Below are 71,366 nucleotides of genomic sequence, written 5' to 3'. Positions count from 1 at the left end.
TCTCTGGGGCCTTGGGGCAACTGGCCTTTATGGTGACCCAACCTGGACATCTGGACAGCCAAGGGAGTGGGGTGAAAGTGGGCATGGGGGCTCCTGCAGCCCTAGAAGGGATTCTGCACTGAAATCTCAGCTTGGATTTAGATTTTTGTTTTATTTCATGTGAATCTGAAACTCCTCTCTGCTCTGGAGTAAATGCTGCTGGCCTCAGTTCCGCCTTCCTAGAGCCCCATGAGAACCCAGGGTACGCAGCACAGCCACCCTCCTCTGGATTTCAGCTCTGAGGAGTGCCCTTTCTCTGGGCTGATGACCTGTGTATGTGGCAGGCCTCACTGCCACTGCTGTGCTGGTGGGAAACAGGGGTCTGTAGCATCAGGGTGACATAGCGCTCTGAAGTCCCGTGCCATCCTGGTGCACTATTCTGGGGCCTTGCTTTACAGACACAAGATGCCAGGCATGATGGCTCATACCTGTAATGCCAGAGACTTGGGAGGCTGAGACAGGAGGATTGCTTGAGGCCAGGAGTTCAAGACTAGCCTGGGCAGCATAGCAAGACTGGGTCTCTCCTTTCTTCTTAAAAAAAAATAAAAGAATTAGCTGCGTGTGGTGGCCTGTGCCTGTAGTCCTGGCTACTTGGGAAGCTGAGGCAGGAGGATCCTTTGAGCCCAGGAGTTGGAGGCTGCAGTGAGCTACGATTGCGCCACTGCACTCCAGTCTGAGTGACAGAGTGAGACTCTGTCCCTTTAAAAAATAATAAAAAAAGACACTGCGTGGTTATGAAAGCAGTTATCTTATTCCTTCCAAACTTGTTGGGATGTGAGGTTTCTTCAGAGGAAAATCTGACTTTTGTAATTGGAGAGTCCCCAACCTTGAGTGGCCTCAGTGTGGTGGAGGCCCCAGTGGAGAAGGCCCCGTGACGGTGTGACTTCATGCGGGATTCCAGCTTAGCAAAACCCCATAAGGGGCTTCAGAGCACAGCCTCTCGATGCAAATCCATCTGAGGGGCTCTTCCATCCCCCGAGAGGAGCTGGGCCGGCTTGAGTGGGTGTAGTTGCCAGGGAGCTGGATGTTTCCAAGGAGACTGATTATTGGGTCTCAACTAGGGAGGGATGGCTTTGTCCTCAAAGGCATTCAAGGTTGGTCTGGCCCCAAGAACTGTACAGCAGCAGCAGTTCAGCTGGCAGAGGTGTGCTTTTGAACCACTCTTCACATGTCCCTATTATCTTCTGGATATTCTCCTGAGCTCAGAGGCACCAGGGGTCCAGCGAAGTCACCTCCCCATTCTCTCTCTTCTTTCTCGTGGCCCCAGGTGCATGTTGCTGAGCTGGGAGTGAAAAGCACATTTTCTCTTCATGACACATGGTGTACCTGCGCATGGGAAGGTGACAGGTGGTGACTGTGGGGGTGGGGACTCTACCATGGGACCTATTGAGCTGGGGTCTTCATCTGTTCCAGCTCCTGGGCCAGAAGGAGCCTCAGCATGGCTTCATGATGGCCTCACCATGGAACCCAAGAACAAGTCTGCCACAGGACTGTTCCTACCCTCCCAAGAGCCACTCTCAAACAGCTGCCAAATGGCAGCCAGCAACCTGGGGTGAAGAGGAGGGCAGTAAATGGATGTGGGGCTAGTGAAGTCTTCTAACAAGATTTCTGACAGTCTTACTCTGTCACCCAGGCTGCAGTGCAGTGGCACAATCTCGGCTCATTGCAACCTCTGCCTCCCAGGTTCAAGCGATTCTCATGCCTCAGCCTCCCGAGAAGCTGGGATTACAGGCATGTGTCACCACGCCCAGCTAATGTTTTGTATTGTTAGTAGAGACAGGGTTTCATCATGTTGGCCAGGCTGGTCTCAATCTCCTGACTTCAAGTGATCTGCCTGCCTTGGCCTCCCAAAGTGCTGAGATTACAGATGTGAGCCACCACGTCTGGCCTGCAAGACTCTTTTTTTTTTTTTGTATCTTTCAGTGCTGTGTACTGAAATAAGAAGGATCTCCATTAATGCTGGTGGTACTAGGAGGTAACATGCAATGCCACCTACCCTTCTATTGACTCTTCAGTACTATCAAGGAAGAAAAGGAAAATAACGAGTAGCCTGGAAGAAGCTTGAAGCTCAAGTTAGATAAAGTGTGCTGTCTGGATTTTCCCCAGACCTTCTCTGTCCATGATAAACAGAGGGAGAGCTGGGATAGGTTTTTGAACAATTGCATTGCAGCCATGTTGATGTGGGTGGTGTAATGAAAGTTGGAAAAATCAGAGTGATTTGAAGAGTATGTTTGTACTTTATTTAGTTTTCTGCTTGGAGCTAGCAAACATTCTCTGCCTAATAGTACTGGTTAGTTTTGTCAAAGACCAAGAGCAGGGAAATATGTCACTGCAGTCTATGAATTATCCATGCAACTGGGAAGTGTGTTTCTTTACTTAACTTTCTCTATTCAAAGCAAACTTATTTTTTCCTCTTGTAATTCTAGGGAAAAAAAATACCCTAACCCCTCAGACAGTGACATTACTGTCACCTGCTTAAAATAGTATGACATTCTTCCAGTCTTAGAATACTCTCTAGGGCTCTCTGTTTTCCATGAAAGCATTTATTTCAGTCAAAATACTTCATGCTTTTTCTCCACTCCGACACTTCACCAAAAAGGAGCTGTAAGAAAATATAGCAACTCAAAACCGCCATGTCATTTTTAAAGGAGCTATTTTCTTTTTTGACTAATCAACCTTCATCGTCTCCTTGGGTACTGAAGGAGCCACAGGACTGGATGGCGACTGTGTCCCCGAGGAAGAGCCGATCTCTCAGCTGCCTGTGTGACTACACATGTCTAGGGGTCTGGAGCCTGCCTGGGAGGGGTCCCTGGAGAGGGTAGGGGCTGACACTCCCCTGCACCCTCACCCCGGAGTTGACATCGCTGGTGTGTTACACCCGCATTCTTCTCTTCTGATTGGGCCGGGACCAGGTGTGGGCCTCCCTCCTCCTCCCGTCATCCCTCCTGACTTCTGCAGGCCTCATCCTGGAAAGCCGGGAGGGCCACCCCCATCTCCCGCATGATAAACCTTTTGAATATTCGGACCTGGGCTCCTGGTTGGAGATGTCATGTCTTTCCTTCCGTTGTTAGTCCGGAGACAACACGGACCCCCCTGGTTTACCTGTGTAGTCCCAGGGCGTCTCAGGTGCCAGGAGCCGCTGCCACAAGTGCCTCGTCTCCTGTCAGATGTGGTTGGCGAGAGACGAGGACAGCATGACCACTGGGCACCACACAGTACAGAGGTCAGCGTGCAAGGACAGCGGGACGGCAGTGATGTGGCCGTGACTACTTGTCAAGTGAGTGGAGAAAAAGATCAGGGAGGGCGGGGGGAGACAGTGGTAGGCAGGGCAGTGGAAAAGCGGGGAAGACTACAAAGAGAAAAGTCCTGTCATCCCTGATGAAATATTCAGTGTTGTCGGTGATGTTTCATAGGCTGTTTCCCTCCAGGGGGTGGATTTCTAGATCATTCTTCAGGCCCCTCGGAGGCGATGAGAGCACTTTGTTTAATAGATTGGCGGTGCTCATCAGAGACATCTGTAATGCATTGCCAGTGGTTTAACGTTGGGGGACCCTGGAAAGTCCAAGCTGACTCTATTGTGTGCCAGCATCACACACGTGCCTGCGTGGGTGCAAGCCCTCACATTTGGGACGTACGTCATCCCTGCCAAAAATGACTTTTGCCTCCAGCACGCCACCTTTTTAAGCCTATAGAACTCCGAAACTGCTGTATAGTAACAAGTTTGTGAGATTTTGGAAAGGAAACCACAGTAATGATGCCAGTTCTTATGATCATAAATAATCATAATTAACAGGACTGCTGTATATTTATGTTGGTTTGTTTTCAGACACTTTTCATTTTATTTTGAATTTTTTCATATTGTGTTGACTTGAAACACTTCTGTCTATAGCGTGGCGTGCTTCTACAGAACACTGGAGAGCAGCATACTTTATTTGTCCTCGGAAACAGACCACAATAATGTGGGAACTTCTATCTGCTGGAAGGTTCACAGAATGGTGATATTAGTCTCATTGAAATTGCTGTATATTAGACAGAGAATCAAAAGCCAAATGTTTAGAGTTTGTTCTTGGACCAGCAACATTTTTCTGACTTTCCTCATGTATGTAGAATACTGCCTCAGGATGGCACGTGCACATATTCTCCAGTTTAAATTCCTGACAAGCTTGGGTAGGATAACATGACAATAAATAATTGCTCTATGTCTGAAAATGTATGATGACTCATGGTTAAATGCCTGGGAAGGAGAACAATATCTCTCATTCTGACACTGAAAGAGAGGCTGGGGCCTGGGTCCTCAGTGATCAATAATCTATAACCCATACATTAATTCTGGGTGGAATGTGGGGTGAAAAGCTCAGAAAATCCAACGTCCCAGGAAAGTGATGATGAGCACCCGGGGTGAGAAATTAGACCTCATTTACATGAATCTCATGTCAATAAGCCTTTGGTTGCTTTTCTAGAGCAGAGACATATCCTCTGTAAATTTCCAGTTGTGAATTTATAGCCAGGTATCTCTCCCTCTAAATTTCCCCCCTGCCCCTACAAGGAGGGACTCCCATCTCTATGTTTCATCTGTGTGCAGGCCCCTCCTCCCAGCTCCTTCTCTTGGAGGGAAAAGAGGCTCTGCCAGGGAGACCACGACAGCTTCAGAATGGAACGATCTTTCCAACTAGCAGAAATTGAAACAAAAAAGTTTGTTTTTCCTTCTTTCTCTCTCTGGCTTTCCCTGGGTTGTGATTTTAAACTTCTAATATGTGCATACTGGTGAAGCATTGTCCCTACTTAAATTATTTGTCTCCCTGTATGGCAGTTTTGCTGGGAAATGAACTATTCATGTAGCTTTTAGAATCACCATGGGTTTACATTAAAGCCTTAGGCCAGGTCTACACAGGCAAAGAGCAAAGATGATCATGATTATGATTTCAAGCTCTCCTTTCCTGTGACTATCAGGATATTTCATCCAGAAGCAATAGCAATTTTATTATTTTTCTTCATTTTTTTTTTATTCCTAGTCCTCCAGCTCATGGGGGCTCCCTCGCTCTGGCCTCAGTGGATGTCGGGGTGCCTGACTCCATAAAGACTCGTCGATTCCAGGCAGCTGGGCCCTGTTTGATTGCCCTGTGCAGGAATGGACCCAAAAGTGCAGCTGGATAACAGAGAACTTGAAGGGGGCCACTGGGGGTGTGGGGAAGGAGGGGTGGGGATGAGAGCTGTTGAAGGGTAAGGAGAAGCAAGAAGGGTCTCGTGACAGAGAGCTGCCAGACCTGGTCTCCCGTCCTATAGCGCAATCAGAGGTCCTGTTCGGGGTGCCCCCTGGAGGCTTGGAGACAGTTCCTTGGTCCAGGGCTTTGCTAGGTGGTTTCCATGGAAACAGACAAGGGCCAAGGGAGCCAGAAGACAGGGGAAGAACATGGTGGCTGCTGAGTGGGTGCTTTGCAGAGGGCAGGAGACGAGGAGAGAGCTGAGTTCCAGAATCAAGATGGTGGGGCTTGAGTCATTATAGTTTGGTATTTAAAGTGAGCATGACCCCATTTCTGCCCCCCTGGGAGGCTGGTAGCATGTGAACATACCAGATTCCCAGCTTTGTCAAAGTCCAGGCAAAGTAACTGGGGCAGCCCATTCTTGCTTCATGCTTCTCTCTCTGCCCTGCCTTTGCAGGTGGGCATGGGTCTCCTCATCCCGTGTAGATGGGTAGTGCCCTGTGCTTTGATTCCTCATGAAATGATGGAAGGAGCTTTGCTCTTAGCTGACTCAAAGTTCTCTAGTCCAGTAGGATCCCAAGTTCCAGCAAGGAACGGGTGCTAGGTCTGGCTGACAAAATGCAGAACATAGAGGTATTATCGTTGATAGTGATCTTCTGGTGAACTGGCAACAGCAGACATTTTTTTATTGCTTACTCTGTACCTAGCACTTTACATGCTCTGTCTCATTCTTTTGTTCTGTTTTGTTTTTTGAGATGGAGTCTCACTCTGTTACCCAGGCTGGAGTGCAGTGGCTTGATCTGGGCTCACTGCAACCTCCTGCTCCCAGGCTTAAATGATTCTCCTGCCTCAGCCTCCCCAGTAGCTGGAATACAAGCGTGTGCTACCATGCCCGGCTAATTTTTGTATTTTTAGTAGAGACGGGGTTTCATCATGTTGGCCAGGCTAGTCTTGAACTCCTGACCTCAGGTGATCCACCTGCCTCAGCCTCCCAAAGTGCTGAAAATACGGGCATGAGCCACCGCACCTGGCCTATCTCATTCTTTTAATGACTCCCTGAGATAAGATAAGATTCTTTTTTTTTGCATCCATTTTACAGATGCAGAGACTGAAGCTTAAAAAGATTACATATTTTGTCCAAACTCATAGAGCTAGTGGAGCAGGAGTTTGAACCCAGGCAGTCTAATTTTAGAGCTTGCATTCCCTGCTTCCCTAAATCATCCCCATACATTTTCTCATGGAAGTTGCTCAGCTGGGGAGTTGGGGGGTAAGTAAGGAGCCCTGGCCTAGGAGTTGGGAAGCCCGAGCTCTTCCATTTGCTTGCTGTGTGGTCTTAAGCAAGCCACATCCTTTCTTTAGGTCTCAGTTTATTTATCTATCAAACAGAGGCTCGGACTGGATTAACCATTGAGGTCCACTGAGGCACCAGAACAGGATGTTCTCCTAAAATGAAACTTCAGGACATGACTGGGGCATCTCCTGAGGACATGCAGGGTGAAATGAGCATTTGGGGATGCCTTGATTGCCTGTGGTGTTGCAAAACCACATCAGTGTCATTGTTCTTCATTGACACTGGACTGCCAGAGACTAAACCAACAGGTATGTGCTGAGAATCAGGATGGTTGTGGTGGCAGGTGACTGACCTCCTGTGGGCATGCACACTCTCTTACCTGGCCCACCTGCTTGCTGGTCATTTTCTCCTCCAGCCCACGCCAGCCTCTGACCTCAGGGTGCAGGGGATGAGGTGGGGGTATGGGGGGTGCTTCCCTGGGAAAGATCCCGGGGCAGAATACTTAGAGAACCTTTAAGGGAAAGCAATATTTTCTAATCTAATGTGAAAAACTTTGCTTTCTTGGGTACTGAACTTTTTCAAGATGGGGTTAATTCATCAACACTCTTGATGAAAACTGCGCTTCCCTTCTCACTCAGCATCGGGGGCTTCCTTGGCTGAAGGGAGCTGAATTTTAAGGCACCTTGAAAACTCCTTGAAGGGAAGGGGCACGTTTTTCATTCCTGAGGTGGGATGGAGATTTTTACTCTGGACAGGCCTCTATTCCCCACCCCCCCATCACCCATTTACCAGCCTTCCCTGCCACTCCCGCCCCACCCCAGGAGGCTGGCCCTGCAGGCTGCCCATGCTGGCCAGTGCCAATTAGATTTGCCCACTGGGAGGCTGCAAAAGGGAATCAGAGAACAAGGCGAGTGTGCTGTCTCAAGCTCCCTCTGTGCTTTGGGGCCAGGTATCTGGCAGAGCTTCAGCTCCTGTCACAGAGGCCTTCCTCTGAGGTTCCTGGGCCGGCTCATGGGGTTCTGGGAACACTATGTCGTCCCTGGGCCATTTGGGTGCTCTCTGGTCCATCGCTGGCCCCATCCATGATAAATTCTCTTTCCTGCACTTCCTTGCCTCATGTGGTCTCTTTCTAGTTGGGCATCTACTAATACTCCTATTAGTAAGAGACAGGTAAGGTAAATGGCTATTACTAAAAAGTCAAAAAATAACAGGTGCTGGTGAGGCTGTAGAGAAAAGGGAACGCTTATACACTGTTGGTGGGAGTGTAAATTAGTTCAACCATTGTGCAAGACAGCGTGGCAATTCCGCAAAGACCTAAAAACAGAATTACTGTTCGACCCAGCCATCCCATTACTGGATATATAAGCAAAGGAATATAAATTGTTCTACCATAAAGACACATGCATGCATACGTTCATCACAGCACTATTTCCAATAGCAAAGACAAGGAGTCAACCTAAATGCCCATCGATGGTAGACTGGATAAAGAAAATGTGGTCCATATACACCATGGAATACTATGCAGCCATATAAAAGAATGAGATAGTGTCCTTTTCAGGGGCATGGATGGAGCTGGAGGCCATTATCCTTAGCAAACTAACGCACAGAAACCCAAATACCGCATGTTCTCACTTATAAGTGGGAGCTAAATGATGAGAACACATGGACACATAGAGGGGAACAATGCACACTGGGGCCTGTTAGAAGGTGAAGTGTGGGAGGAGGGAGACGATCAGGAAAAATAACTAATGAGTACTAAGCTTAATAAACTAGGTGACAGAATAGTCTGTATAATAAATCTCCATGACACAAATTTACCTTTATAACAAACCTGCACTTGTACCCCTGAACCTAAAATAAGAGTTAAATTTAAAAAGGGAGGTAGGTGAGGTAAGGGTATTCCCAGCTTGGTGAGGAAGCTAAACCCTAGGGAGGTGCTGATGGCCAAAGTCACAGAACAGTTTTATGCATGAGCTGGGACTCCAACCAGAGGCTTCCAATTTCAAATTTGGTATTATTTCCATAGTTCTTCTCGCTGAATGATTGCGCTTACCAAAAACTTTTGGTTGTTCATGACAGGAAGGCTTTCTTAAATATTTAGCTTGGGAATTGCAGGCAAACCAGTCATGTAATTCACAAATTTCCCAATTGTTTCCACGGCCATAGGCAAGAGCGCTCATTCAGCCTTAAATGAGAACCTACACATTTTAAAGAATATTAATGATACTGAGATACATAGGAAGACGGTTATTTATCCTGTTGACCAACATGAAAATATAAAGCAAATGATTAGCAAAAGACAAGCAGAATGTGTATTTACATGTTATGATATATGCAGGGGTAAAATGAGTGGTACAAATGTATTTTTAATTTGAGTGTATTTATTACTTGTGAAAGTGAAGACTAATTATGCTGTCTCCATTATGGCATTATAAGAGAGATTCAAATGCAAGCTCAACCCTCCACCCCTCCACCCCTTACATTGCTTCCAGCATTGCAGACCGCGTCTCTGGCGGGGTAGGTGCTGGAACGGGTTTCTGGAAGGAGACTTGAAGGACAAAAGGGAGGCAGATTTAGCTTCTCTTGTCACCTTCTCCTCAAATTGCCCATCCAGTTCTGTGCATAATTGCGACTTCCTCCTGCAACTTCTCAGTCTTGTATCTAAGGCCGTAATTCAATTCCTTCCCAGTGGACCTCAGAGGGGGCAACCTACCAAGAGATGCACATTAGGTGTGGCGAATCTGTCCACCGTGGTTTTAAATCACCGGGCTACAGCCGATGCCGCCAGAGTCCTGGGCGGTGGATGGGCTGCGTGTTGCTGGAGTTGCAGTGAATTCTAATTATAGGCTCTAACTGGCTTCCGAAGGCAGTTATGAACTTCAGCGAGGGCAAGCAGTTATTCTTGGTGGCTGACACAGAGGCCTGACTTACAGCGAGGTGCCCTCCTGGCAGAACTCAGTGAGGGAGTGATGGAGAAGGATGAGCGGCATTCCCTTGGTGGAAGTCCTTCTCTGTCTCTAGGGGCTTCTGCTCAGCACTCCTGCGGGCTGCTCCTACTCTCTGCCCTCTGGTTTTTTATATTTTATTTTATTTCATTCTTTTTTTTAAAAAAATTTTTTTACTTTAAGTTCTGGGATACATGTGCAGAACGTGCAGTTTGTTACATGGGTATACAAGTGCCATGGTGGTTTGCTGCACCTATCAACTCATTATCTAGGTTTTAAGCAAGTCACGCATTAGGCATCTGTCCTAATGCTCTCCCTTCCCTTGCCCCCCAACCCCTGACAGGCCCCGGTGTGTGGTGTTCCCCTCCCTGTGTCCATGTGTTCTCATTGTTCAGCTCCCACTTATGAGTGAGAACATGCAGTGTCTGGTTTTCTGGTCCTGTGTTAGTTCGCTGAGAATGATGGTTTCCAGCTTCATCCATGTCCCTGCAAAGGACATGACCATGAACTCATTCTTTTTTTTTTTTTTTTTAGATGGAGTCTCGCTCTCTCACCCAGGCTGGAGTGCAGTGGCATGATCTCCGTTCACTGCAAACTTCCCATCTCAGGTTCAAGCAATTCTCTGTCTCAGCCTCCTGAGTAGCTGGGATTACAGGTGCCCACCATCATGCCCAGCTAATTTTAACTCATTCTTTTTTTATGGCTGCATAGTATTTCATGATGTATATGTGCCACATTTTCTTTATTCAGTCTATCATTGTGGAGAAATAGGAATGCTTTCACACTGTTGATAGGAGTGTAAATTAGTTCAACTATTGTGGAAGACAGTGTGGTGATTCCTCAAGGGTCTACAAACAGAAATACCATTTGACCCAGCAATCCCATAACTGGGTATATACTGAAAGGATTATAAATCATTCTACTGTATTTTATTCTTTTAGAGGTGGGGTCTCCCTCTGTCTCCCAGGCTGGAGAGACATGGCACAATCACAGCTCACTGCAATCTTGAACTCTCGGGCTCAAGCGATCCTCGTGCTTGGCCTTCTGACTATCTGGGACTACAGGCACATGCCACCTTGCCTCACTAATTTTTAAATTTTTTGCTGAGATGGGATCTCACTGTGTTGCCCAGGCTGGTCTTGAACTCCTGGGCTCAAGGGATCTCCCGCCTCAGGTTCCCAAGGTGCTGGGATTATAGGTGTGAGCCACCACGCCCAGCCACTCTTGGTCTTTATTCAGACTGGGTGCTTCCAAGCTCTAGTCTGTGGTTCTCAAGCTTGACTGCACAGCAGAGCCATCTGGAGAGCTTCAAAAAACCCCAGTGCCCAAGTGGCACCCCAGACCAGTTAAATAAGAAATTCTGTGGTGAGACTAGATGATTCCACTGTGCAGCCATGGTTGAGAATCATTGTCCTAGGTTGTGGCGCATGTGTACCCTTTCCTGTCTTCTCCTCTCAAGAATGGGACTTACTAGGGATTATTGGTGGGGTTGGCGGGGGTGGTGGCTGCCTCCGCAGGTTGACATTTGTTAGTGGTAAACTTATCACAGCTTGTAGTTTGATTCTCCACCTCACAAATCTAGAAACAAGATTTGATTCTGATTCCGAGAGTGGATCTGTCTCTTAGGTGTGGACTCACATTAGTCAAGATCATGAGACTGATGTATAAACCCAGAAACCCAATGTGTAAGTTAACAGTGAAAAAGAAAATGGTTTGTGTATTAGTCCATTTTCATGCTGCTAATAAAGACATGCCTGGAGTGGTTAATTTATAAAAGGAAGAGGTTTAATTGACTCACAGTTCCGCATGGCTGGAGAGGCCTCAGGAAACTTACAATCATGGCAGAAGAGGAAGCAAACTCGTCCTTCTTCACATGGCAGCAGCAAGGAGAAATGCCGAGCAAAAGGGGGAAAAGCCCCTTATAAAACCATCAGATCTCATGAGAATTCACTATCATGAGAACAGCATGGAGGTAACTGCCCTCATGATTCAACTACCTCTCAGCGGGTCCCTCCGATGACATGTGGGGATTATGGGAACTGCAATTCAAGATGAGATTTAGGTGAGGACACAGCCAAACCATATCAGTATGAAACTGGGCTTCTTGCATCAACTCAAGCTCAGATTAGGCAATTTTCCCACAGCAGCATTTTCTACTCTCTTCTTGGGCAGGTAGTTTTACCAGTAGGTAAAATGGGCCAGCCCGTTACGTTCTTCTCAAATGACTCATTTGAGATTCATCCAGGCGGGGCCTTGCCAAAATGTTGATTTCTTTTTTTGGCTCTGACTTCCTACAAGCCTGGTAAACTGAAATTTGCTCAGGGAAAACTATGCTGGTTTCCTCAGCCTCCTTGGATCCTGGGAGACTTCACACTTCCTGGATACCTCTTTGAACAAGAGGCAGAGAAAGGAAAAGGGGCAGTAAAGCAAAGAGCAGTGTAGTTTCTTTCTTTTTTTTTTTAGAATATTTTCCTAGGCATTGCTTTCTCTCAGCATGGCAATCCACATTTGAATTTGAAGCTAAAAGCAGCAAAGTTGTCACAAGGTGGATGGGCCATAGGAGGTCATGACGTGTGAAGGCAGGAACTTAGGAGGAACAGAAACTAGGAGGCAAAAAAAATGTGGAAACGTTCGGAGTAGGACTGCACAGTGAGGGAGACTTGTAAGGCTGGGGCCGGTGTGCAGAGTGGCAGGCCTGGCACAAGACACACAGGTCCGACTCATTCCCCTGCTCCTCTGCTCCTTTCCTTTGAGCTCCGTGTGCCAATGTGCCAGTGGCACTGCATCTGGGACTTCATTCAACACAATCACACCAGAACATGTGTCTCAGGGATCAGGGGGCTCCTTTGCAGGCTTCCCTGGGGTATAGAGGAACCTAATTCCCCAGAAATCTCCATTCAGTTCTCAGGCATTTTTTTTTTTGGAGACAGGGTTCCCCTCTAGTTGCCCAGAATGGGGTACAATGGCACAATCATGATTCACTGTAGCCTCGACCTCCCTGGCTCAGGTGAGCCTTCTGCCTCAGCCTCCTGGGTAAGCTGGGACTACAGGTGTGCATGTCCAGCTAATGTTTTTGTATTTTTTGTAGAGATGGGGTTTTGTCATGTTGCCCAGGCTGGTCTCAAACTCCTGGGCTCAAGCCATCTGCCTGCCTCGGCCTTCTAAAGTGCTGGGATTACAGGCGTGAGCCACGGTGCTCAGTTTTGGGCATTCTTAATGGGCTGTAAATGGTTCCAATAGTTCCTGCTCTGGACTTGGGCATGTGTTGGGGTACAGGCAGGGCTAAAAGAGGCCAGAGCAGGCCAGGCATGTCCATCTCCATAAAATGCTCACAGCCAGCAGCTGTCCACAGAGGAAGGCTGGTATTGGGGCATACTGGCTGATTTAGAAAATAAATGAGAAAAACGACTTTTTGCATTGTCTACACCGATCGTATTCAATAAGAGGTATTACTAATATTAATAGAATCAATGAAAAATGCATTTCTTTAACACTGTCATCTCTCACGGTGACATGCGTCTTGAGCTGATTTGCAAATGTGGGGTTCTAAGTGGTGCGTGGTCGGAAGCAGTTAGCTCCTAATGTTATGCTGCCTCATGGGCAGCAGCCGAACCTATTAATGAACTAATCCCAGACTCTCCAGTGGATGCCGTCTGGGCTCCTCCGCACTACACTTTGCATTTTAGCTAAAATCAACAACATTAAAGAAAGGAGAATTTAAATGGCTTAGGCTGCTTATCTCCAAAATTAGACAATGCGTTCAGGAACAACGAGAGAGAAAGGAGCAATGGGTATGGAAGATTTCTGAGTGCGGGGAAGTAGATTCAAACTTTGCTCCTCATGCATTGGGCAACCTGCCCCAATCAAACATCGGCCGTGGAGGTCAAGGGCTCTGACTGTGTAGCCAGACTTCCTGGTCCTACCACTCACTAGCTGTGTTATCCCAGTAAATTACTGAGCCTCTCTGTGCCTCAGTTTCTTCATCTGTGAAATGGGTTGGTGATGGAACTTATATCCGAGGGCTTCTCTAAAGTTTACATGAAGGTTCATATTTTCAAAGTGCTTAGAAGTGCGTGGCATATAGAATATGCTATCAAAGGACTTGTCATGCCAATTCATTTATTCTGCAAATATTTATTAAGTATCTGTCACATGCCTGGTAAAATTCTTAGAGCTTGGGATTCAGCTTGAGCAAGACAAAGTTCTTGCTCACGTGGAGTTTGTGTTCTATATGGAACGATAAGAAACAGGTAATTTCAGATTGTAATAAGCAATGTGAAGAAACAATCCACTTTGTTTTTTGTTTGTTTTGAGACGGAGTCTCCCTCTGTCCCCAGGCTGGAGTGCAGTGGTGTGATCTCAGCTCACCGTAACCTCCACTTCCCGGGTTCAAGCAATTCTCATGCCTCAGCCTCCCAAGTAGCTGGGATTACTGGCATGGGCCACCACGCCCAGTTAATTTTTGTATTTTTAGTACCGACAGGGTTTCACCATGTTGCCCAGGATGGTCTTGAACTGACCTCAAATGATCTGCCCTCCTTGGCCTCCTAAAGTGCTGGGATTACAGGCGTGAACCACCTCGCTCGGCTGAAATGATCCACTTTGGACAGAGTGGTCACAGAAAGCCTTCCTGAGCAGGGGACACATGAGCTTTGACACATGTGCCAAAGCCCCATGGGTGGCCCAAGAGTGGCGTGAGCAATGCTGAAGAGACATATGGGGTCTGGGAGGCTGTGGTGGGAGATGCCTGGGGCTGGGCCTGCCTTCCCTGCTTTCCACTTTCACCTTTGAGTAGAAAATCCCCCAGCAAACAGACACTTTTGGAGGGCTAAGTCAGGTTCTGGCACGGGCCAGGGAGCTGCCTCATAGAATCTATGGTGAGGACATTGTCCATTACCTTGGAGGGGACCCACCTGAGAAATTTCTCTCAGGCCTCAGCTGCAGGAAAAGCAGGATTGCTGCCTTTTCAGTTTTGCTGACAAGGTGCTCCTTACTGGGTTTTGTTTTCCTTTTGGCTTTAGCTCCATGGAAGGCTCAGGGCCACGTTTTCAGTGTCCCCGTGGGCACTGCATATCCACGTGATTATGTTTGTACCTTGTTTATGGCTCCAGGGTGGACTTGACTCTCCTTACATTAGCCAGATTCCTCCATCTCTTTACTTCACCCATTTGTGCCATTTTGAGAAGTAGCTGAGGAGGAAGAAAAGGAAGGAAGGAAGGAAGGAAAGATGGAAGGAAAGAAGGAAGGAAGAAGGGAAGGAAGGGAGAGAGGGAAGAAGGAAGGAAGGAGGGAAGGAAGGAAGAGAAGGGAGGAAGGAAGGAAGGACATAAGGAAGGAAGGAGGAAATGAAGGAAGGAAGAGAAGGGTGGAAGGAAGGAAAGAAGGAAGGAAGAGAAGGGCAGAAGAAAGAAAGGAGGGAAGGAAGGAAAAATGGGAGGAAAGAAGGAAAGAGGGGAGGAAGGAAGGAAGGAAAGAGGGAAGGAAGGCAAGGAAGGAAGGAAAGAAAGGGGGAAGGAAGGAAGGAAAGGAAGGAAGGAAGTTGCACCTGAGGATTTATTCATGAGTGAGACACTTCTGCCTTGGAGTTAGATCCCGGCAGAAGTGCTGGTCTTTCACTTCTGGGAAGGTAGCTTAGAGTGGTGTGAAGACCCAGGGGGACCTGTTGCCTGTGCTGGCTCTGTGGCTGGCAGACCTTGGCAATGGATACCAGGGACTGTGGCTGGTGTCTCTTAGAGCTGGAATATCTTGCTGTGTGTAATGGATTGTTACACGTTTAAAGGTACACACTTAAAAAAAAAAAAGGAAACAGCACGTTGCCAAAGGCAGGCCACCCACTTCATCTAGAATCCAATGAAAGAAGGAACGACAGCCAAAGATGGAGGTAAAGTTGACAGCGTCCACTTACCAAGGGGAAGGTATGTTGGTCTCTGATGCTACACTGTCCTAAGGGACTTTCAAGTGTATTTTTCATCTCACATCAATTTCTGGGTGTCTTCTGACTTTGGAAGCTCAGTCATGAAAGTTCTTACTCCACTGCCTGTGTAGACAGGAAGAGGATGGCAGGAAGATGGAAGGGGCAACTGAGCCTGGCACAGTCCCCGGGGCTTTATTTTCCATGGAGAGAGCTTCCCCTAGAGCACCTCTGGGAGGAAAATGGCAAACCCTTGCCAAAGCTGGCTCTGATTCCCACTGGCTTCTCCTGCTGAAGGAGGGGGCCTCAGGCTACCTCTCAACCCAGCTTGGGTCAACAGAGCCTCGAAGTCCACCCAGTGGAAGATGGAGTTGAGGCTGGGGGTGGGGGCTGCAATGGGTGCAGGGTGTCCATCTGGCACAGCTCCAGCTCTCTGAAGACATGTGTTGTGTGCATTTGGGGTCATTCCTATTCTTCTGTTTCGTGTCATTTCAGCAAGCCCCTCGAGACAGCCTTCCTTGGACTCACCTTATGTCTGCGTAGAAGGGCTCATGGTTGTCCACCCACTACTGGAAGCACGTTCTTTCATCTCCAATGAAGGAGAAATCACCCCCTCTCGTCTTGCAGCCAATCTTGGCCGCCAAGGCTTGGGGAACTCAGAAACACCCAGATGAAATTTGAATGTCTGAAGATGGGTCCATCAGCCCTAATTTGCACTGCATCACATTTGCAAGTTGCAAAATGGAATTTGCAATTGCTTTTTGGCAATGTTCAAATTAGCACTTCTTAGCATATTAATGAATTACCTTTTTTTTTTTTCATTATGTGACCAATTTTAATGTAAATAGCAGTCTCAGTGCAAGGATTAGGTCAGTGTTTCATGGGAATAAAGTTCCAAAGCTTCCAGTGGAGGCCAAGAGTCTGGCTTGTGGATGGGCATGGCTTTTGCCCAGCATAACAACTCAGAATGTGTGGATTTATCAGACTCCTTAGTCTCTCAGGCTGTAAGTCCTGGATGAGGTCTGTGGCTCCTGACTCAAGAGATTGCACAAACCATGAGAGAGATTGCAGACTCCGTGCCTGAAAAGGCTGGTGACTGAGCCAGCAGTGCAGGAGAGTGGATGATGCCAAGTATGTTCATCTCCATGCCTACAAGAGAAGTCACAGTGTAGGCCACCTGCAACAGATCAACGCCACACCTAGAAACGGTGCAATTTTCTTCAAAATAGGTCAAAATCAGCTATAATGGCTTCTGCATGAATTTATTTTCCTGAGATGTTTCCTGTATTGCTGCTGCCCTGGTCTACACTTTAGTAGCTGGTCTGGAGTCTTAAGAGTGCATTGTCCATAACCCACCTGAGCATTTTCTGGAGCCATGTCAGGATAAATTGGAAGGATCCCCCACTACAAGGATCTTGTAGCTCCCAGCCATGAGCAGCTCAGTGATGGGACTGAATGCACAGAGGACAAGAGAGGAAATCAACAAACGGGACTTTTAAACCTGTCCTGAGATCAGGGACAGAACTGTGCACCATCTGCCCCTCCACCGAGTCAGCATTTGGAGAAATGACAGACCTCTCTGTGGGCTCTAAAACCACTGGAGCCAGATGAGAAACTGGTGCCTGGGGAGTCTGCCTGGGTGGTCTCCCATCAGCTGCGTCTGACCCACTGGAGACAGTGTCCTGTGTCCTCTGGAAGAGGTGGTGACCGTTCTGCATAAGAATGACACAGACACACCAAGATCCCACAGACAAGCATGGACCCCCAAGTTTTCCAAATGGCAGTGCTTTCTTGGTTCATTATTTGAAATGAACTGATTATCCATCCCCAGCTTGAATTACCAGGTAAATCGTATTTTCCTGCTGAGTGTACATTTGTAATGCTGTCCATTTCATCCTGCATGATAGCAATACATTCCAGGGGCTTCAGCACCTATTCTTTACTATCTATAGATGGGTGCGTGGGTGTGCTGATTGCGTTTTAAAAACAAGAGTTTGTGTATCTGATGGATCTGGAAATAATCAGTAACTAAGGTAGCAGAGGAGAAAAAAAAATCCAGCTCTTGATGAGTAATTTAAAAACTGTGAATACTTCACAGCTTGATGTATTCCTAGGGAAGGAGTCCTTCACTCACAGTGCCGCCCGAAGTGCAACTGGGCCAGTGCATACCTTTTTTTGGAGACCCTGGGAACCTGCTACGCATCATGGTATGGGGAGAGGAGGCTCCTCTGCCTCCCATCAGCCCTGTGATTTCAGAGGAGCCATTATGCTATGGTTTGAATGTGTCTCCTCTAAAATTCAGGTGTTTTGGCCAATGTGATATTACTAACAGGTGGAGCCTTTAAGAGGTGATTAGGCCATGAGGGCAACTCTCTCTCTCTCTTTTGTTTTCAGAAACAGGGTCTTTCTCTGTTGCCCAGGCTGGAGTGCAATGGTGTGATCATAGCTCACTGTAGCCTCAAACTCTTAGGCTCAAGTGATCCTCCTACCCCAGTCTCCGAAGTAGCTGGGACTACAGGTGCCTATCACTATAACAGGCTAATTTTTGAATTTTTTGTAGAGATGGGGTCTCACTATGTTGCTCAGGCTGGTCTCAAACTCCTGGGCTCAAGCGATCCTCCCACCTTGGACTCTGAAAGTGCTGAGATTACAGGCATGAGCCACTGAGCCCGGCTACTCCTTTCTAGTGAGTACGATTAAGGCCCTTACGAAAAAGGCTTTATGCAGTGTTCAACTGGCTCACCCTTCTACCTTCTGCCACATGAGGACATGGTTCCTCCCTCCAGAGGATGCAGCAGCAAGGCACCATCTTGGAGACAGACAGCATCTTCACCAGAAAACTGAACCTGCTGGCGCTTGATCTTGGACTTCCCAACCTCCAGAATGGTGAGAAAAAAAATTTCTGTTTTTCATGAATTACCCAGTCTTGGGTACCATTATAGCAGCACAAATGGACAAAGACACCTTATATGTTTATCAGTCCATCTGTGAACTTATGGTAGATTCCACAAGCCTTGACTAAGATAGACTTACTTATAGAGGCTCCAAAGGTCTCAAGAAAAATAAAAGACCCTATAGGTGAGTTTATCTTAGTCAAGTCTTTTGCAAGAAGCCCACGTCAGATGGGCTTGTCAAACCACAGACGAACTTGGCTCCTGTAACTAAAAATTCCAGGGGGTAGAGCTTCAGGTATAGCTGGATCCAGGGGCAAGAATGCTGTCAGCAGGCTTCAGCTCTGGTGTTCTCTGCCTTAACTCCATTTTCAGGCAGATTGGAGTCTTTCTTTGTGGTGGCAAGATGGCTGTCAGCAGCACCAGACATTCATCTATCTTCTCTGGAACTTCAGTGAAAAGATTCTCTTTTTACACAAAGACCTGTTATTGAGTCAGGCTGTTCCGTATTAGTTCCTATCCTAACCCGTGAGCCAATCATGGTGGCCCGTGGGATATGATGCCCTCATTGTCCTGGTGTGGGTCACTTGCCTGTCCCTGGAGCTGGGGGTGGGTTCAGCTCCACCCAAGACCACATGGATCGAGCATGGGGGAGGAGTGATTCCTCAAGGAAAATCGGGATGCTATTTCCAGTAAAAGGAGAAAAGCGGCTGGGCAGGCAAAAACAACAGATGTCCACCCCAACAGCTTTTCAGCTAACTACTCACAGACGTCCAGGAGCAAGTTATATCCAGAGAACAGAAAAGGAGGCTGATTTTACGGATTTAACTATTTATATTTTCTCAGTGAGAGGCTGGCCATAGGCTTGGGTTTCCCTTTAGACGGAGGCTAGTCACTTTCACCCTTTATTTGCAAGCTCGTAACATCTGCTGGGCTCACCTGAGAGAACTCCCAGCTTCTCTGGCTGGAGACTGATGGGAAAGGAAACCCTCTTTTATCACTGTCTAGGGATCAGGTCTGCTGCCTTCACGGCTCTTTCTGCTCCAGCGTCTGAGTGTCAAATGCCTGCTTATGGAGTCAGAGACCAGGCTCTACAAAGGGTCCTCCCAGAGGGCCATCATGTTTTCTAGTGTTCTTTTTCTGAGCCACAGCTGCATTTGCCTGTGCCCACAACCTGGATGTTGGCTCCTAGGCTGTTTGGAACACATGACTCATGTAGTGGTTATGGAGTCAGTCTCTCCTCCTTTAGCTCTTGCAGATTTAGCCATTTCAGGCCCCGGAAATGCTGGAGAAAGCCACACACAGCATCTCTCTCCATTCAGGGGCTGAGGCAGCTACAGATGGGGGACTTTGTTTTGTCTCCTTCTTCCTTCCTCTCTTCCTTGCTCTTTCTCCCTCCCTCGTTTCCTTCTCTTCTCACTCTTCCCTTCATTCTCTCCTTAACCTCCTCCCTGTGATGGATCCTGGAGGGAATCACTGGTGCCCTCTGGCCTCTAGGTTTCTAAGTTATATCTTTCCATTTTCTCTGGGTGGGAGTGTAGGGTCTGAGGAGGTGGAGACAAGAGAGCTGGGAGAAGCAGGTTGGAGGCTGCCCTCCTGGTATTTGGACTCCACGTCCCCCCACAGCCTCCCTTGGGAAGACCTGGAAGGTCTAAGGGGACAGATTTTGGTTGCACCTTGAAGGACTCCTTGGCTGGTTCAAGCCTGGAAATGCTCCACGTGGGCTCATCCTTCTCTCCAGGTGTTCAGTCTCTCATCCCAACTGCCCAGCTTCTCTCATCTTCCATTTGCCTTCCCCTCAGAGGCTGGGCCAAATCCCATGAGGACAATTCATAGGCAGGGAGCCATAGCCACCTCCTTCCCACTTATTAGGGCAGAATCGCTCTGACGAAGCCGCAACAGCCCAGCTAGTGCCTCATTATTTTGGGCTTCATTGAAATGCACGGCAGAGCCATCCTCAGTACTTTATGTACTAAACTTAACTACAGTAATGTATTCAAATCATTCTGAATTTATCTAGCCTGAGCATCTTTTTTTTTTTTCCTCTTCCTCCTCCTCCTCCTCCACATATATATTTTTTTGAAGACAGCAAATGTGCTTTTTGAAACAACAGCTTAGGGCCACCTATTCTGCATGGAAGGGACAGGTGGCCCCTTTCTGTCTCCATTGTCCCCTTTCTCAGCCAGGGTCATCCAGTGCTTACCTGATGGCTGTGGCATTTTGGCTATAGTCCCCCTTCTGGCTCCCATGTTCCACCTTCATCATTCCTTCCCCAAGTCCCTGCCATTGCTGGGAGGTGAACTCTGGAGTGGGGGTGACCTGTGGGGCCCAGATATCAAATTCCTACCTGGGGAGCCAAAAAGGTGGCAACACCTGGGGTAATCAGAAAGGCATTGATGAGAATGAAGGAGTGCAGAGGGCAGAAGAGCCCAGGAAAAGGATGTTGCCTGGGAGGTAGGAAATGGGTTATCTTTCCAGTTTGGTCATTTTCCTTCTGTGTAGCTTTGGGACACTCTATCCTCTTCTCTGGGGCTCAGTTTCCTTCATATTGAAACTTATGGTGGTGAGGATGGTCGTTTTGAGCCAGGTCAGGGCTCTTAGCTTGGAGTACATGCATGAGTTTTGGGGTGGCCCATGAAATTGACATTGTAAGCAACATTGCGTTATTATCTTCTTGTGGTGAGGAGAAAGTCCATCACTTTCATTGAATTTCCAAAAGGCTCTTGGCCATCAGAGGCTAAGCTCTCATATATTTACAGGAGCCAGGGCCCCATTCACCTTCAGATGCTTTTGTTCAATGTTCTGGTTTTAGAGATGGGGCCACTAAGGCTCAGAGAGGGGACTGGCAAGTTCTGTGTGCCATTCTGATGGCGATCCCTGAAGGCAGATCCAGGCAAGGATTCAGTCCCAGAGAGGTTGGGAAGAACCAGCTGGACTCTGTCTTAGAAACTGACCTTCCAGAGAGGCACTGGGAAACCCAGGGGAGAGGAGAGACTTGGAAATAAGTAAATCAGGAACCACACATACACCAAAGCTTTTGGTGAAAGTAAAAACAACTGCGTGATATTGGTTAGTGACAATTGTTTGATGTGGGTTTCAGCCTGCACCTCTCTCTTCCATCACCAACATGTGGCTCTGGTCCACCAGAGGGAGAGGCTACAGCTGATGACACGTGGCAGCTCCTGGGCTCTCCTCCCTCTTGCTGGAGACTGGACTCACTGTCCAGAAAGCGTCTCATTTCTGTTGCACTGGGCATCTCCCACATGCTCTTCCTCTCTTCAGCGTCTAACTCTTGTGGCTACGGGTCAGAAAGTAGGCTTCCTTGAGCTGATGGAAGAAAAGACCCTCTGCTCTTCTCCTCCCAGGTGGAATTATTTTGTCTTCCCTTACTTTGCTGTGGGATTTGCTCCTGCTCTGTTTAGCTGGAGATAGACCACCATAGGGCCACACTCTGTTCTGGGTGGATCTGTCATCCTGTCTCTTCTCTTGGGGCTAGAGGAATGGGTGCATGCATGAGCTTTGAGGTGGTCCATAAACCTCTTGAAAGTGTAAGCAACATTGCATTATTATTATTATTATTATTTTGTGTGTGCTTTGGGCAGGGGAGAAAGTCTATTGCTTTCATTGATTTTCCAAACTTGGCTATCAGAGGCTAAGATCTCATGTTTACAGGATCCAGGGCCCCATTCAATTTCAGATGCCCCATTCACTTTCAGATGGAAATAACTGAGCCTCCATTCATCTTTCCTGGACTCCCCCAGATTCCAATTTGTAAGTGGCCCTACTGTAAATACCCCATGGGAAGTCTGCAGCTACAGGTCAAATTTGGTCCCAAGCAGAAAATTCTGAACCGCAAATAAGCAGTTCAGCATTCCTGTATGCCTAGAACACATGTTTCTCCATAGTCTTTGCCCACTAGAAAGGCCTTTCCTGGGCACCTGTGCTTAGTATTTTTCCCTAATACTCAGCTAAATCAGTGCTTTCACTCTCCAGTCATGGAGGGAATATTAATCTAGAGTTGTTTTAAAAAATTTAGTTAAAAGATATAATTCCACTGTCTTTCAGAAAGGTAAAGACAAGCTTCCTTTGGTTATGGAAGTGTTACAGGATCCCAACACTTACCCAAAGTTAACCTTTGGGTTGGGGGTTTCCTTACTGTAGTCCCTTCTGCGGTCACCAGAAAGATGTTACAGAAAAGGGGTCCCGATCCAGACTCCAAGAGAGGGTTCTTGGATCTCGCGCAAGAAAGAATTCGGGGCCAGTCCGTCGAGTAAAGTGAAAGCAAGTTTATTAAGAAAGTAAAGGAATAAAAGAATGGCTACTCCATAGACAGAGCATTCCCAAGCACTGCTGGTTGCCCATTTTTATGGTTATTTCTTGATGATATGCTAAACAAGGTGTGGATTATTCATATATTCCCTTTTTAGACCATAGAGGATAACTTCCTGACATTACCATGGCATTTGTAAACTGTCATGGTGCTGGTGGGAGAGTAGTAGTGAGGACGACCAGAGGTTACTGTCGTGGCCATCTTGGTTTTGGTGGGTTTTAGCAGGCTTCTTTACTGCAATCTGTTTTTATCAGCAAGGTCTTTATGACCCGTGTCTTGTGTCGACCTCCTATCTCATCCTGTGACTTAGAATGCCTTAACAGTCTGGGAATGCAGCCCAGTGGGTCTCAGCCTCATTTTACCCAGCCCCCATTCAAGATGGAGTTGCTCTGGTTCACACGCCTCTGACAGAAGTGTCATCCCATGCAATTGAGGAAGAGGTTCTATGTGCTCACCATTAAATACAATTTCATAATGAAAATTTTGTCTTATGAAGGTGAAACTTTGAGAACATATTAGAATTCTCATTTTTCTATGCATGGCAATCAAATGACCTTCCTATACTGCCACATAAAGTATAGATTTAAAGTTAAATGATCCAGTCAGTCATTTAACATTTTCTTAAAGAGTAATTTCTTCTGTAACTATAGATGTTTACATATGGTTTTCTTTTTGGTATTTACATTTTAAGAATTGAAGAAAAACTGACGTTCCTTTTTGGAACTGTTTTTTAATAGCCTTTGTTTATTTTTAATATGTGGCGTTCCAGGCCCTTGCTCTAATGATTTTTTTCACACTGCATTGATAATTAAATTCATTCATTTTCCCAGCTGCACAATTCCTTTAAATAAAAAGTTATGGGTAATAACACCTCTTATGTTCAAAGTACAGAGGAGAAAAGGGCAAATCAGGATCTTTCTGTTGAGGGGAGTTACATAGTTGAGCAGGTCATGGGTTAGGGCAAAAATCTGTGTACATGTTCTCAGGTATTCAGGTCTTCTTAATTCATAGATTAGAACCTGTGGGTTTTGATTTTCTGATACTGAAAAATATGCATTTTTCCCCCTTTATGTTCTAAAGATGTAATTTATCTCCTTATACCCTGCTCAGTTTTTTAGTTCATAATTTGTAGTAATAAGTGTCATTAAAAGCACTGAAAGTGTTGGTTTCTCTTAAATGATTGGAGACTGTTTGCATGCTGTTACCAACTCGCATATCTATAAGGAGGGCAGTAAAAGTGAGCTGAGATATTTAGTGACATAAAAAGAACCATGTAGATTTGTGAAAATGTAAAACTGTGATCATGGAAGAGGTTCATGAAGTAATGAGAGAAATGCTTCGTCCCTGGGCTAGTGATTCACTTGTAGCTTCTGTAATTTCATGGATGCTATAAGGATTTGGTTTTTACACATTTTAATTTAGTCCAGAGATGTTCCTATTTTAATTATCCATACACAAGGGCACAGTATCTTTCTACGGTTATTGCTATACGTTACATTTATATATAGCAATAGCAATTTGAAAAAAAAAACCCAACAAAATGCTTTCACCTAGATGACCAAAGGGTTATACTCATTTGTTTTAATGACACTGTATGGACCTCTGCATTCTTAAACAGGATTTTCGAATACACGAGATGCAAGCACTCACAGTTGTGCACGCAAACAGATACCTACCAGAGAATAAAAAAAGAATGTGTCAATGTCTCCCCTTTCATGAAGGATTTGCGGGTGCTTTGGTGGCAGCCCCTGAATGGGGTGCCTGGAGCCTCTTGCTTTTCTGTTGAAATCAGAAGGCATTGAATCGGGGAATTTGAGAGCAAAGGGATTCCCACTGAGCCTCAGTGATCACATTTCAATATCTGGAAATCCATTTGGAGGAATGTGACATTTTAACTATCATATTGGACTCAGTCTATATGCATTAGCAAGGAACTATGAGATAAAAAAATATAAAAATAAATGCACATACCTAAATATATCTATATCTATGTCTATTTAGTATCTATTTATAAATATATAACATGTATGAAATATATAAAAAGAACAATCTGATGAAAGCCCATGTTGACAAAAACTAAAATTTAAATCACCCAGGTCACACACACTCTGCTGCTGTGAAAGGGTGATTCCCTAATGACCAGGGGGTAATTCTTCCACCTTCCACAGAGAACCAGCGAGCGGAAATCAGCCACGTTTAAGCGAATCTCCCGCAAGCCCTTCTGCCCTGGGAGGCTGTGGAACATCCCACTGGCTGTGTCAGAGCTGGTTCAGCTTCTCGGGCAGTGCAGCACGGATGCTTGGGGGATTTGCCCAGAGGCAGGGCCCTTGATGTCACAAGCTGAGAGGGTCACTTCTACTAGGAAAGCCTTTGCTCTCTGGCCAGATGACCTGGTCCCGCAGCCCAAGGGAAAACATCATGCAAAAGGTCCCCTAGCCCACCCTGCTCGGGACACTGTGACCTTGGCCTGAGCTTGCTAGTCCTATCTGTTGAATGGTGTGATGCTTGGCTTGGGAGGAAGGAGAGGAATTAAATGGTTTGTGTGAGAGTCCAGGGTCCTTGGAGGGAGGGCTTTTACTAGGGTCACGCAAAGATTATCTAGGATCCCAATCTACCCACAGATGTATTTTTCTTGGTTCACAGATTATTTGAAAGAAATATGAATTTGTTGCCAATATTTAGTAATTGGAGATTTCACATAATTATCTGGAATTCTGGCTTCATTCAAGTGTTTGGAAGTGCTGGGAACACTGGGTCCTTACCACTGTGCAGAACAATTGATTTCTTTGGATGGTGCAGACCCTCCCGAGGCCTCTGCAGACCCCTACTCCTTGTTATCTGCCTGGCCCTGGTGGACATCTGACTTGCCACGGCAGGTGTTTCTGCAACATTGGTGTCACCGGGGGACTGTGATCCTTGTTTTCTGGAATAGTTCAGCCACTGCCTTATGCAGCCTTGCCTCCCCTCACTGTGTGACCCACTGAGGTTTGTTACAAGTGACAACCGGGCTGCAGAGTGTCAGCTATGTCGCTCGAAGGTGGAATCTTGCACGTGACCCGCTGGGGCAGTGTTCTTCAGCATAGATGCTGAAGGACCCTCTCCTGAGAACATGATCCTCCTAGACATCTAGAAGGACCACCAGGTGCAGAAAAACCGGTCCTCAGAGGTTGATGTGTAAGGGGTTTACTGCGCAGCTTCCTCGCGCTCTGCGACAGCTGGGGTTGAGCATTGAATCCACACACCTGCCTCAGCTAGGAGTGCATTCCTGTGGCATTTAAAGATGCTGTCGCCTCTGAAATTGGGACTTGCTGAGGTCTGGGCTCTCACCCTGCTGCGGTTCCCAGTGATTTATTTTTTCTTTTCTTTCTCCCCTAGTAGTGGTAAGATACGTGTAGCTATTGGTGTGTGTCTGTGTGTTGTGTTCTTGCTAGGCACAGCAGGATGGAGCCCCAGACCAAGAAAGCTAAGGTGGGGGTCTCCTTTCACTCTCTTCTTGTCTGGCACGAGGAAAGTTGCTGCAGGAGTGAGGGTGGTTCTGTGCAAGCCCGTCCCCACTGCTGGGACACAGCTCAATGGCCCTGTTTACTGACACTCTCCCCCTTCCCCTGTTGGACTAGGAGTTTCTTGAGGACAGGGCCTGTGTTATTTTCATGTTTGTGTCTAAATGCCTGGATGGATAGATTCATGGTGAATTGGTTCCATCTTCTCTATGCATCTGGGATTGGAAGTTGCTAAATTAGCATGGTTGCTGCAATACAGCAGGTATGGGAAGTAGTTTTAGAAGCCTGGGCTGGAGGAGGTGAACCAAGAGGGCCCATGGGCCTGCATCATAACTTTGACTCTGCCACTTCTCAGCCATTTTCTTATCTAAATGAAGGAGGGGCTGGGTGAGTTTTTTAAGGATACTCTGCCTGTTGAACCTCTTTCTTTCCTTCTCTTTTTTTTTTCTTTTCGTTTCATCTCTCTCTCTCTCTCTTTGAGACAGAGCCTCGCTCTGTCGCCAGTCTGGAGTGCAGTGGCGTGATCGCGGCTCACTGTAACCTCCACCTCCTGGGTTCAAACGAGTCTCCTGCAGCCTCAACCTCCTGGGCTCAAGCGATTCAATCTCCCAAGTAGCTGGGACTACAGGCACGCACCACCATGCCCAGCTAATTTTTTGTATTTTTAGTAGAGATGGGGGTTTCACCATGTTGGCTAGGATGGTCTTCATCTCTTGTCCTCGTGATCTGCCTGCCTCGGCCTCCAAAAGTGCTGGGATTACAGGCGTGAGCCACCGTGCCCTCCGTCCCTCCCCACCTTCATTCCTTCCTTCCTTCCCTCCCTCTATCCCTTCCCTTCCTTCCTCCATCCCTCCCTCCCTCCTTCCTTCTTTTCTTCCTTCCTTCTTTCCTCTCTTTCTCTTTCTCTCTTTCTCTTCTTCTTTCTTCTTTCTCCCTTCCCTTCTCTTCCTTTCCTTTCCTTTTCTTTCCTCCCCCTCTCTCTCTTTTTCTCCTCTCTCCCTCTCCCTTTCCTTTTTTCTTTCTGTCTACATGGTCTCCCTCTGTCATCCAGGTTGGAGCACAGTGGCACACGATCAAATCTCCCTGCAGCCTCAACCTCCTGGGCTCAAGCAATCCTCCCGCCTCAGCCTCCCAAGTAACTGGGACTACAGGCGTGCATCACCACGCTGTGCTGTTTTCATTTTTTGGAGAGACAGGTTCTCACTATATTGCCCAGGCTGGTCTCAAACTCTTGGCCTCAAGCCATCCTCCCACCTTGGCCTCCCAAAGCACTGGGATTACAGGCATGAGGCACCATACCTGGCCTGAACCTCTTCCTTTCTTTCCTCTCTCCTCTACCTGTGTTGTCTGTCCAACACAACAGCCACATCTGACCCTGGAACACAGTGTTAATTACTGATTGTTTGATTGGAACACCACTTTTTGTTTTTTGAGTTGGAGTCTAACTCTGTCACCCAGGCTGGAGTACAGTGGCATGATCTTGGCTCACTGCAACCTCCATCTCCTGGGTTCAAGTGATTCTCCCGCCTCAGCCACCTGAGTAGCTGGGACTACAGGCGCCCGCCACCATGCCCAGCTAATTTTTGTATTTTTAGTAGAGACGGGGTTTTGCCATGTCGGCCAGGCTGGTCTCGAACTCCTGACCTCAAGTAATCTGCCCGCTCAGCCTCCCAAAGTGCTGGGATTACAGGCATGAGCCACCATGCCTGTCCTGGAACACCATTTTCTTAAGGGTCTCTGAGACCTAACCCTGACCTGAGCTGGAGGTACTGTCACGTACCTGTCAGTGAGCAGCAGTACCTGTCAGAAGGCCACAATGCCTTCGTTATCAATAAGAGTTGCCACCCTGAGACAGTGTGCACACCCCTCTTTACCTGCCTTCTCCATGAAGCAGCCATACTTGGGCTCCACTGCAGGTGCTGTTGGTGCTAGGACCTTGCTCCTCTGAGAAGGGGGCTGAAGTTCCCGGAAGCTGAACTTCCGGTCGACAGCTGGAAAGGTGCATCTGACCCAGGCTGGGTTTGGTTTTACTGGAAATCTGTATTCAAAAGCTCTGGTTTCTGTTCATTGTGTCTAAAGAGAAATAAAAATTAATTTAGCATTTGAGACCCCATTGAGGACAGAGCCTGTCTCATAACAAGCTCAAAAGGATCCCCATTCTGACCACACAAGAAGAAGATTTTGAGTGAGTTTTGAGGGGATACACTGGATAAGGGAACAAAAAGCCCCTCTGGCCTAGGAGGTTAGGGTGGGAGAAGGGTAGATTCTTTAAATATGCCTACAATGCAGCGTTTCTTAGAACAAGGAACTGGAAAAAGGAAATTACCAGAATGCCTAGGATGAATGAAATGATTCTTAGCTGGAGCTCTTGGAGGAAGGGCATTTTATTTTTTTTCTCATTGTTGAGACTAAAGGCTTGTTCCTATAAAGGTGTCAGAATAGAGGGTGACAAGTGTATCTCCAAGGGCTACAAACTCAGGTGACTGCCCAGGCCAGGCAGGACATATGCGTGGGTGAGCACAGCAAGGCTGGGTGCTCCTTTGCCCACTCTTGTCTGTGCCTGGCTGAACCCTACCAGAAGAGCAGGAAGGGTAGTAACCAAGGGAGGAAGAACCAGGCGCAGTTAGTGCATCCTTGGAGGCTCACATATATACACATCTCTGCCCTACACATTCTCTGCTACCTCCTCCCCCAAAGCTTTTGCTACTTAACTATGCCCAAGTCCCCCCATTCTGTAAGAGCTAAGAATTAACCTTGAGTTGATGTCCCTCTGGGCATCTGTGTTTTCTTGCTGTGTGTTGCCAGAAATTGATGTATATTTGACATCCCGCGTGTCCTACCCCCGTATACATTGACCAGATTGTAACATCTTTGACGGGGAGGCTGTTTCCCTGCTCCTCCCTGCCATTGTAGCCAGGACTGGGCAATACAGGGAGTATCCACGTATCTTTCTTTGTGGGTGGGCTGGTGAGGTCAATGAATCTCAGAGGTCTTGCAGGCCTAGGGTTCTCATTGCAAAGGCCATCCAAGACAAACAGGTAACTTGTTTTAAGCGTATTGCCCAGAATTCAAAGCAAACGCTGGGTCCAAATAGTCTAAAAGGTGGCTGGAGCTTCAGGCTCTCCAAACCCATCTGTAGAGTTATATGATTTACTGAAATACAAGAATATTCTGCTTTTACTGCTCAGAGCTCCCAATACCCAGTTATTTGTTTTACACATTTTCCCCATTAGAAATTGAAACATAGCAATTAGAAGCCAACCCAGATTGTTCCGCATTTAGGAGGTTTCACATGTCTACTTGATAATTTTGTATCCGTAGCAGCTTGGGCATAGCAGCCTTAAAGAGCCTTGTTTGGATTGTTGGAATAATGTTTTCCAGTTCAAAGTAACTGCTAGAATGGTAAAAAAAAAATAATAAATGTGTGGCAAAACTCAAGTCTATTAGCCTTGCCGTTCACACCTGCAGTTTCTCTCCATCCAGGTGTGGGGTTAACGCAAGCACCTCGGGTGTATTTGCAGGGATTCTTTAGGAAAAAAGAAAAAAAAAAGAGAGAAAAACCCAAGATGCCTAATCAGAAATTACCTTACTCGTAGTAAAACCCAAATTCATGAGAATGTATAAAAATAGATTTCTTTTAAATGCCAGGGAAGAGATTTGGAAGCGTTTTGGCAGATTGGGATGCATGGACTGACCTGCGCCAGGTTCTTCTTACGTTAATAAATATTCATTTTGTTTTTTTGGGGGGGAGTCCAAGCACTAAGCCAGAGGGTCCTTGTTGTAGAAGTGAGATCTAGTTCTACAGTGAGAAATTAGAATTCTTAAATACCAGGTATTCTTTTCTAAAACTGTAACTCTTTCCTCGCAATTCAAACGGTGCAGGGGGACAGCTGCTCCTGGAGATGGATTCAGCCACGGCCTTTTCTTCTCTCGTGCAGCTGAGCCAAGCCAGGTATGAAAACGGTGCTCCCTTCCCCTTCTCAGACATCTTATTTTTCTTTCTTGGACACACAGAGAAAGCTTCATTCAATATTGATAGTGTTTTGATACATTAAAATCGAGAGCAAGTCAGAAATCTTATATACAATGTACGCAGATGTCATTTTTTTCTGGTTTCGCCATTTTTGACCAAAAGCGTCAGTATTTTACAGGGATTTCTTTTCCCTTCAAAGCCTGCAAGAAGTCCAGTTCTCACAGAAGGCATGTCCAGTTGGTACTGAAACGGTTCCCCCCAACATGTCTGTGGAGATCGCGTTATTAATATTATTTGAAAAATCTACTTACCACTTGTGTTCAATTTAGCAAATTTGGAGCTTGAAAAAAACCCTCAAAATAATTTTCCTTCATCTGGCAGAGAGTAACATTGTTCATAATAAGTAAAAATAAATGTTTTCCATTCTAAAAATAATTTAAATAAACTAGAAGATATATTTCAAGCAATATAGATCATTTAAATTTATTTGAAAGACAAAAAAGGTAAAGAGAGACAGAGAAAGAGAGAGGGAGAGTTGAAGAGACCTCAGTTGCAGCTGTTCCAAAGAGTTCGGGTACAAATGTTCTTTCATTCCTTTGCATGATTTTGATAAAATTAGGTCAAAGAAATGTTCATTTGAAAACAGTGCTTTGTCATATTATCTACAACACATGTCTAGCAAATTTATGAATCCAGCATTCATCTGCGTGAAGTTTCAAATCCTAATGAATGGTTTAGACAGCATTGTCATCAATTTTCCGCAGGTGCAGCTGAGGCAATCAGTCAATTCAATCAAAAGCCTCCGTCAACTTGCGTGGCGCTGTCATTTTTTACATTCGGATTGCTGAAATTAACAAAAACGATCCCTCCCTGAATGCCGTTACACTCCTCCCGCCTTTGGGTGGCGCTTTTGAGCAACGCTTTGCCGCTCGCCGTGCTGCAGGATCTCGCAGCATTTTTTTTTTAACTTTATACTAACATAATATTTCTTTTGTGATATTATGGAGATAAAATTGCACTGTGTGTTTTAACACACATTACAACAACCTCTTAAGGCAAAAAAGTAAATTCATGCAAATGAGTTATAGAAAGCGAAAAAGATTTCTTGTTCGGTGCGGTGCGCGGTGGGACCCTGGCGCTGGGAAACACTCCAATTGCCAGGTTCTGAACTTCCTCGTTCCTTCTCCTGTCAGGCTGTGCAATAGATTGCAATGCGGGCTCTCAACTTTGGAACTGTTGCTTTAAGATTTAAGAACCAGGCCACCTGGTTGCCTTTATCTTGTGTTTCCTCTGGGTTTACCTTCCACTGCCTTCCAACAGTCTCTGGAAATCTCCGGAGTGGGCTTTACTGGTATCGGGAGAGGCACGTTTTATTGCAACCTGGGTGATGAGAATTCTCTTCCTATCATTGCAAGCTGTTGAGCTCCTTCTCCTCAAACGGTTAACAGCAGCTTCAAACCCTGCCACTTACCTTAAAAGAGTTAAAGGTCCTCAGAAAGAAAAGCTTTGGCTTTTTAACTCATTGAAAAATAACCTTGTTTCCAAAACTCTATAGTCTAAGAAGGATTTCAGCAGTGCCAGTGAGGTAAAGAGAAAACTGCAAGAGACACTCTGCATATGGCAAAGATGAACACTCTGTCTTCTGTCTCCCAAGAACACTACCAGGTTCCTTCTAAATCTTTAAAATATATGGACAGACAGAAAGCACTTAGTATCAGTTTCTCCATGATGAATAGAGTTAACCTTTGTAGTTCGCCAAAAGTCAGTAAGTTTTTCTTTCCCATTTGTTTCAGTCCAACGACGAATAGAAATGCAGGTAGGACCAGATAAACTCACATTGTCTTGGCCTTTTTGCTTAATGACAGCAGCCGACTGCTTACGGCAGCTGGCAAAAGAGATGTGATAATATTAACTTATTTAAATAATCGGGTTACGTGTGGTGACAGACGCACTCAAATTTATTAAAGTGGCTTGAAAAATATTTAGATGCCTTTCCTTTGCAGACATCATGAATGGACAATTGCCCCAACATTTCTGAGGCCGTGTTAAAAAATACACTTGGTTTCTAGAAGAATGCAAATTCCAAGGAATATAATAAAAATGTTCTTTTAAATAACTAGTTATGTCACTTTGCAAATAGCTTTGATGTAGCATTCCTGCCTGCATAAAGTTGAAGCTACATCTGTGTCAGCCATACCTGCGTTTATGATACCTTCCCTGAGAGAGCAATTAGGGGCTGGTGAGGGCTGGAGTTCTAGCTAATATTTGAAACTACATGTGCGTCTGCAAGCTAAAGGGGAAAAAAGGGCTGTGATCATCTGTGAATAGAGAAAAGAATTCTAACAGCTCCTACCTTTTAGACACTTGATAAAAAATGTGGTTGGGGGTGCCTGGAAAGTCTCAAGGGAGTGGCTTTTCCGCTGAGAAATGAAGACTGCCACATAGCCGCCAGCCGGGCTTGCTGTAGGAAGCTTACAATTCGGCTCTCTTCGGTGGAGTTTGAAGTTAAATGGTCCTGTCTGCTTCTTCTCTTGTTTGTGTCACTTGTTAAAGATCCCTTGAAATGCACCATTACAGTTTCTTTTTAGTTGATTACAACAGAACTAAACTAGTCATCTTGCATTTCAGCTATCCCTAATTTCTTATAAGGGCCCACGGAATAGATCTTTTCTTTTTTTTAATTGCCCAAATATAAAAACATTTGACTTGCTATTACTCTTAAAGTAACTGTAGATCTTGTAATAAAAGGTGAAGTGAAATTGAGTGTCCATAAATCAAGCAAATGAATGCACAGAAAAGAACTAACGATACATATAGTCAAAAATACGTGTAGCCTTAAAGGAGATGCTTGGCATTGTGTGTGTGTTTTAATATTATGCTTTTCATTAGGCTGGACTCTGTTTTACAGGGAAGACAAACATTTCCATATTTGAATTTTTCTTTCTCTCTTCCAATCCAAAAGAGAATTTCTTTTGTTGTTGTTGTTGTCAGTTTCTTTCTAAAAGGGAAAGAAATTAACATTGCTTCCCCCCCCATGAATATATGTGGTGAAAAGCTTGCAGGGTGTTTTGATGAAGCATGCAAAATGTTTTATGAATCAGAGTAATAGGGCAGAAATGAAGGCAGTACGTCTTTAAAAGTGCCTGGGTGTCCAGGTACGCGGGGAGATCCGTAAAACCGTTGACCAAGCACAATGTACGTAGACAAATGTCTTCTCATTGTGTGATGCCTGAAGGCCGTGATAGATGGCTTCTAACAACAAAGCGTGGCCACAGAGACAAAATTAGTGTTGTTTTAATTACCAGTGTCTGTAATGTTATCTATCCATAACTGCCTGAAATAGACCGTCACAGAGGGTCAGAAGGCGACCCGAGCTCATACTTCCACACATAGCTTCCTTATCGGTTCCGGAGTCGTAACAGCAGTGTGCTTTAAAAAAAAAAAAAAAAAAAGAAAAGAAAAAGAAGAAAAGAAAAAGTTTAATGCTTCACTTGTAACATTTATTTATAACCAAAAAAATTGTTTCTTGTTTAAGGGAAGTGCCTTTATCTTTTTCTTTCAAAGCAGATCTTATTAAATGCTATTTGGAGGTCAGAGTAATGGGCAGAAAATGGGACTGGCCTTGACATTCTTCAACGAAAGTTTACACTCTCGGAGCGGTGTTTTTTGTCAGTCACAAATAGCATTATGACACTAATAGGAAAGAAGGTTCTTTATTTTTGAAACCTCCTTGAGCTGAGATGGGCTGCTCTTCAGACATTAGTAAGTGTGTATATCGTGAAGATGAAGTATCCCTTACTTTCTGAGCTTGCGGGAGATGAAAGATAGGCCAGTTTTTGAAAATGGCCTGCGTGGCACATGCTATAAATGAGCAGGGAAAGCAATCGAGCTAATAGATTACAGTAATTATCCAATCTTTGGCTAGTTTGTATTGGCAAACTATAAATACAGTACACATTAGAACAAGGTGCTTACAGAATGTACATGAAAGGTCATTGTAATTTGCAAGTCGCTAGTCATTAGAATATGCTAAAAACCATTGCTTCAGGGCTCAGATTTTAATGATGAATACATTGATTATTAAGTAGCAGAGGAAAAATGTACAAGAGCGGCTGTGGTGTAATGATAGGTCGCTTTATTTTGGGAAGGAAATCAACTCAGCTTCAGAATGCAGGCATTGAGGAATATAATTGCAGTGAGGAAAATTCCTCAGAGGAGCTTGGCACATATTAAAAGCAAAAACTTGAGACATGTTTGTGATAAGATTACTAATAAATCTCTGGTAAGTCTTAGACTCCTGACAATAATACAGCAACAGAGTACTTCATCTTCTCCAAGCTTTAGAATTTAAGATCAGTCACAAACAATCTAAATTACGACTGATACTAGGCAGATGCAGTACTGGACGATGTTGCTTGTCATAAATCTCTTGTTCCTTATATGCAAATTAAACTCCATTTTAAAAGATAATTTTTCACATGGTGATCGCCTTTATTTGCGAAACGCTGGTGATTTTTAATGGGGAGAGAGAAAAAGCCAGGCTCTACATCCAGGAATGATTTTGTCCAAGAGGGGAGGCAGGAGCCTGTCATCTGGATGCTTCGGGTGGGGCAACTTGACTGGCTTTGGAGAGAAGTTAGGGACCAAGTTGGGCTTAAATACAGCCACACAGTGCCTAGAAGCTGCCTTGGCTGCTGGCTGCAAGGGGGAAGTCCCTGGGTTGCATCTACGTTGCAAGGCTTTCTGACTTTTATATTGCAGAGTGGTGCGCCTGTTTCTGCTTGTTCTGGGATGGAAGCATTTTGTCTGACAGCCACGCGCCTCTTGCCCTCCTCCTGCCCTGTTCTGTCTCCGCTGGGGAGTTCACCCTCTGCCCCTTGAACCTCAGTTCTCCTAGCTGGCTACGGGGCCGAAACCCGGAGTAACTCCTCACATGGCTGTCCTGCGTATCTTTTCCAAAAAGAAGTCAACATGGAAATGGCCTGTAGTCCTGAGTCCTGCGCCAACTGGTATCACTTTTTTTTTTTTTTTTGCGTTTTAAGAGCAAAGCAGCAGCTTACCTCTGGATCCTGATAGAGAGGGAATGGCTTGCTTTTCCTCATCACAGTCTGTACTCATGAAATGTTTGTCTCTGAAGCCCTGAATTTTTACTGCAGGGCTGTTGATGGGAAACTTGGAAAGAATAAAAAAAAAATTTAAAGAGTGGGAAGCACCTGCCTTTTCTGAAATCCATCATTCTGCTACGTCATCCATGGACCTCAAGGTTTATAGGAGATGCTCGGCCTCTTTGTTGAAGCCACAGGGCAGTGAGGCCAGGTGTGTTGAAGGCCTCTCCAGGGCCCCAGAGACAGGGATGCTGGCTGGCATTTATCTGGCAAAAGAGTAAAGCAAAGGGGTTTTCACACCGTACTGGGTTCACCAGGGTAGTTTGGGGGCAGGGTGCTTGGGATAGTCTTATTCTATATACACCTCCAAAGAAATATCAGGACCAAGGGGCCACGTGGCCAAGTGTTTTCTAATGAGTAGCAGCACCACCCTGGAAATCTGGGTCCAATCAGAGGTTGGGCAAATTCTTCTTTTCGCCTGGTGCTATCAGGATGGAACTCCTACTATTTTTCCATTGTTTTCTTGGAAATACATTGGTAGGTCCCAGAGAAGTGTTGGGAAGTCTGTATTTGTGCTTCTCTTTGTCTTTCTGTCGTTCTACCCCCACACCCTGAACATACACACTCTCTCTCTCTCTCTCTCTCCCCCTCGCTCCCTGTCTCTCCACGTCGTCTCCAAATTAACGAACTTAAAACAAAAACCAAGTGCTTGTTGATCAGTGCTGACAGAACCTGTTCCAGGAAGAAGGGACTAGTGGCTCCTCGGGGGCAGATGCGGCGGGAACCAGGTGGAGTGGCACATCCCTCTGGGTCCTGTGTAGCTAGTCATTTTATCAGCCTGTGCATTAAGGGGCAACACCACACAAGGGTAAGAGTATAAACATGCTTTACAATTCTCAGCTCCCTAGCATAAGAATACTTCCTGCGTGGATGTAAATTTATAACAGGTGCTTATCAAATGTGAAAACGCTTGCAAATCAGAAACAAACTTAAGGGTGAACATATCTCAGTGACGGCTTTTGCAAGGGCTGTGCTTGATGTTGGGCTATAATGTTGTTCCTCTTTAGTTTCTACGTGAAGTATCTTTCCATGGTTTGCCACAGGGAGAATTATGATGGCTGAGCCTCAGACACTGGTGTGAAGATGCAGATTTGTTTAATGAAATCCATATTTACCACTGGGTTACAAACACAGCTAATATGCCCTACATTCAAAGGAGAGATCTTCACTCTCAGAACTAATATTTTCATTAATTGTGTCTTTCTACCAGAAGGCAGACATCATCTAACCATCTTTGCAGCATAACTGCACCTGTGATAGAAACGTTTTTCAACCGTCCCGTTCTCGATGACTAAAATGTGTTGTATTTGTAACATAAGGCAATAGCTTCTTTTCTTGGTTTGCCTGTCCTAAGTGGTGAATTCTCCAGTATAATCAGGCTGTGTGTGTTTTTTCTGAATTGCACTTTTTGTTTTGCAGTTTTAAAATAGTCCCCACCCCTTTGCCCCCCAAATCTTTAAGGTTTGCTTGTAAGATGTACTTGTTGTGCAGGAAGCAATTAGCCTGTTACAGAGATATTAATTAACATGTTGAAAATGTTTTCTTTATTAATGAGAAATTCACACATTCTATTTAAATTAATTTGTATAGTTTAAAATTAATTTATCATGGCCTTTGATGACCTCAGATCTACGAAGACAAAACTGGAGTATTGTACTAACTGTTAAACCATTCATTAAACATTTTATGCAAATAGTGTTTGTTTATAAACAAATTAACTGCAAGGATTTTCAAAACAGGTGCTGTGTTGTGAATGCGTACTAAATGATGTGGTACTGAAAGAATTAATTAGACCTTCAAATGTAATTAGTTGCAATAATTTGCGTGATTAGCGGCTTGGTTAAGAAGTAAGACACACACATTGTAATGCATGGGAGAGTCACTGCAGTAGCTTTGTTTTTCATATGGTGAGGATGAGTCTTCTCCATGTTTAGGAAATTTTTCAAAAAATTGCTGACATAGCTGCAGTTAATTGCCAAGTATCCTGTGGGGGGTAATGTTGTTGTTGTCGTCTTTTTTTTTCCTCTTTCTCCCTTGGCTTCTTGCAACGCATAGCCACTGGATGCAATGCTGTTTATTTGCACCTTTATGAATTTTTAAAAGAGAAAGTTGTTAACCCCAGATCTTTTCATCCCCAGAGGATATGACAATGCTTAACACTTTGAGGGTTAAAAGACAGTACACAATTATTATAAGCCAAATGAAACATGTCCTGCATTTCAAGAGCGGCTGTTATCACTCAGGGAATAGCGGCCGTCATTTTTTTCTTGATGTTGCAGTGTCTCTTCTGTTCTTTCAGAAGATGGGCTGCCACTGTGAACAGTTTAGTCTGATGGGCCACGGAAACTGGTGCTTGTCACTGCTGATGGCTGGTTTACATGAGGCTGGTGTTCTAGAGGCAAGGCCATTGAGATCCCTGGGGCCACAGCTTTCAGATGGATTTATTCTCTAGGGCCATGTTGCTGTGAGGTGGCGCTCAACATCTTAGGGACCCTCAGACCTCTAACCTCTATGCTGAGACCTTCCATAGTACAGTCCTGCTTTGAAGGATCCTGGTAAATAATAGACCAGAGTGATTTCATTTCTTCTTTTGTTCAGAAATATTCATTGGGTGCTCACGAGGCACCAACGCCCTGTTTTAGGCTCCAGGGGCATGCGGTAGTGACTCATACAGATGATGTCCTTTTCTCATGCAGCTTCATTGGGTGCAAAGGCAAACAAGCAGATGCCAAATCTCAGACAATTTCAGCCATGAAGAAATAGGAACTTGGCTAATTTCTCCTTATTCAAGTGCACAATTCCTGTTGAAGCATCTCTGAACAACTGTCACTGTTGTGCCCTCACTGGGCAATAGTGACATCCTATACTGGCGGAGACAGGATAGAGGAAGTGGTAGTTGGTTAAGGGGTGAGCCAGGGTTATAAAATAAGCCTGTTGTGTGCCTGTGTGTGTGTGTGTGTGTGTGTGTGTGTGTGTGTGTGTGTGTGATGTATCCTGCTGTTCCTGAAACCTACCAAATGACAGAAAGACTTGAAATACATGGTTTCACATTTTAGGAAGGCTCTTTTACCCAGAGGGAGAGTTGAATTATCTTGTCCCTTCCCTACCACACTGAATGACCTTGGGCAGGGCTGGGGTGAAATCTGATTTCCCTTCCAGCTCTAGACATCAAGGATTCTACTCTCGGCCTTGGAGAGGTTGAGGATCTAGAGACAAAAAAACTTGTGAGTTTCCGTAAGACCACAGCTTTCCCTCCTCTGAATTTCTTGGCAGTGTTTGATTCGGTTCATCCTCATTTTCAGCTGGTGTTTGCAAAGCAGTCTTTAAAATAGGCCCTTTTTGGATGATGTTTGAACTTGAGCAAAATTAACATTTGCGTGTCATCAGTAGCCGCAGTGCATCATTCTGGGCAGTGAAGGATGAAAAGTCAAGAATGTGGGCCGCTTGATTAAAATGAACCATCCAGGAAAGTTCGGAAAGAGGGATACGTAGAGCTGGCCTGCTAATTTATGTGGACTCGATTCCAATTGCAAAGGAACATTTTTTTTCCCTTTGAAACTTTTAAGAAATTAGGTTTTAAAGCTCAACTGGTGCACCACTCAACTTAAAATAGAAGAGAATTTGATTTTATGTGGTGCCTTTCACATTCCTGAACTCTATATAATATCACACATCAGAGCTCCTGGCTGCAGGGTGGCTGGGAGGCAGGGCTAGGTTGAATGATTCCTAAGAAGGGGATGAACAACCATTCCCTTTGCAACACTTGGAAAGAGCTTCCTGTGGGGTTTTAAAGCCTCTCTCTTCGGGGCCTTTGCTCGTTTTCTCCCTCCTTGGACTGTGAACATGGAGCGAATATTTACAGGGGTCTTAGGAGCTCTGCACACAAATTGTCCTCTGTGCGCAAATACCATCCTAAATATTTACTGGGACCTTAGCACCTCTGCCCACAAATTGTCCTCTGCATGCAAATACCATCCCATCCTGGAAGATTCAACTAGAATGTTGTTTCCTACTCCCCAAGGCAACATTAATAGTTCCTTCGTCTGAAGTAACCTCTATGGTAGTATTATCAATTATTGGGCTCTGTTGTGTGTGTCCTTGGGAAAATAACTGCCCTTGACTGAGCCTCACCTGCACATTGGAGCCATTCATAGGATTGCCTGAAGGTAGAGGGAGAAAGCTCAAACTAAATGCCCAGCATGCAGGCTCTTGATAAAAGTCAACATACCATCTTGCTTCTGCTACCCTTGCATGGGGAGGAGTGCTGATGAGCCGACAACAGGCAAATGAAACCCATCTCCCTGCCCACAGGCTAGAAGAGGACTGGAGACAAGTCATGGACGGTCTCATATGTCAGATATTCTTGAGTTCCCAACTGATTGCAATAGTTACTGCCTTTTGAGAACAGACCCATTGTCCACATGGTACCGAGCAAGACCCAAATAGAGACCTAGCTGTTCTCCTTACTGGTGTACGTAAGACTTCTCTTATGAGCCTCAGTTTCCCCAATTGTGGAATGAGCAGTTCTGGTGCATTAGGGCTGCTTTCCACTCTGATACTTTAGGAACCTGTATTTGGTTTTGAAATAATTATAGAATCAGGAGATAAATTAGACCAAGCTATTTCCTCTGCCCTTATGATCTCTTTCGTTTTTTTTCACACATTTATTTTGAGTTATATTCTTTCTCTCTCTCCCTCCAGTGTGATATATGAAAAAACAGACTTTAAAATGGACCTTGTAGAATAATATTTGGATTAGAACGGAATGCTATTCAAATATGCATTCAGTTGATTTCTGCTTAAGCATGTTTTGGATAAAAAAGTTAAAAATGGGGAGATTCCCTTAGACTTAGGGAGCTGGAGCTGGAGCTAAGTTGCAAGGAAGGAGGAAGTGGCTATAAAGAGGAATCTAGGGTATCTCTTAGGGTCTCACTACCCTGGACACAGAAATGGTGGCTCTGTGGTAGAGGGCTCGAGCAATGTTAAAAATGAGGAAATAATCTGAACAACCACAGTGATTAATACAACACTCGTCTTCAAAGAGCCATGAGATCTTTAGTATCTACAAAATATATGAGGCTTCAGTTGAAGTTTTTATCAGAGAGATGCAGCTGGGGTTTTATTTCATCTTCACTCAGCTGAAGGCAACCTTGAGGGTGGATGGAAGGGGGTTGAAGTGGGCAGGGAGAGGTCTGAAGACAGAGAAGCAATATCCCAGCATAGGCACCTCGGGAAGCTTGGCGTTCTGTGTTGGCATACAGAAAAGTACAACAGGGGGCTTGTTAGGTATCAGATACTGCTGGGTTGAATGGTATCAGTCCTGGGTGTCACTCTCTCCTCTACCACTTACTTGACTTGGGTGACCTCTCTTGTCCTCAGTTTCCTCCTTTTTTTTTGAGAGGAAGTCTCCCTCTGTCGCCCAGGCTGGAGTGCAGTGGCGTGATCTCGGCTCACTGCAACCTCAGCCTCCCAGGTTCAAGCTATTCCCCTGCCTCAACTTCCCCAGTAGCTGGGATTACAGGCACGTGCCACCACGCCTGGCTAATTTTTGTATTTTTAGTAGAGACAGGGTTTCACCATGTTGGCCAGGCTGGTCTCAGACTCCTGACCTCAGGTGATCTGCCTGCCTTGGCTTCCCAAAGTGTTGGGATTACAGGTGTGAGCCACCAAACTTGGCCAATTTCCTCCTTTTAATACTGGTAATGTGTAAGCCCTCCTGTGCAGGGTTTTTCTGAGGACTAGAGAGAACCTAGGGCAGGGTCCTACGCATAAGCAGAAGTCACTGAACACATATTTGAACCGCATTCTGTCCTAATAGCATTCTGCCCTAGACAGTGCTTGCAGAGAACAGACACTCAACAAGTGTACGTGAATATGCATAGTAACGTTATTCCCTCGGGTTTTCATGTGCACATTTCAGTTTGGGGCCTGTCCCTTCCCTGTTTTCTCTCTCCACTCTGTTTTGAAGAGCTCGTTGCTTTGCGAGGAGCTGTTGATGGACTGTGTTATGTTGTAGGTTCCAGCCTGAACATCTCCAAGTAACAATTTTGGAAGCACAGACACACAGACACACACAAAGAAGTTAGAGGTATGAGAAGACTAGCATTGGAGAGAGGCTCAAAGAAGAGGCCACGTCATCCGATTCGTGTAGGAATTCACTGATCTTGGCTCCAGGAGGGACTTAGGGTCAGCATTCCTTGGCTTGGTCAGTTTCCCTGGAAAGTAAGGGGTGAACCCATTCAGGGCAGTGCAGTTGCCAAGCAGTGTGTTTTTACTTGGAAATTCCTTTCCACATCTGAGGCACAGTGATGACTCATCTGACTCTCGCTTTTCAACTCATTTCCTCTGGGGCAATTCTCTCTGGAGCCCGTGCCCAGATGTTTTTTTTTTTTTTTTTTTTTTTTTTTTTTTTTTCACCAGTGGCAAGATGGAAGGGATGCTGGAGAAAAAGTTTCTCCGGTTCCCAAGCATCAGCAAATTCGAGTGAGCGTCCAAAGGTAATTGTATTAGGCAACATACTAGTCTTACTCTAATGGTCTTACAAGCCCCAGTGATAAAGTGTGTATGTTCCAATGATTATAGGAGTTTTATTTTCATCTGGTTTTTATATTACTATAAATATTTTGCATTTACCAAATAAAGTGGTTGCTATGTAGAGATCATAACTTCTGGGACCTAAATTTGCTTCAGATGATAGGCAAATTATAGAGTACAATATGTGATCAAACAGCAGTATGGAAAACTTAAATAGAGTGAGCCCTGAGGATGAAGGCTGCTTAAAACTATGGGGGATGGAATAAATGGGAGTTTTAGCAAAGCTATCGCTGATTCCAGCAGATAAATTATGCTCTGCCTTTTTGTATCTCTTTGGGACTGTACTACATAAATTATGACCAAATATAATTTAGGCTATCAGCCTATATTTCTGAACATCCATCTTGTACATTTTAAGTACAAAATTACCATTTTGCAGAAGTATAAAATTGAGACAAATTTTTTTCCATCTGTGCATTTAACTTCTGCATACTTTATAGCAGCTAACGGGTTCGAGAGGACCTCATTACCATCCGGAGGGGACGTTAGCCCCGCGACTATATAACTGTATTAAGATCTACATAAACGGGAATAAAGTTCGAGGGACAGTGGAATGTGGAATTTTATATTCTTTCTTAAATGGAGATGTAACTTTTACATAAAACTGCTCGTTGCTACTTTTCTGAATAAGAGTCACTGTTTATACATTCAAACTTCCTGATGGAGGAGGCTGTGTTTAGGAAAACTCCTTTCAAAACATGCAGAAAAGGGCAGGCTTTTGGTGGCAAAGGGGAACTTCCGGAGATCCCTTGGCCATGAGAGCGAAGATCCAGTCTTGAACTCTGGCGTGGCCCACAGAGATGACAGTGACTTCTTGGAGCCTCATTCTACTGCCCCCCAAGCACCACCTCCTCAGATTTCTGAGTGATATGAGTGGGCAAGTCAGACAGGCCCTGTTCCCACCCATCAGGGATGAGGCTACCTCCAATGACTTCACCTCACCGGCTTCTCGGGAGGCCTGGGTCTGGGTCGGGGACTGCACTGGACTGTGAAGCAATGAGAACGGGCAGGGATTTGGGGGACGGGGGACCAAGTTCACTTCCCCTGACAATTGCAGGTCTTCTGAGGGTGCTTGGCAAACCTTCGGCCAGGGACTGGGGCAGCCCAGGTTTCTTCCATGCAGAGCTGGGTTTCTTCACAACTCAGGGTAACATTGCTCTGACAACTGTTGTTGTATCTGAGGACAAGTTTTCTACTTTTGAGCTTGCAGGGTTGTTTGAGCTGGAATGGAGCCTCCTGCAGTTCATAGCATGGTGTAGTGGGAGGTGCAGGTGGCAGGGGGATGTTAAGACTTTGCACCCTTCATGCCAAGTGGGCAGCACCATATAATCCTCATCTCATGTCCGTCACTCCTTTATAGACAGCAGATCTTAGAGAATTTCTCCCCTTAATCTTCTTTTGCTGCTGTATATGATTCATTTTCCCCTCTCCCTTCAACTAGTTTTTTTTTTTTTCTTTTTCCTATGTCTTTTCTCTGCTGCTGGGTGTGTGTCTTTTCCCTTTCATTTCGTCTGTTTTTCTACCTCTCTTCTTTCTTACCTTCCCCTGACGGCCAAATTGTAGAATGAACATATATTTCAGCCAAACAAGGTGGCTCGTTGGTCTATTTGATGTGAGGTGTTGCAAGCTTAGTCCCTCAAGAGGCTGCAGTCCAAGTGGAGAGGGGCTGACCAGGTGCACAGAGAACAGACAGTCAGGGCTACCATCTAGCTGGAGGTCTGGGCATCAGTCACTGCTGTGAAATGTTCGGAGACGCGAGTGATGATACCAGACACGGATAGGAGTTATCGCACAGGTCAAATATCACACCAGATCCTTGTTTCCTCACCGGTTTGGGGAAAATCAAATCAGACTACAGAGAAAGAAGGGCTTATGAAGAGACATGTGCCTGTCTCTGCTCTACAGGAGTGGCTTCAGAAGGACAGAAATCCCAGCTTTGTTTGGTAGTTGAGTACACTGCTCTAAGAAGGCATCAAAAGGAACTTCTTTCATGGGTAAGGTCTGGTCATTTTTACAATGGAAGATCCTCTCTTTTTCTGAGACAGAGTTTCGTTCTGTCACCCAGGCTGGAGTGTAGTGGCTGCAGTGGTGTGATCTCAGCTCACTGCAACCTCTGCCTCCTGGGTTCAAGCAATTCTTGTGCCTCAGCCTCCTGAGTAGCTGGGATTATAGGCATGTGTCACCATATCTGGTTAATTTTTGTATTTTTAGTAGAGATGGGGTTTTGCCATGTTGGCTAGGCTGGTCTTGAACTCGTGGCCTTAAGTGATCCACCCAACTCGGCCTCCCAAAGTGCTGGGATTATAGACACGAGCCACTGCACCCAGCTACAGATTTCTCATTTTTTATAGGAGAAAAACTCACAGGGGTACCTGGGGGGATGTATCAAGGGTTGGCTCTCCTGAAAGTGCTCAGAGCTCACTGTAGGCTTGACAGTATCTTGGGTTCCCCAAATTCAGGGAAAATGCATCCAGCAGGGGAACCTTGGCTCTCTCCATCATTGAGGAAGTGGCAGGCAAAGGAGGCAACAAGAGGCAGAACCCACTGAGACCTGGGAACCAGGATCTATCAAGTCTGGGTGTCCCAGCCTCAGGCAGGGGATGTCCACTCAATCATCCCCTCATTAGCTATTCAGTCAATGTTTATTGAGGACCTACTATGAGCCAGGCAGGTTCTACTTCAGTGACTAAGATACATCTATACCTTGCAGACCACCAGATAATAAGCAAGCAATGTAATACACAAATTAAAAAACCTCTAGTTGGTGATAACTAGAAGACTAGCATTGGAGAGAGGCTCAAAAAAGAGGCCATGTCATCTGATCCATGTAGGAATTCACTGATCTCGGCTCCAGGAGGGACTTAGGGTCAGCATTCCTTGGTTTGGTCAGTTTCCCTGGAAGGTAAGTTTGAGACTTTTTTCAAAAAACAGAACAGAGGCATCATTTAGAAAGTGCCTCAAGTTGGCGGCTGCATTGGAATAAGTGGTGGGAAGTCCATTCTGAGGCGGTGACTCCTGGGCTGAAGCCTGTTGGATGAGAAGGAGCCTGTTGTGGATGGGGGAGCAGCAGAGGGGACCACATCGGGACTGCCAGCGTGAGGATTGCGAAGACACTACCCCTGCCGGCTCCTTCCATCCTCTGGGCTCACTCATGACAGCTCTGAGGGTAACCACAGGAGAGCCTTGAGTCAACCCGGTGATGAGGCAGGGTGGGATTGTGGTAAATGTCCAATAGATAAGCATCCTGAGGTTCGGAAGAGCTGGTCACTGTCCCAAGGTCACACAGCAAGTGAGTGACAGAGTGGGCATCTGAATGGCGGCTTCCCAGTTAGACTTCCTCCCACTGTTCCTTCTGCATTTTCAGGTCCAGATGGAGTATCCAGGAAGTGCTGCCATGAGAGGCATGCACTGTGTGTCATTTCCCATTCATGACCTTGTAAACTATGGGCAGCGGTTTTGAGAGTTGAAGAAACATCAAACCCGCTTGAGGAGGGTGCTTCTCCCCCACTCTGTGACATTGCACACTGTAAGGGCTGCCTCATTTCTAGTGGGGTGAATGTGGATGGGGATCCTGCCCTGTGTGCCGGGGTGCAACCACCCTATGGCTCAAGCATGCCCATAAGTCCCCTGCAAATAGTGAGCCCAGAAGAGCTGGGGACTGGCTCTGTCCATTCATTAACACTCAGCTGCTCTCTTCATCCAGAGCTCGGGTTCAGAACAGGTGCAGGTAGAGATCGGCTTTGAGCAAGGACAGATGGACACCACCACACACTATCACTGACTCTGTTCAATCCCCCAAAACCCAAGGTCACACCTTTGGCAGAGCCTGGGTTATCAGAGCTGAGACCAACTCTCACCACCTGCAGGTGCTGGGGAAACTACCCATTCATTTGCCGGGAGAAACACAACTGTCCTGACCTGGAAATGTACCCATTGGCCTTATCAATACTCTTTATTCTTGTAATGGATCACCCCAGGAAGCCAGGCTGTAATCCGAAACCACACTATCAAATCACCTTGGAGAGCAAGACAGTGGGCCCTTGTCACGAGCATATTCTTTTGCTGAAGGCAACTGGAGATATCCAGCCAGTTTGGAGCTAAGCCTGAAATCTTTGGGAAGAGCTTGAGTTAGCACCTGGGGTGGCAGGTAAAGCTATGGCAAGGGAAAACGGGGCAGGTTGTCAGTGGAAGCCTGGGGACCACCACCAACCAGGGACAGGTCAAGAACGAGGAAGCCATGGATGGAACTGAGCTACAGTGTTCATGGAGGAAGGAAGAAAACCCGAGGCCAAAGGGGTAGATGGTTTCAAGGTGGCAGGAGTGTTCAGAGGTGATGAACACAGTAGAGATGTTCAGCCACACAAGGACTGAGGAGTGGGTGTCTGAGATCTGCCTATGGGAAGGTCACTGATGACTGGACTGAGTGAGAGGGAGGAGGTCATCCTGTTAAGGGTGGTTAGTTTGTTGGTTTATGGTAGGAGTGATTTAGCTGGTGGTGATGGGGAGAACAGAATGGAGGAGACAGAGGACCATGGGCAACAGGGAAGAGCAAGGAGGGAAGGCTGGTCTTCAGTGGTTGGTGATTCTGGCAGGAAGTTGTTGCCATGAATGTTGCTAAATTTGTAGGTGGAAGGATGAGGTCACAAGAGCACTTGGAGGAATGAAAGAGGAAGCTAAAAACAGAGGCAGAAAGCCCTGATGGAGGGACCTAGGGTGCAGTGGAGATGGGGGCCCACATGCAGTGCTACACAGTGGCGAGATTCTTACCATTAGCTCCCAGCCACGTGGCTGGGAGGAGGAGGGGTGAGCAGGGTGCAATCTCTGTAGGTTTAAGGACAAGGAAGAGATGTAGGATAACTGAGTGCCCAGCTGAGACCAGTGTGTTCTTATGAACCAGTGTGGGTTCTGGGCTGCGTGGGAGGGAGGAGCTGGCAGGAGGGACTGATGCAAGGGGCAAGGGGCTGGCATCACTGTTCTGCAGGTCTCTGGGAAGAAAACCAGGTGTCTGAAGACTGGGAGGAAAGGCGGCTGTGGTCGAGGGGCGGATATGGGGATGTTAGAGTTCTGAGACACGTCCCTCCACCCTGTGGTGACGACACTATTCTGGGACAATGCTGGGCGAGGGTGGCTGAAGTGGAAGAGCTCGCAGGCTCGAATCCTCACTTTCTTGCGTGAGATTGAGGGAGATACTTCACCTCTTTAGGCTTCCCCTGCCAATAGCGGTAATGATGGTGCTTCCATAATACGGCGTCTTACCACATGGCAAAGCAGAAGCAAGTTGGAGCCTGGAAGAAATGACCCATGTGGTGCCTTAGGCCAGGGCAATGCTTAATAAATGATTGCCACTATTGTCGTCGTCGTCATCATCATCATGACGTCATAGAACCAGGGTTCTAGAAGGCTCTGTGGCAGGGAGTGGGAGGGTGATTAACAGGGGAAGAATTAGGAAAGAGGATATGCAAGACCACAGTAAGAGATGGAAATAAGAGTAAATTTCTGGCCATCAGAGAAATGCAAATCAAAACCACAATGAGATACCATCTCACACCAGTTAGAATGGCAATCATTAAAAAGTCAGGAAACAACAGGTGCTGGAGAGGATGTGGAGAAATAGGAACACTTTTACACTGTTGGTGGGACTGTAAACTAGTTCAACCCTTGTGGAAGTCAGTGTGGCGATTCCTCAGGGATCTAGAGCTAGAAATTCCATTCGACCCAGCCATCCCATTACTGGGTATATACCCAAAGGACTATAAATCATGCTGCTATAAAGACACATGCACACGTATGTTTATTGCGGCATTATTCACAATAGCAAAGACTTGGAACCAACCCAAATGTCCAACAATGATAGACTGGATTAAGAAAATGTGGCACATATACACCATGGAATACTATGCAGCCATAAAAAATGATGAGTTCACGTCCTTTGTAGGGACATGGATGAAATTGGAAATCATCATTCTCAGTAAACTATCGCAAGAACAAAAAACCAAACACCGCATATTCTCACTCATAGGTGGGAATTGAACAATGAGAACACATGGACACAGGAAGGGGAACATCACACTCTGGGGACTGTTGTGGGGTGGGGGGAGGGGGGAGGGATAGCATTGGGAGATATACCTAATGCTAGATGACGAGTTGGTGGGTGCAGCGCACCAGCATGGCACATGTATACATATGTAACTTACCTGCACATTGCGCACATGTACCATAAAACCTAAAGTATAATAATAATAATAATAATAATAATAAAAAAAGAAAAGGCAAAAAAAAAAAAAAAAAAAAAAAAAAAAGAAATGTAAGTGGGAAAACATGTAATAAAATTAGTTTTGTGATTTAATAAATAAATAAAATGTTTGCATATGCAAAAAAAAAAAAAAAAAAAAAAAAAAAAAAAAAAAAAAAAAAAAAGAGTAAATTTAGGGGCCAGGTGTGGGGAGGAAGCATTGCAGGCCCCCCAACTGCATGTGTTACAGAGATGGGAGCTTGTTTGGCTCCAGGTTTCTGATCTAGGCCCAGCCAAGGGTCTGTGGTAGAGCCTGGTCAGCTGTGAGGGAGACAGCGAGTGCCCCTGCAGGTGGGGCCTGCCCTGGGCGTGTCAGGAGCATGGACGGACCTGCATGCCTGAATGTACTGCAAGGCCAGGCCGTGCAGTGGGGCAGGGACGGGCCGCAGGGGAGTTTACCATGTGTAAACCCAAGTGTTTCTTTCTTCTTTGCCCTGTGCCTCAGTTTCCCCACATGTGGCATAAATAATTGGAGAAGGTGATGTTTTAGTTCCTTTCTGTACTGCCATTCTCTGATTCCAAGTCTCCCTTTCCTGATGTTTTTCTGAAATGCCGCCCCACCCTCTCACCCTGAGTGGTGAGAAGCTCAAGTGGACAAGTCACATGGTTCTACGGGCATCAGGTGCTTCCCCTAAAAAAAGGATGGTGCTTCTTGGATGGCCATGAGCAAACCATTTGCACAGATCAGGGCTGATGGAATACAGAGTGGAAACATGTTTGGGGGAAATAAGCCCAGTCCTCAAAGAGAGATGGCTCCAAGGTGAATTGTACCCAAAGGATGGTGGGGAATGTTCCATAGGTTTTCTGGGACCTCCTTGAGCAGTGTCTGTGGTTGGTCTTACCTGACAGAACCAAGGGGTGAGTAAAAATGAAAGTGGTTCGGGGAGGGAAGGAGAGGCTGGGCAGGGCATGGCCTCACTGTTCCAGCTTTCTGTATCAGTGCTGAAGACCTTGACCTCTGCTTCAGATGGCAAGCTCGGTCTTGGAAATTAGTTAGCAAGTGGGATTTGTTGTCCTCTCCAGTAGGTTTGGGGGCAGGGGGAAGCATGTCTCGTACCATCAACCCATTTGTGGAGTCCCAGGAGGTCTTGGCAACTGGACTTAAGGTCACTGAGAGGAAGCGGAGCCCTTCTAGCTGCTCCCCAACATGCACACCCAAGCCTGGGCATGCACAGCCAGGATGCTGAGGACGTGAACTTGAAGAAGCAAGGAGGTCCGTCAGGAACAGCAGAACAAGGAGCAGGGAAGTGAAATGCAAATTGAAAATACCAGTTGCCTCAATGAGATATCATCCAACACCAGTCAGAATGGCTATCACTAAAAAGTAAAAAAATTACAGATGTTGGCATGGATGTGAACAAAAGGGAATTCTTATATATTGTTGTTGGGAATGTAAATTAGTTCAACCTCTACGGAAAACAGTATGGAGATTTCTCAAAGAAATAACAGAACTACCATTTAACCTGCAATCTCATTACTGGATATCTACCCAAAGGAAAAGAAATCATTATATTATTCATCAAGTATATATTAATCATTATAATGTATACTTACATTCATTACAGCACTACATATATTATTACATAATATATTCATTACAGCACTATTCACAATAACAAAGTTGTGGAACCAGCCTTAGTGCCCATCAACAATTGACTGGATAAAGAAAATGTGGTACACATACACAATGGAATATTACACAGCCGTAAAAAAGAATGAAGTTATACCTTTTGCAGCAACATGGATGCTGCTGGAGGCCATTATCCTATGTGAATTAATGCAGGAACAGAGAACTGAACACCATGTGTTCTCACTTATAAGTGGGAGCTAATCAGTGGGAACACACGGACATAAAATGGAGATAATAGACGCTGGGGACTTCAAAAGGGAGTAGAGTGCGAGTGAGGCAGGTGTTGAAAAATTTCCCATCAGGGATAATGTTCACTATTCGGGTAATGGATATACTAGAAGCCCAATTCTTACCAGTATGCAATATACTCATGTAATAAACAGGCACAGGCACCCCCTGAATCTAAAATTAAAAAAATAAATCACACACACACACACACACACACACACACACACACACACACACACAGACACAGAAGACAATACCAATTGCCAAAGCCAAATTCTTCCAGAGCAGCATCGCCTGTCCCTCTGGGTCCCACCTCTGCCCAGCACAAAGGCCCCACGCACCAGGGTGCATGGAGGGTCAGCACATCCTGCTGCTTCCAGAAACTAAAGCCGTTGGATGAGGACGGGGAGCCCCTGCCTCTTCCTCGAGCCACGCGACTTCCTGTTCTTGTTTCCCATCCTATGCTTTGCTGCAGGAGCAGGGCCTGCTGACAAGGAACAGGGTCCCGTAGAGGAGTGCAATTGCGCCCTTGTTTGCCCGGCGCCCTGTTTGTTCCCTGCGCGGAACAATGACCTCTTGTAAGCCAGTGCTTTCCAACCTCACTGAGGGTTACTGCGCAGCCCCGATTCCTCCCCTGATTATCTTGACGCCTGTCAGACTGTGAGGTTCTCCCTCCCATCTCTGCTCTTTCTTCCTAATAGACATGAAACAGTCCAGTCAATAATATTTTACTTGTCTTCCCACTGCGTGTCTCTTCTCCTGATCAGTTTAGGCGGGTTTGACTGCAGAAAGTCAGAAGGGAGGTTAAGATCTGAAAAGTTCAGCCAAATGTTATCAGCCTCAGAGATGTTGCTAAGGGAAAGGCCCCCGAGCCCTTGGTGACCGGAGCCAATAATAGCTGCGATTCACTGATAGCATCAACGCCTGTCAAAGATCCAGGCGTTTGTGGTTCGTCTGTAAACGCAAACACCTGTATCCAGTCAAGCTATGATGGTTATCCTCTCTTTCCCTGTCATTCCGATCGGTTCCTTGAAGGGGCTGCCAGGATGTTCTAAGCTGTGAGTTGATTTATAAAGTGAAGGGTCTCTCCAAAACTTTGGCATGGATGAGGAAATTGACGAAGGGGGCGCCTCTTTTTTAGCGGGTGATGTGGCGTTTTGACAATGATGAAGTTGACAGTCTTCTTTTAATTGCATTTTTGAACCCATGGCACCCATGGCCCGAGCCGTGGGAAACAGGGGCTTAGGCGTACTTTAACTACCTTAACACGTCCCCCTGAAAGGACACTTAGTGCTTGTTTGAGATTTTTGCATGTGATGAATTAGATCAAAGTGACTAATAAATAGTGTTCGGGTATGCTCTTCAGAACACAGTATATGCATAGTTGTGATATTTTCAAGATTCAACAGGCAAGGTCCAAACTGTTAAATAAACTTTAGTAAGTGCCAGGAGAAGAGAAAGCCTGTGCCGACCCTCCCAGTTGGGGCGAGATTGTGCGGGGGCATCAGGTCTCTCTCAGTGAAAGACTTATTGACTCGGATGCTTGGGTGGTCAGCCATGGTGGCCTGGAAAACAGAGAGGAAACGTGGTCACATGGCATCCTTCCCAGGCCACATCCTTAGCCCCTCCACGTGGGTGCTTTTGTGGTTCCCTGGGAGCTCTGCCCCTCCTCTGCTGGGAATGTCCACGTGCTCTTGCCTTCAATAAGCTCTGGCTTCCAATCCCAGCAGCATGAAGTTATAACTGCCCCAGCCACTCAATCCACGCCGTCCGCTTGTCCACGTGACTCTGGATTTGGTACCATCTTGTCCATCTTGTTTGTCCTCTCTCATCAGCAGCTTACAGCTCAGAGTAGAAGTTGGGGAAGAAGGGAAAAGAAAAAAGACTGGGGAACTGGGTCAGGGCAGGGCACTCAAGGGTATCAGCTAGCAGCACAGTCTCTGGAGTCAGAGCTGGGATAAGCTGGGCTCAACCACATGCTTGGACAACACTCTTCTCCAGCCTCAGTGTACCCGCGTGTAAAAGAGGGTGATGACAGTATTGGTTCACTTGCTGTGAGGATGATAGGAGACAATGTAGTGGGTCAAACAATACAAAAATGGGTCTCATGAAAATGGCAGTTTCACAGGGCACAACGTAACATGAGAAGCACTCAGCAAAATGCCAAGTGCTTAGCAAAACCTCTCAGTATCAGCGATTTCTCTTCTTCTTCCTCATACTCGTTATTTTTATTTTCCATCTTCCCAACACTTCTGGATGAGAAAAGTCTAATTTGGACCTGGGATTAGTGGGGAAAAAAACCCCTTGGGTATTCAACTAATATTAATGTAAAGCATAGAGGAACAAAAAAATTACAGTGATTTAATCAAGAGCAATTCAGTGCAATTCATACGTAGGCATCACAGGCTCCCTTTGAAAGCCTAGAAGGCAAGGGAGATGTGGGCCCACCCTGTGGCCAGTCTCCATGAGTGATGCCCACTGGATCTGACTGGAGATTTTCATTATACGCTGAGTATTTAAAAGCTCACAAGCCAGATGATTCTCAGTGCTGTCAGGGTAACAAAAGCCTAATTTGGATTTTTTTATTATTATTATTTTTTGCCTATAAAGAGAATGTCGAGACGCATTGGTTCCATCCTTTTTAATTGCTCCTATATATTTTACTTCAAAATAAAAGGACCACAGTGAGATGATGCTCTGGCCACATGTGTCAGGGAGGAGGTGGCACCCCATGTTGGATCCTCAGGTGAAATATTGCTTTTGATGGGGACTGGGGGTAACTGGTGAAGATTATATAAATGACTGGATTGGAACAATTTGCAAGACCTCCGTGGAGAAAGGTCTGCTTACCCTGCCCCTTGTTTTCCATTCCCCTCACTTAATCCCTTATTGTTTTATGTTTCGAATTGTGCAATAGCCTCTGAAAACCTTCAGTCTTCTTCCTGCAGTATGAGGTGGAAATCGTTCTCAGCAATGATTGACGTGGTCTCACTTCTGCTCAGAAACCCATAGGGCCAGTTTCCCACAGCCTGGCGAATGTACTTGTATATCTGCTACTGCAAAATCGTGAAACTGTGTGATATGGTTTAGTTCTTTGTCCTCACCCAAATCTCATCTCAAATTATAATTCCCACATGTGGAGGGAGGGACCTGGTGGGAGGTGATTGGATCATGGGGGTGGTTTCCCCCATGCTGTTCTCATGATACTGAGTGAGTTCTCATGAGAGCTGATGGTTTTAAAGTGTGGCACTTCCTCATTCTCATTCTTTCTCTCTTCCTGCTGCCTTGTAAGACGTGCAAGCTTCCCCTTCACCTTCCACCATCATCGTAAGTTTCCTGAGGTCTCTCCAGTCATGCAGAACTGTCAGTCAACTCTTTTGTTTATGTCACCCAGTCTCAGGTAGTATCTTCATAGCAGTGTGAGAAAGGACTAATATACTGTGTTTAATTATCATGGTTTGGTAGGCTCAAACTAAGATTTACATGTTTACTTAAAGAAGGCAAATGACTCTATGGCTTGCAAGGGACTGGTTTAAGCACTGAAAGCCCCCTGTCCTGGGAAACCCCTCAGTCCCAGGAAAACCAGGATGGCTGGTCACTCTAGGTTAAGGAGAAAAGCATCTGGCCAGGCATGGTGGCTTATGCCTGTAATCCCAGCACTTTGGGAGGCTGAGGTGGGCTGATCACCTGAGATCAGGAGTGGGAGACCAGCCTGGCCAACATGATAAAACCCCATCTCCACTAAAAATACAAAAATTAGCTGGGCATGGCGGTGCACACCTGTAATTTCAGGTACTTGGGAGGCTGAGGAAAGAGGATCACTTGAACCCCGGAGGTGGAGGTTACAGTGAGCTGAGATCGTGCCATGCACTCCAGGTTGGGTGATAGAGTGAGACCCTGTCTCAAAAAAAAAAAAAAAAAGAAAAAGAAAAAAAGAAAAGCAGAAAAGCAAACACCTTACACCTTTAAGTTTGAAGGGGGAGAAAAAACAGTAAATAAGAAAATGAGATTTAAAATGGACAGGTGCAGAGAGTTCAACAGAATCAGGTACAACTGGTTATTTTTGGACACTCTTTACAGAATATATCAAAATTCCAACAGCAAGTGAATTGCTGTAGTGTGAACTAGAATTAAATTTCATTTTGATTGTGAAATAAGTAATAAGAGAAATTGTGTCCTGTTCCCTCCCTACCAACCCCTCTAACTAGATTTTTTTTTTAAGAGACAGGATCTTGCTCTGTCTCCCAGGCTGGAGTGCAGTGTCATGACTATAGCTCATTGCAGCCTCAAAATCCTGGGCTCAAGTGATCCTCCCCCCTCAGCTTCTCGAATACCTGGAACCACAGGTGTGCACTACTACACCCGGCTAATTTTTTTTGTTTGTTTTGTAGAGAGAGGGTCTCACTATGTTGCTCAGGCTGGTCTGGAACTCCTGGGCTCAAGTAATCCTTCTACCTCAGCCTCCCAAGATGCTGGAATTATAGGTGTGAGCCACTGTTATTTCTCTTTCTTCCTTCCCTTCCTTCCCTTCCTTCCCTTTCTTCCCTTCCTTCCCTTCCTTCCCTTCTCTCCTTCTCTCCTTCTCCCCTTCTCCCCTTCTCCCTTTCTCCCTTTCTCCCTTTCTCTCTCTCTTTCTCTCTCTCTCTTTCTTTCTTTCTTTCTCTTTCCTTCTTTCTTTCTCTCTCTTTCTTTCTCTCTCTCTCTCTTTCTTTCTTTCTTTCTTTCTTTCTTTCTTTCTTTCTTTCTTTCTTTCTTTCTTTCTTTCTTTCTTTCTTTCTTTCCTTCCTTCCTTCCTTCCTTCCTTCCTTCCTTCCTTTTCTTTCTTTCTTTTGCTGTGGGCTTGCCCTACAAGGTGCCTGCCCTTTGATAGCAGCTCTGAAAGTCAGGTCTTTAGGGGTGGGCAAATGAGTCCTTTGATCAAGGTTGGTGTCCCTACTTGGGTGTCCAAAGCAAGCCAGTTTCTGGATGAGGGGCTGCATCTGCATAGCAGGTCCCCCCTCGCCATCCCCTAGGGGCACCCCAGCCTTGAGTCAGCTAACTGGGGGCAACTGAATATAGAGAGAAACAGCTCAGTTCATGCCCAGACTTTTCCTTTTCAAGTGTTTCAATTAATATTTTCTTCTAAAGTTAAGATGTAGATATAAGTCATTAATGCATCATGAATATGTATTCTGTTGTTGACAAAACATTCTCTCTCTCTCTGTGTCTCTCTTTTGAAAACTGAATCTCTGGGGAATTTGAACCCATGAAGATTTGCAGTGCAGGTGAGGGAGCACACAGTGGTGACCACCTCCAGCTTCAGCCCCATGGCTGCTGTGGTTGCCACTCCCAGGGGCTCAACCAGAAGATGCAATCTTTCACATCAAAGTAGAATTCACAGTCGCTGCACACCAGCCCCTCATTCTAACAGTGAAACTCCAGCCACCTCAAGGGTTCCTCCATAGCTGTAATAGCTGTGTGTCTTCCCTCTCCAGCACTGGTCTCCTTAAGAATTGACCTTTGAGACTGTGTGTTCAGTAATGTCTCCAGTTTTGCTTGGTTAAACATGGAAAAATGTTCCTCTAGATAGAACCAGCTCCCCATTTATTTCAGAGCACCCTGTCTCTGACGTAATGCTGCCTGGTTTATGGCCTCGTTGCTCTGCGTTTCGAGTTGAGTAATGCCTGCTGGTGCAGGAGGCACCACCTACGTAACCACAGGAAGGGGCATCATCCAGGCGAGGCTTCCAGGCATCTGTTGGGAAATAGCTTCCTTTGTGCCAGACAAATGAATGTTTTTCACATTTCTCACAAAAGGAAAAGGGTTGCATGGTGGAGGTTAACATAACAATCTTCTCTTATTACAGTGATTTATGTGTGCATAACTTCAGCAGCAGAATGTCATCGAGGAGGTCTTTAATTGGCAGACTTCAGGGACCACAGAGGGAGATGACAGAGTGAGCTCTGGAGAAATGAGAGTGTCGGCTGCCATTCCCAGCTCATCCCCGCAGAGGAGGTCTAAATAAATCTCCTGGGGAAGGCAGTCAACTTTTAAACTTTTTATTAACCTGATCTTGGCTAATGAAATACAAAAAGGAGGAGATGATCTTCAACTTCAGATGATTTGGATCTCGTGATGCGGCAAATGACTGCCTAGGTTTCTCGAGACAACGAAACACAAGTCCTCTGGCAATTTTCATTCAAAGACAACAATACTGCAATTTGCAGCCTTTATGACTTCAAGGAGTCACTTGGTCTCATCTTGCCACAAAGGATATAATCACGTATTTTTAGGCATGTCAAAAGATGTATTTTCTTTTGTGAACAGATTCTGAGCCCTTGGATAGAGGTGTTGTTTTTAAATGAAATGGTTGCTGCTTTGGTGATGTGATGGGTTTCAGATAAGAGTCTTTACCCTCTCAGAACGTTGCTAACTGTCTGGAAGGTCGGGCATGCAATGGAATAGAGAGGGACTTCTTTGACAGCACCATCCTAATATCTGTGTCACTATTAGGAATGCTGAGGTCTTTCCAAAATCATGATCAACGACTTTGGAAACATCTGTGTTTACATGGCCTTAGAGATTGCGTGGGCCTTTCTAGGCATTAAACTCCAGCACCTGCGATGCAGTGGTTCCCAAACTGTAGGCCAAGTGCTTTCATGGGTCACTAGGTTTTTGAAAGAGGACTAAGCATTTCTATGCTTTCATTTATTTTCCAAGTCACAGTATATAAAAATACAACTTTTTAAATTAGGTTCCCCCAGAAGCAGACACTGTTACAAGAATTAGAGTGCTAGTTGTTTCTTTCAGTGGTGGTTGCAGGACACACTGGTAGGGGATGAGGAATGGAGGTATGATGGTTAATTTTATGTGTCAACTTGGCTGGGCCATGGTGCCCAAATATTTATACTTAATGAAAATTGTTATGGATTTTTTGGATGAAAGTAACATTTATATCGGTAGACTTTGAGTAAAGCTAATAGCCCTCCATAAAGTGGGCATCCAGTTATTTGAAAGCCTGAATAGAACAAAAGACTGACCTCCCCTGAGCAAGAGAGAATTCTGCAGCAGACAACCTTCCAATTGGAACGGCATCACTGGGCCTTCCTTGGGTGGGTCTCCAGGCTGCAGGCTTAACCAGCAGATTTTGGACTTGCCAGCCTCCAAAATCATGTGAACCAATTCCTTTAAGTGAATTTGGCTCTCCATATACAATCATGCATTGCTTAACCATGGGGATACTTTCTGAGAAATGTATCCTTAGGTGATTATGTCATTGTGTGAACCTCGTAGCATACATACACAAACCTACATGGTATGGCCTACTATACACCTAGACTATATGGTGTAGCCTATTTCTCTTAGGCTACAAATCTGTGAGCATATTACTGTACTGAATACTACAGGCAACTGTAATGCAGTGGTAAGTACTTGTGTTATCTAAACAAATTTAAACATAGTGCATTCTACTATGATGTTGTATTAGCCCGTTTTTGCGCACTGATAAAGACATATCCGAGACTGGGTAATTTATAAAGAAAAAGAGGTTTAATGGACTCATAGTTTCACATGACTGAGGAGTCCTCACAATCATAGGAGAAGGTGAAAGAAATGTCTTAATGGTGGCAGGCAAGAGAGAACATGTGCAGGGGAACATCCCCTTTATGGAACCATCAGATCTCATGAGACTTATTCACTATCATGAGAACAGCACGGGAAAGACCTGCCCCCATGATTCAATTACCTCCCACTGGGTCCCTCTGATGACACAGGGAATTATGGGAGCTACAATTCTAGATTTGGATGGGGACACAGCCAAACCATATCAGATGTTATTGACAGTCATGATGGCTAAGACATCACTGAGCGATAGAAAATTTTCAGCTACATTATTATCTTATAGGAGCACCATGGTAGATGTGGTCCATCGTTGACCAAAATGTTGTTATGCAGTGTGTGTATACACATCCCATTGGCTCTGTTTCTCTGGAGAACTCTGGCTAACATAGGTGGTCTTTAGGCCCTAATCCCATCTAGCCCGAGAGAAGAAGGGAAGGGAACGAGACTGATACAGAATGCATTGAATGAGCAGATTGCTTTGCCTGGCAGCTGGGAGCTCTGGGAATGTAAAAAAATCCTGAGTTGTTCCAAGTAAGGGAGGAAATGGCTGGGTATGAATCTATCAACTCCTATCTGCTACTAGTGGAGTGGAGGGCTGTCCTGGGGCATTAGCCCCCTGGTGCATGCTTGCAGCAGACACCCTTGATGCCTGTACTAGAACTCTGAGTGCTAGCGCAAGGCACGGAGGTGATGTACAAATACTACCATGTTAGGGTCTGTACAACTTTATGCTTAAGGGACTACTCTAAGCATACTATACATGTGGGGGAAGGGGACTCTGGAATGCAGAGTGCAAGAATATATTATGGGCTTTGTCTTTAGGATATGGGATATTCTATGTATGACTTTGCATGGCTTAGTGTTGCCTGGGTTTGGTGTGGTCCAGCATAAGCAGAGTGGTCAGTACATCCCTGATGTGAGCCAGTGGGTAGAGAGATTGCTACAGTCTATTAATGGTCCATCCACATGCCTGACAGGTATATGGATCCAGAGAACAGTTGAACCTAGTGTTGGTTATATCTAAAGGCACCAGGGGTATATGTCTTGAAGGATACGATTCATTGGTTGAGGTGGGTGTTTGGTTTCTTCATTGTAGGCAAGCGCTTTATTTTCATCTTAGTGTCAAAATACCTGCAGCTAAACTAGCTCACCATCTAAGTCTTTCAGACGGACTCTGCTTCTAGCCTTGTGTTTCTATCAGAGTCTCTTCTGCCCTTCCCTTTTCCCAGCCAGGACCACGGGGGCAGCTCTGCCTCTTTCCTGCTATTTCCTCAGCCAAGTAATTTTAACACTCTGTTCGTCTTTCCTTTGAAGAACCTCTCCATCCTTACAGTCTTTTTTATTTTATTTTTCCGAGTTTCTACATGCAGCATTCATTTTTATTTTATTTTTTCAAGATTATTTTGGTCTTATTTTATTTTATTATGTTATTTCTTTGAGACAGGGTCTTACTCTGTTGCCTGGGATGGAGTACAGCGACACCATCACAGCTCACTGTAGCCTCGAACTCCTGTGCCCAAGTGATCCTCCTGCCTCAGCTTCCCAAATAGCTGGGACTGGGCATACACCACCATGTCTGGCTAATTTTGTTGTTGTTTCTGAGACAGAGTCTTCCTCTGTTTCCCAGGCTAGCCTTGAACCCCTGGCCTCAAGCAATCCTCTTGCCTCGGCCTCCCCAAGTGTTGAGATTACAGGCATCAGCCACAGCGCCCAGCTGTCCTTATGATCCTGACTTTTGTTATTACTGGAGAGGAAGATGAGCTTGCTACCCCCTATTTTACATTAAAAAAATTATTTTGCTCATAGCCAGAAGCTCACATATTTCAGAGGTCTACCAGGCAGAAGTAAGATCTGTTTTCATGTCTGCCTCTCTGGGGCAATGGCTGCACCATACCTACCTGTATATACTTGGAACAGCCTATGTATAATAAGCGGTAAAATACACCCAGAGTAATAATTCCCTATGTTTAACAACCAATGTGCCAATGAGACTGCTTCTCCCTGCCTCTGCAAGCTCCAAAGGGTGCCATCGTTTTATAATCTTGTGGGCTGGGAGAACAGGCCCTTTAAAACTCAAAGTGGTTGGGGTGTTCTAATGGCTCTCGCTTTCCTTCTGTAAAAACCCGTGTGTCTGTGGGGCTCGTGTGCCACTACTCACAAGGTGACAGCGGTGATCAGAAATGTAATTTTCAATATTTATGATTGAAAATGTAATTTAGAAATGAAAGAAAGGGCACTTGTTCCTCCTTAGCTCGAAGTGAAATCATTGTTTTGAGACGTGTTCTTTGTACAGTTAATCTGGCCAGTGTAATTTACCACACCACGGCTGAATTGTAAGTCTGGTGCTGTATTCATCAAATAAGAATTATTTGTGCAAAATGCATATGAATTAGTGGGTATTGTGTGGTGCAGTGGTGATTTGATTTCAGACATCTGGCAAAGGCAGGACTTCAGTGAGCTAAATCTGCAGTGTCACCTCCAGGGCACTGGTTCCATAAAAGGGTCAACAGTTGAGGTTGGCCATTTGTGGAAGCTGTCAGGTCAGGGTTTTGGGTCTTTCTCCCATTTTGCCTGTGAGGCACTAGCTCACTTGGATGTGATCAAGGGATGTCAACAAACTTAGAAAACCTATGGCTTGTTGAGCTATGTAGCTTGGCCTGCACTGTGTGTGTGTGTGTTTAACTTTCCATTTTAAAATAATTTAAGATGCACACAAAGTTGCAAGAATAGCACCAAGAGTTCTCCTGTATTCTTTCCCCACCTTCCCCCATGGTAACATCTTACATGACCATAGCGCATTATCAAAACCAGGAAACTGGCATTGGTACAATATTATTAACTGAACTATAGACCTTATTTGAATGACATGTGAATGTTTTAAAAATTGAATTGGTTGCCAGCATTTTACTGTAGGGTGAGGTCATGCGGAAGTAAGAAGATTTATTCATACTGAGCCTGTGTTCTGCAGGGGAACAGCAGTGAGCGCTGAGTCACAGCAGCCCCTCCTGGAGAGGGACAGGCTCCCCAGTTTGCTCTGCTCCTCTCCACCGCATAGGGACGTATGCCTTACTAGCTTCGGTCATTTACTCTGCCTGCTGTGTCCTTGTAGAGATTTAAGTCTGCAATGCCTGTAATAATAGCTGCAAGTTCCTGAGTGGTAGCTGGGGGCTGAGAACCATGCCCTTGCAGAAGAACCTCTGCTTTAAGGAGTGGCCACCCCAAGGGCCAGGTGCTCAGCAGAGGAATTCCCTTTGGAGAGCAGTGGACTTTTTCTGTACAATACGTAGACATAGTGGATAGTGGAACCACTCACCACTCACCACAAATAGTGAGATGTTCATGAGATGTGATGTGTGCTCATGGCCAAACTGCAGATGCCCAGATGCAGTTGTTTTACCAAAAGCCTGTGGTATTGCTGGGGCTAAAGACACATTTCAGGGTGTAGCAGTGCCTCTCCTGGCTCCTGCTAGCCCTCTGGCTGAACTGCATGGCATTTTGTGGTCCTTGGTTACCCTTCTGGAAAGCCATGGAATAGATTTGGGGGCAGATATGCCCTTTCACACTCCTCTTGTGATGGCGTTTAATTCATAAGCAAGATAGGCATTGGGTCCTTGTTCTAAGAACAGTCTGCTGTCTTTTCAAGGACAGGGAAGATGGAGGATTGGATGCAGGTGCAGTTGAACTGAAGCCTCTGAGACACTCCCTGGAGAGGTGTCAGTGCCACAGAGGGCTTTGTCAACATAGAGCCCTTGGCGGGGGCCATCGTCTCCTCCCTTAGTTCAGTTCAGCAAACACTTGCTAATGCCAGTTTGCAACAGGCACAGTGCTCGGTGATGGGGCATCATAGATTAGCAAGTCATAGCTCCTATCTTTGGGGAGCTCTTGGGGCTCTGGGAAAGAACCATTTGCACCATGAAGTAGATGAAAGACAGGGTGCTATTTCACCAGAGAGCACTGGAAAAGCAAGTGAAGCAATGCATGCTGCCGGGACATCTGAGGTGGAGGCTCTGTGTATCCAACCAGCAGGCTCCCATGCATGCGGCATGCATGCACCAAAGAGCAAACACCAAAGCAGCAAGTACTTTTTTTCTTTTAAGAAGGCTGTGAGGGAAAGCAGGTGGGTGAGTTGTAATGGGAGTGGGGAAGGCCACAAAATGAACATCTGGAAAGAGAGAAAAACAGAAACTCCCGTTCTCTGCAGAGCGGCTGTTCCTCCCCGGCTTCACAGTGCTAGAGAATTAGTTCTGGATTCTCTTAGTAATTAATAGCATTTAAGTTCCAGGGTAGTCAGTTTTGATTAAGCAAACATTAAATTAATCCAATCTGCAAACACTTACTCTCTAAGCACTACTGGGGGAGAGAGGCGGCTGGATGGACAGATGGATGTGTTCTCATTGGATTGCGGGCCACCTCCGAGTAGTTACAGCTGGATCAATACGGCTCCTAGAGCTATAATAGAATGGCTTCGACATGCTCATCTGTGGCTGAGAACACAGTATACACATTGATTTCCTGGCCTGATATAACCCATTTACCTATTCAGCTACTCTGTTCAGGAAGGTGGAGGGGTCCCCAGGCCCAAGGGAGCAATGATGCCTATAAGTAGGTTAGCAAATGCTTGGGAAATGTCTTAATCTGTGATGTGGTTCCTCCTTTAGAAAGGCACGTTTCTGTGTAAGGAAAAGGCCTCCTTAGAATCATATTGGCTTTGTCTCCAGGAGCAGGGGAAGTTAGGGTGCCACCGTTTTCACTCATCAGGAATTGCCCTTCTCACCATTGAAATCTTTGGTGTTGAACAATTGTCTTAGTTTGTGGAGCATAAAGGGCTTCACTTTGAAGTGCATTCCAGGTGTGTCTTTGACTCTGACTTAGGTGGGTTTCGGAAGCTCATAGAAAATGCACCAGGATCACTCAGACAGGAAGCATGCTCTCCTACATCTATTTTTGCTTTCCAATATACTTTATTTTATTTATTTTTGTTTTTTGAGACATGGTCTTTCTCTGTCGCCCAGGCTGGAGTGCAGTGGCCTGATCTCGGCTTACTGCAAACTCCGCCTCCCAGGTTCAAGTGATTCTCCTGCTTCTGCCTCCCGAGTAGCTGGGATTACAGGCATGAGCCACCACATCTAGCTAATTTTTCTATTTTTAGTAGAGATGGGATTTTGCCATGTTGGCTAGACTGATCTTGAACTCCTGACCTCAGGTGGTCTGCCTGCCTTGGCCTCCCAAAGTGCTGGGATTACAGGCATGAGCCACTGCACCTGGCTCACTTTCCAATATAATTTAAAAAAATAGCTGGATTCAGTGGCTCATGCCTGCAATCTCAGTGCTTTGAGAGACTGAGTTGGGAGGATCACTTGAGGCCAGGAGTTTGACACCAGCCTGGGCAACATAACAAGACTCGTTCTCTACAAAAAAATAAAATAAAAAAAATTAGCCAGCACAGGGGTATTCCCAGCTACTTGGGAGGCTGTGGCAGAAGGATCGCTACAGCCCAGGAGTTTGAGGCTACAGTGAGCCTATTGCACCGCTATACTCCAGGGTAGGTGGCAGAGTGAGACTTTGTCTCTAAAAAATATTTTGAAAAGAAAAAAGAAATAAAGCTGTTTTACATAAAGTAAGGAGATGGCATGGTGTATCGCATTTAGGGATCAATGCAGTTTTTGAAGTGAAGAGGCTGATATTTTAAAACCAGCCAATGAGAATTGGCTCCCACCCCCTGTAAAATAGTCATCTCATCCATATACTTATTAAAATGAAGTTATTATTGCCATAAGAATTTTTATTCTGACTCTTCTTCTGTGTTCTACCTTTAGGAATACTCCTGCTTTCCATTGGATGACTTTGACTAGTACAATTTCATTCTCTGAAAGCGTTAACCAGGGTTCAGCATGGCCAGAAACCATTCTGAGCCTCATGAAAGTGGGCAAGTCAGGTTTGGTCATTTTTGGTAAGAAACCGCCTCCCAGAGAAGTGAAGCAATGGATTTGCGAGTTGAAGTGCTTTCCTTTCACCTGTCAAATAACCTGGACAGTGTTCTAGGATTTTCTCATGAAAATCTGGCTGATGTTGAAGCCCTGAGGGTCGGGAAAGAATTTCAATCATTGAGCCAAAGTGGATTTCCATTTAGGATTTTGTGGGAAGTCTCCTGAGTCTCAGGAGTGATCACGACGATGCCATTTAGGACAGTGGTCCCCAACTATTTTTGCACCAGGGATCGGTTTTGTGGAAGACAATTTTTCGACGGACCAGGGGGAATGGTTTCAGGATGAATCAAGTGCATTATATTTACTCTGCACTTCATTTATTTCTTTTATTGTATTGTAATATGTAATTAAACAATTATACAACTCACCATAATGTAGAATCAGTGGGAGTCCAGAGCTTGTTTTCCTGTTTCATCTTGGGGTGATGGGAGACAGTGACAGATCATCAGGCCTTAGATTCTCATAAGAAGCCACAACCTAGATCCCTCACATGTGCAGTTTACAACAGAATTTTGGCTTCTGTGCGAATCCAATTCCACTGCTGATCTGACAGGAGGCGGAGCTCAGGCAGTCATGCAAGTGATGGGGAGAGGCTATAAATGCAGACGAAGCTTCACAGGCCTGCTCACTGCTCACCTTCTGCTGTGCCGCCTAATTCCTAACAGGCCAGAGACCACTTGGTTTAGGAGGCAGAGCTTAGTTAAAATCCAAAAATTTTTTTTCTATTATGATTGGCTACTATTTCCTTCAAAATCATGCTTTCCTTGAGAGATCAAAACAAATGTCAAGTTTGCACCATTTCCTTTCTCTCTTGGCCTCTTTAGCAGTCTTAAAAGATATTTTCCTTGTACTCAAGCTTTTTTTTTTTTTTTTTTGAGTCTGTTACTTCATCTAAATAGAGCCCTGCACATTCCTACTGTTCCTTCAGAATTTGGAGGTGCCATCAGTGTCATCCTGAACATCTTCCTGACCTGCTTCTGTTTTGGCCATGTGCTACATCTCTGGACAGAGGTCTAGACCTTAGAAGCTTCTTGAATGTGCTGGGCTTTTCATTTGGGGAGCTCATAGAGAATGTACCAGGATCACTCAGACAGGAAGCATGCTTTCCTATGTCTATTTTTGCTTCCAATATAATTTAAAAAGAAATAGCTGGACTTGGTGGCTCATGCCTACAATCCCAGTGCTTTGGGAGGCTGAGGTAGGAGGATTGCTTGAGGCCAGGAGTTTGAGACCAGCCTAGGCAACATAGCGAGACTGTCTCTACAAAAAAATGAATTAAGAAAATTAGCCAGGCACAATGGTGAGCACCTGCATTCTCAGCTACTTGGGAGGCTGCGGCAGAAGGATTGCTTGAGCCCAGGAGTTTGAGGTTGCAGTGAACCTATTTTATCACTATACTTCAGACTGGGTGACAGAATGAGACCCTGTCTCTAAAAAAAAAAAAAAAAAAGAAAAAAACATAGAAAAAGAAATTTTGCAGTTGTGTTTAGCTCATCATTTCCAAGTGGAGTTCAGTCATGAGATATTCATAAACTCTTTAACGTGTAAAAGTTACAGAGAACTAAAGACCAGGTCGACCAAGGACCCATGACATCCCTCCTTAACTGACTAGTTAAGGGTCAGTTAACTGGTCACTTAACTACTCAGTAAACTTTTTTTTTTTTTTTTTAGACAGGGTCTCACTCTGTCACCTGGGCTGGGATGCGATGGTGTAATCACTGTTCACTTCAGCCTCAAACTCCCGGGCTCAAGTGATCCTGCTGCCTTGGCCTCCCGAAGTGCTGGAACTACGGGTGTGCATCACCACATTAGACCAAGGCCAGGTTAATTTTTCTTCCTTCTCTGGAGCATTTATTAATATTAACATCTTGATTGTTCTATGGAACAGAGTTTGGAAAATGATACTTTAAGTTCACATAGAATTTGTTCTTTGCCCTAACGATGATAGTTAATATCTGTTTATCATTTACTTTTAAAGAGACAATGTGCTGATTTGCATGAACTAGCTCCTTCAGTCCTCACAAAAGAAATCCTAGGAAGCAGGGGCCATTATCATTTTTCATTTTTTTTTTTTTGAGACAGAAGTTTGCTCTGTTGCCCAGGCTGGAGTGCAGTGGTGTGATCTTGGCTCACTGCAACCCCTGCCTGCCAGGTTCAAGCGATTCTCCTGCCTCAGCCTCCTGTGTAGGCATTACATTCCTCCTGAGTAGGAATTACAGGCGTGCACCACCACGCCTGGCTAATTTTTGTATTTTTAGTAGAGACGGGGTTTTGTCATGTTGGCCAGACTGGTCTTGAACTCCTGAACTTGGCCTCCCAAAATGTTGGGATTACAGGCATGAGCCACTGCGCCTGGCCACAGGGGCCATTATTGAGACCCCATGTCACAGTGAAGAAAGTAGGATGTGGAGAAGCTCAGTAACTTGCCCAGGGTCACAGAGCAAGGGCGTGGCAGAACTGGGGTTTAGTCCCCGGAAGTCTGCAGTAGGACCAAAGCATGTGGTCACCAGTTTTTTTCTGCCTCAGAATTGCTAGTTTTTACATGAATAAATAGCAACTCTAGGTTCTGTTGAACTGGCTCAAGTCAGAGGTTGAATGCTTGACTTAGGAAAAAAATAGATGACATGTCCTCAACAGGAGCATTCTTCCTTTGTCTCTAGAGGACACACAAAATATACTGAGTACTTTTCATCATTGCACGCGTTTGTTCATACTTTTGGAAATAGCTGGGGTCACATGGTGACAAAGTGTAATGTGCTGTTGGATGGGCTGTAGGCACTGTGGCCCCGCCATCTTTCTGTGGCTGTTTAACTTTGCCGTTGTGGATAGAGGTAGTGAGTGAAGGTAGTTTAGTGGCATCAACCTTCCACCAGCTCCTTTATTCTAATCTCTTAAATGATTCTCATGCATGTTTAATGTTAACTCTGCCTTCTGATGTGGCATCCTCTTTATTAGGTGGTATAGAATACAGCTTTTAATATCAGTGTGTGTCTTACACATGTGTTCAGAGAACACATTACATTAGAAGGTACTGGGAAGGAAAAAGAGGCTAGTGATCTTAAATGCATCCAAGTGCCTTTATGAGATGCAATCAACCATGTCTTAATTCCCTCTATCCATCATTAGTTGAGTGGTGAAAATATATGCAAAAGAAAATGAAAGCCGGGCAATAAGATGGTGAAGAGGTTTCACAAATTAAATTATTTGAGTATATGATTCCTCAGATAGAAGGATATTGTCCAAAGGACTCTTTAATTATTATTCACTTCCTTTGGTGCACAAGAGAATACTGTCAGGGCCACAAGAGCACTTCACTGCAGTTGAATTAAAAGGATAACTATCTGACGTAGGGCTGTGTCTACACTCGATGAAATACGCTACAGGAGGGCCTTCTCTATGCCTTAGATTGACAGGCCTTTGCTTTTGTAAGAAAGAGCTGGCTGCTGCTGCGGTGATCTTGGTCAGATGTCTCATTAATGGCTGGGTGGGTGATTGTCCTGAACCTTTTTCCTCTGCAGACGGCTCAGCTGTCCCTGAGTCCTGACCCCCTTTTTCTTTAAAAGTGATATATTCTGACCAAATGATCTTCATAACCATCTGATCTAACATTTACTCTGGAGAAAGCCCAGTGGTCCAAAACTCTTTTCCATTTTTAACACAAAGTCTGGAGTCTAAGTGTAGAACAAAGAGAAAACAGTAACAGCCAAAAAAAAATTTGATTTCTGTCCTTTGAATTCTTCCATCAGGAGAATTCACCTGCTTGAGTGTGCTTGAAATGGGAATGCTCTGGGGATACAAGGTCATGGCTGTGGGTGCCTGGGCTCCCCTACCCAGGATGTTTTGGGAATTGGCCTGCAATTTATGATGAGTTTTGGGCATGATCATTGCATTTTGATGAAAAGCACAACCTAAAGGTTATCCCAAAGAGGTAGTGGGAGATCAAACCATCCCAGGGTCAGTAACGGGCAGTGGGCCTAAGACGCTGCAAAGCAGGGCACCATAGGAAAAAAAAAAACAAATCTGAGTGGCCATCATGGGCATAAATCAAGACATTTTGGACTTTCTTGAACTTCATTTAGGTTTACTATTAAGATTTTAGGGTTTTATTTTTTTGAGACAGGGTCTCACTCTGTTGCCCAGGCTAGAGAGCAGTGGCACGATCTTGACTCACTGCAACCTCTGCCTCCTGGGTTCAACCGATTCTCCTGCCTCAGCCTCCTGAGTAGTTGGAATCAAAGGCATGCACCACCACACCTGGCTAATTTTGTATTTTTAGTAGAGATGGGTTTCACTATGTTGGCCAGGCTGGTCTGGAACTCCTGACCTCAAGTGATCCGCCCACCTTGGCCTCCCAAAGTGTTGGGATTACAGGTGTGAGCCACCACGCCCGGCCTACTATTATGGTTTTAAGTTATGCACTATTGCAGAGGGCACCAGGGAGCCCTGCAGTCTTTCAGATCATCTTGCCGGGGCTCAGCCTTCTCTGGGATGAATCTTATACTGGGAGAGACTCACAGGCCCCCCATCCCTCCTGCTCTTGTCTCCTACTCCTGGCTTCTGTTTTCAGTGACTCCCAGGGCACAGGTGGGTAGCTCATCAGGAAAGAGACTGAGAAAGAGAGAGTGAGAAAATTGCTGATAGGTGGTTATTAGCTGCACGTAAACTGTAATCTTGACTCACCTTATGGGTGTAATAATTACCAAGGCGCCCCTCTACGGAGCACTGTGGCTTTGTGAAGGAATTAAGTGATGGCCTTTATTAACCCTGCAAGACAGGGTCAGGTGGGTGTGCAAAGCTGCCATTATCAACACCTGCGAGGTGTGCTCATTTGCTGGGGGCTTTAGATGTGTTCTTCTACCTTTTAGGTGGCTTCAAGCACAGTCCTCATTCACATCCTGGTGTTCATAGTGACAGGGAGATAAAATAAAAAAAAATCTGATCAATGGCAAAAAAGCAACAAGACAAAGAAATACCTGGAGATTTTATTTCTCTGAAATGAGGTGCCTCCTCACCATCTTTGTTATTGACTCTTAGCTGCCATATTTTGTATTTGGAAATCTTCACCTTCCTCCAGATTGGCTTTAATGATGGCTCCGTCGGAGATTTTCTTGTTTACCATTTGCCTGAGCATTGATTTGAACAAAGAATTGTCTCTCTGCTGCCAGACAGGTTAGGTCTTGATCTATTTTCTTTATTTAAAAAAAATCTTCCCTACTGACATTTAGGGCAAATGGGTGGTGGATGAGGGTGGACAGGAGAAAATATCCACTCTCTCTCCACCTTCATGTCCCCACAGCTTCCCTGTGCTGATGACATTCTATGATTCTCTGCTTATCATGAAAAAGAACAATCTTTTCTCCATATTCATAACTAATACATGCTCACTGAGAAAAATTTAGAACATGCATAAAGAAAACTATAAAATGAAAATAATCTGTAACCTCAGCACTCAGAGATGGTCACTGAACCTTTTGAAATACATCATCCTGGCTGGGTGCGGTGGCTCATGCCTGTAATCCCAGCACTTTGGGAGGCTGAGGCAGGCGGATCATTTGAGGTCAGGAGTTCGAGACCAGCCTGGCCAACATGGTGAAACCCCGTCTTTACTAAAAATGCAAAAATTAGCTGGGCATGGTGGCAGGCACTTATAATCCCAGCTACTTGGGAGGCTGAGGCATGAGAATTGATTGAGCCCAAGAGGCAGAGGTTGCAGTGAGCAGAGATCGTACCATTGCACTGTAGCCTGGGTGACAGAGCAAGACTCCATCTCAAAACAATAACAACAGCAACAACAAAATCATCCTATTGTTTCCTTTACATATACATAAATACATACCTACATATAGATTTATTTTAAAAAATAGATCACAATTATATTCAGTTTTACAACATGGACTTTTTAAAAATAGTAAGCAAGGTTCTCTCTCCCCCATATTCAATAGTTTGATAACCCATATTATTCACTTATTATATCATGACTATGATTTCATATCATCAATATTATTTATAACGTTACTTTTCATGGCTAATCATTGTCTATTGCATAGAAATTCCCTTATTGTTGTACATTTCTATTGTATAATTAAACTGCCTTTCTTTGATTTCTGAGATTGCCTACTTAAAAGTGTTTATTGGACACTTGTATTTGTAGTTTTTGAATTTTCTGTTTTTCTATCTCACACTTGTTTGCCCATTTGATTTGGAAAAGCTGACTACATATTAAAGATACAAAATTTTTATCATATATGTTGCAATAAATTTTTAGGTAATGGTATTAAAACATTTTATCATGAAATATACCATGTAGAGAAAAGTGCACAAAACAAAAGCATATAGCTCAATAATAATCACGTTCTGAACACCCACATAACTACCATCCAAGCCAGCAATCTGAAATCTCCGTGTACTTCACAATCACTATTCTTTCGTCCCCAGCAAAATCCATGCCAAACCAAAAGAGCATGCTAACTTTTATGGTATGCAATTCCTTGCTTTGTTTTATAGTTTACCATGTAAGCATGCATCCCTAAATACTATAGCATAGTTTTACTAATTTTCTGAACTTTATATAAATGGGAATATGCACTGTGTTCTTATGTGTTTGTTGCCTGTAGCTGTAGTTCATTCCTTATCATTCTTGCAGTTCATTCCTGCAGCCTTCCATCTTATGACTATAGCACAATGTATTTTTCCATTATTCTGTTGATGGACATTTAAGTAATTTCCAGTTTTGGGGGCAATTGATAATGCAGCCATAAATATTCTTGTATGTGTTTCTTGGTTCACATACATGTGTATTTCTTTTGCATATATAACTAAAATTGTGTTAAAGTATGTATAAGTTCAGCTTTGGCATACACTGACAAACATTTTTCCAAAGTACTTGTACAATTTACACCCCACGTGGAGTGTCTGACGGTTCTTGTTTCTCTACATCCTTGCCAAAACGTCGTGCTGTTAGCTTTTTATTTTATTTTTATTTTTAAATTCCAGCCATTCAGGTGTGTGAGTCGTGGTATCTCATTGTGGCTTTAACCAGCATTCCCTAGGTGACTAATGAGGTGGAACACTTCTGGTCTGTTTATTTGCCATTTGGAGATCCTGGCTCGTAAGTGCCTGGTCATGTCTTTTTGCCATCTGTCTGTTCTGGCTTACCTGTCTTTCTTCCAATAGCTTTGTGGTTTTGGTGAAAAGCCTTTGTTAGTTTCATGTGTCACAGGTGCGTTCCCATGATCTGTCGCTTTTTCACTCTTCTGTTGGAGTGTTTTGATGAACAGAAATTCTTAGTCTTAATGTAGTAAAATCTACCCTAAGGTCATGAGTATACTCTCGTATATTACTTTTCAGTGGCTTTATTAATTTGCCTTTTGCATTCAGGTCTAAAATCCCCTGGGTATTGATTTTTGAGTATTGTGTAAGGTAGGATCAGTTTTATTTCCTGATAGATATCTAGTTGTCCCATTGTCATTTCCTTCTAACTCTCAAGTGTGATTTTTCTCCTGTAAAGCAAATGCATATATATATGTACATATATATACACACATACATATGTACATACATATATATAAACTCAGTCTTGTTATCATTCAGTTCTACTGGCTTTGAAGAAGCAAGCTGCTATGATGTAAACTGACTATGGAGAAGGCCACGTGGCAGGGAATTGGGTGCAGCCTCTAGGAACCGTGGTCTTAATCCTACAACTGCAAAGGGACTAAAGTCTACCAATAACCACCTGGGCTTGGAAGAGGACCCCCGATCTCCAGATGAGAACGCAGCCTGACCAACACCTT

General features: G+C 45.1%; 4 long non-coding RNA genes across 6 annotated transcripts in view; 1 reads left to right on the top strand and 3 right to left on the bottom strand.

Annotated features, from left to right (window-relative positions):
- LOC129052051 (uncharacterized) overlaps nucleotides 1-1,003 on the bottom strand; it is a 4,380-nt gene extending 3,377 nt beyond the window's left edge. Inside the window, exon 1 of the long non-coding RNA XR_008516772.2 lies at nucleotides 866-1,003. This is a non-coding gene — a long non-coding RNA (uncharacterized LOC129052051). The remainder of the gene's footprint in view (nucleotides 1-865) is intronic.
- A 21,630-nt stretch (nucleotides 1,004-22,633) lies between these two features.
- On the bottom strand, nucleotides 22,634-47,213 carry LOC103893099 (uncharacterized). Of its 3 annotated transcripts, XR_008516210.2 has the most exons (7): nucleotides 47,036-47,213; nucleotides 45,857-45,950; nucleotides 35,295-35,452; nucleotides 33,384-33,510; nucleotides 32,435-32,638; nucleotides 27,983-28,181; nucleotides 22,634-24,280 (listed from the first exon to the last, which is right to left on the bottom strand). It is a non-coding gene; the product is annotated as an uncharacterized LOC103893099 (long non-coding RNA). The 3 variants fall into 3 exon arrangements; XR_008516208.2 differs by lacking the exon at nucleotides 45,857-45,950 and having other exon boundaries at nucleotides 22,635-24,280; nucleotides 47,036-47,208; XR_002912475.3 differs by lacking the exon at nucleotides 45,857-45,950 and having other exon boundaries at nucleotides 22,635-24,280; nucleotides 35,142-35,452; nucleotides 47,036-47,197.
- On the bottom strand, nucleotides 40,265-44,452 carry LOC129051758 (uncharacterized). Its single transcript, XR_008516211.1, has 2 exons — nucleotides 44,213-44,452; nucleotides 40,265-40,491 (listed from the first exon to the last, which is right to left on the bottom strand). It is a non-coding gene; the product is annotated as an uncharacterized LOC129051758 (long non-coding RNA).
- Nucleotides 47,214-47,239: 26 nt separating the features above from the next.
- Nucleotides 47,240-49,623, top strand: LOC129051757 (uncharacterized). Its single transcript, XR_008516207.2, has 3 exons — nucleotides 47,240-47,309; nucleotides 48,932-48,990; nucleotides 49,156-49,623. It is a non-coding gene; the product is annotated as an uncharacterized LOC129051757 (long non-coding RNA).
- Nucleotides 49,624-71,366: the final 21,743 nt, after the last annotated feature.

The sequence above is a fragment of the Pongo abelii genome, chromosome 20 (assembly GCF_028885655.2).
Source record: "Pongo abelii isolate AG06213 chromosome 20, NHGRI_mPonAbe1-v2.0_pri, whole genome shotgun sequence".
NCBI lineage: Eukaryota > Metazoa > Chordata > Mammalia > Primates > Hominidae > Pongo > Pongo abelii.
Note: the sequence above shows the minus strand (reverse complement) of the source record. Positions and strands in the feature narration are given on the sequence as shown.